We start from the raw sequence: 72089 nt of genomic DNA, 5'->3' as shown, positions 1-72089 counted from the left end.
GCTGAATAGATCAGTATAATATATAGATCTTATATAACAAAGTGAAAAACATTAAAAAAGGAAAAGAAAGAGAAAGTACAGAGATCAGTGATTGAAGTGAATATTTATACATATACATAGTAAAGCTTCAGAGTCAATGAATAGAAATTTCATAGGTTTTCAGCTGAGAATCAGCAACTGAGAATTGAAGCTTTGAGCAGAGAATCAGTGACTGAGAATCAGAGGCTCAGTAGAAATCTGTGAAGTGTAATAAAATAATCTATATAATTGATTGAGCACAGCCTGCTACATTAGCTCTCTTCTTCTCTGATTGTGTATAGTTTTCATCAGTCAAGAACTGCGGTCTCAGATAATACAGAACTCAGAGTTCAGATCAGATAATTATAGCTGACTCATTTTACAAGATATTATCAGCTGCAGCTGTGAAGTCTCTTATCAAGAATGTTCTCAATCTCTTACTCAAGTTCATTATCTTCTTCTATAATCTCTGACAGCTGTCAGTCAAAAGTCAGTTGAGAAGAAAATGAGTCAGTGACAGTATAGCAGAGTAAGCTTATATGAAATATATTATGAATTTCTGATGAAGTATCAAGACAGTAGTTATAACTGTCTAGAATCTCTATCACTTTGTACTTAATATAGTAATAATTCAGTGTATAAGATAAGTGTATGATTTATATATTCTTCAGATTTAATTATATCAGATCTTCTATCTTATATTACTAAGTAAGATCTCAGTGAATATTAATTCAATCTTCTTAATCTTATTTAGTGCTTGTTATGAAGATCTCTGATCAATTACAGGTATCTTGAAACTTTATTACTATATTATCAGTGATATGAATTAAACTGCAGAGATTCAGTGTGAACTGTATAATCTCTAGAAGATTCAACACTTTTATGTAATATTCATATATAAGAAAGAATGAGCTTATATCTGTTAAAATAGTATCTTGATTATTAATAGTGATCTCTGCATGTAGAAGAAAATCATATCAATCATTCTATAAATGATTACAGAACTTATAAAGATAGTTCTTTACAGTCTGAATTATTTATTCTGATATATCATTAGTCTCAGAGTGATAGATAGTTAATAAACAGTGTGTAATTTTAAGAACTTGACAGATTCTTGTTCAGAGAGTGCTTATGTAAGAAATCCCGCTCCTCGCGGATTCTTTACTCCTATTCCTATCTCTTGCATAATCAATAGGGCTAGCGGCTCTTGACTACACACAACTATATAGACTGAAGTTCGCGAATACTATTCATAACTCAGCTTGAATGTTATTATACATTTAATCTCTACATTTTATCTTTCTATCATGAATACTTCTAGTAGTTAATAGTACATATCACATCAAGCTGTAAACATCTGAATAATCATCTGTGAGTACTTATTCTTATATTTCAAGCTCAGTCAGTCAGCAATCATCTATTATAACTGAAAGAACTAGAAACTTACATACTCTCATCTCTGTAAACTCTACTGCAGACACTCAGAAGCAGTTATCTGAATCATGAATAATTCCTGTAAAAGAAGTCTCAGAGAACTCATCAATCACTCACAGAACATTATTCTCTATATCTCAGACAGAGAAACTCTCTGAACTCATAAATAAATCAATCTCAGTGAAGAACATTCTTGAGCATCTTCTACAAGATCAAGCTATTTTTCTATAAGAAATACTTACTGTCTGCAAACATTCTTGAACTGAGTCTCTAGACATAATCTTCAGAAACACCTGTGAATTGAAAAGAAACTTTCTTAAGCTGTGATCACTTAAGGTCATCTATTGAATCACAATCTATAAAAGCTTTTGCAAGTTTGTATTTGAAATTGACTTACAAGCTCAACTGTGTGACATGAAAGATGAAGAAGCTGTCACCTACATAATGACAGACCTCTATTACACTGAAGTCAAGAACTGACTGAATCATCTAGAGAATGATCATGAGAGATCTCACTGATCTGTTCTCAAGACCTATCTAGAGAATAAGTTAAGAGACTCTGTGAGCTGAACAGAGAATACCTGAACTGTGATTATCAATATTAGAAAAAGAGATGAGAAATCTGATAAAGACTACTTATAATACTTTATAGAATTGTAGCATGAATTAAGATCTGTGAAAACAGGGCTCTGAAACAAGACCTGAATAATAATATTTATAAAGAGACTGAATAAAGACATGTAGAACAAGCTCATTGAGTAAGACTCTAAGCTCTTAACTCTGAAGAAACTGATAACTCTCATTTATTACTTACAGATCACTGTGAGAGTCACAGATCTGTGAAGAGTGAATCATTGACTGACTCTATAAGAGTCAGAACAACAGAGAACAGATTTATCAGAAAAAGGTGATAAGACATAGAGAGATTTGTATCTGACTGCTGAGTAGAGAGAGAGAGCTTCATAAGCTTCTGTGAACAGAGTATATAATAGAAAGATTAAGAAAAAGAGACTCTGCTTCATCTATTTTAAATCAGAACATCTCTGTACAAACTGTCTGAACAAATTAAAATAGAAATTTGAAGAGTTGTGAACAGAGTCAGCAACAGCCTTCTTAAGAGTCTTGAAGCTGACATCTGAATCTGTTACTCTCTCAATGAAAATACTTACTTATAAGAAGAGACTGTGCTGTGATGCTGCTATTCTGCAAGTATGAGAAGTATTAATGAACTCAGAATCTCAGATCACTGTGATGTTTCTAAAGCTCATAGAGTGAATGAGTTGAAAGGTGAAAACTAAGAATCTGCTCTTATAACAAGCAGAATATAAGAACTCAGATCTGAGAGCTGAGAGACTTGTGAGAGTTATCTTTGAATTACAAGATCTCTCTGAAATCTGAAGAAGATTTGTAAAAACTGTGATTATCATAGATATCACAGATGACATGTACTTGAGACTTGTATAACTTTAAAGACATAATCTGCACATAGCTGTCTGTAAGTCAGGTTTATACTTCTGATCAGTGTTGATAGACTCACTTATAAAGATAGAAGCAGTTGATACTGTAGAGTTAATTAGAGAAGATAAGCTTATCTATATAATGACTTTGTAAGTGTCTGAGAATCTTGCAGTCATGAAAACTGAGCTTCAGATATCAGAGAAATACTAAGACCTTGCAGAGATATTCAGTTCAGTAAAGACAGCTGAGCTTTCTTCTCACTGTGAGAAGAATCTGATAATAGATTTAATAGAAGAGTAGAAACCCTTCTAAGAATTAATCTATAAGCTCTTTCATCATGAAACAGAGGTCTTGCAGACCTATATAAAGAAGAATCTGAAGAATGACTTTATCTGATCTTCACAGGCCTCTGTGAGAGCCTCTGTGATGTTTGTGAAGAAGAAGAATGAAGATCTCAGATTATATGTAAATTACTATGATCTGAACTTTAAGATAATAAAGAGCTGCTACTCTCTATCTCTGATTAAGAATGTGATCAACTGTCTTACAGAAGCTATCATATTCACACAACTGAATGTGATTAATGTATATACACAGCTGCAAATAGAGTCTGAGAATGAATGAAAGACTGTCTTTAGAACTGCACTGAAATTGTTTAAATATCTAGTGATGTCTTTTGATCTGATTAATATCTCTGTAGTATTCCAGTCTTTTATCAATAAAACACTTCATGTATATCTGAATGTCTTTATAATAATATATCTGAATGATGTGATAATGTACTTTATAAAGAAGAAAGAATACACTGAGCATGTGTGAAGTGTATTGAAGGTCTTAGATGAGACAGAACTGTATATTAAGCTTATAAAGTACAACTTTAGTGCTCACTGAATTAATTTCCTAGAATATGTAATCATCACAGATGATATTCAGATGAAATCTTTATAAATTAAGACTATTCTATCATGACTGAAGTTAACTAGTATTCATGAGATTCAGATCTTTCTGAGCTTTGTGAATTTCTATAGATAATTTATCTTTGCATTTATAAGAATCTTCTTAACTCTTACAGATATACTGAAGAATGAAAATAAGAAGAAGTCATTCTGTAAATAGAGAATGAAAAGATTGTTAAGAAGAAAGAACTGTAAGAACTTTCTTATCTCAGAAGCTTATGAGATCTTTGTAAGATTGAAACAGATATTCATAGACACAGTGATACTATTTCACTTTGATCTCTTGTTCTTAATCAGATTAAAGACAGATGTCTTCTTCTTTATGATTTCAGAAATAGTCTTATAACTACAGTCAAATGAGAACTGAGTTTCAGTGATCTTTTTCTCACAGAAGATGTAACTTACAGAGATCAACTATGACATTTATGATCAGAAGCTTCTTATAATAGTGAAATTCTTTCATCACTGATATCACTACTTTGAGAACCTTGTAACAGTGATTATTGTTAGAACTGATCATGACAGCTTATAATAGTTTACTTTAATCAAGAAACTCTCACAGTGATAGATTTACTGAGCTCAGAGACTGAGTGAGTTCTGATTCAAGATAGAACATATCAAGAGAACTAAGAACTCAGTGAATGAATTCTCTCACAGATCAGACTATGTTAAGAAGACCAGAGTAACAGACACAGAAAGACTAGAGAAGATAGAAAAGCTTCACAGAATGCTCAGACTGAGTATTGTAAAGAGATTAACTGAAGAGTCTCTCAATTTCTCATAAGAGAAGAGAAAAAAGAGAGAGAAGAAGCCTGTACAACTACTCTCTATAACACTGAGAGTCAACACTCTGAGAATCTCTGTAAGAATTCTTGAAGAGAGTATCTATAATCTGAAGAGTTTACAGACTTTGAGAAGCACTGTGAAAGACCTGATATAAGAGAAAACAGAGTATAAGTCTTTATAAGATCTTCTATTCAGATTGTCTGAACTGCAACTGAAGAATGAATATACTCAGTATATTCAGAAACTGCTTATAATAGAGATCAATCCTGCAGAAATAAAGAATTGAAGAGACTTAAATAATCTCTTATAAAGAGAGAGCTGGATTTATGTGCCTGTAAATGAGTTTCTATATATAGAACTTATTAAAAGGTATTATAACTCTTCTCTAGTGAGTTATTTTACAGACACTAGAACTCATAAGTTACTTATAAGAAAATACTTCTGACTGAAGATGTAAGAACTTATGAAGAAGATAGTGAATTCTTATACTATTTATCAGAATTCACAGATAGTGTGATTCAGATTATATAAAGAACTTACTTCTCTACTCATTCTATGAAAACCTTGGAAACAGCTAGAAATGAATGCTCTTGTGAGCCTCTCTGAAAGTAAGAACATATATGATGTCTGCTTTGACAGTGTACTAATGATAGTGAATTACTTTATTAAGATAACACACTTTATACTCATCTGTAAGAACTTGAAGTTAAAGAATTTAACTTATATCTTTGTCTATAATGTGATCTGATTGCATGAATTATCTGTGAATATTATCTCAGACAGAGAATCAATCTTTGCAGAAGAGTTCTGATCTGATCTGATAACTATACTGAAGATCTTATGAGATCTAAGCACAGCTTTTCATCAATAGATAGATGATTAGATAGAATATCTGATGAGTATATTAAAACAGTATCTGCAGTGCTTTATCAATTATAATCAGAATGACTGAATACATTGATTATTACTCACAGAGTTTATGTATAACAACTCAAAGCATGTCAGCATAGATAAAACCCTCTTTGAGATGCTCACTGAGACTCATTCATGAATGATCTTGATGAACCCGCGAGAGTACACTATAGAGTGTGATGATGTCTGTGAATGAGCTGAGAGAATTCAGAAGATTTGAGAGAAAGCTTATAAATTCTTGAGAAAGACTCAAGAGTATCAGAAGAGATACTATAACTTCAAGCATATTATAAAGAGTTTCAAAAAAGATAATAGAGTCTAACTGAGTCTAGAAAATATTATTATATAGAGATTTAATAAGAAGCTGAATCTCTTACAGACAGAGTCTTATAAGATTGTGAAGAAAGTTAGCTCACAGTTCTACAGATTGAAACTGTTATCTGAATTATAGATATATAACATTTTTCATGTCTCTTTACTCTGTAAATATAAGGAATTTTTAGAAGAGAATTCTGTGACTTATCACTCTATCTGTGAAGTACTAGAGAGTGAAAGAGAATATCAGATTAAAGAAATTATTAACTCAGAGAAGTGAGATTATGAGCTCTGATTCAAGGTTCAGTGATAAGAATATTCTGATAAGATAAATAAGTTCACTTGAAAATTATCTGAGTAGATAAGATATCTATAGAAGCTGAGATATGACTTTCATACTGTAAATTCTGATAAGTCAGAATGACATAATCTTCACTAAGAATCTGATTATAATAAAGATATTAACACTATCATTTATAAATTCTAGTCTATAAGATAATAAGTTTCTACTGAGATGAACAGTCTGCAGTGTATATAAGAGAAGAAGAAATTATATTCTTATTAAAGTTAAAAAACAGAAAACAAACAGAACTGCAAACATAATTTAGAGATTAATAAAGAAAAAACAAAGAAAACTCACACTCACATTCTCAATACTTATAACACTCAATCTTCTCACAACTATCAATTTCTCTCTTTAAAGAAGTAGAGAGTATTATATCTATGATATAAACAATTGTTGCATTTGATATGAAGACTGCTAGAAATGCATAGACTTCAGAGAAGCTGAACATCAGAGCATGCACAGTTGTGACAGAGTCTTAGAAACTGACTGTCTGTGTATGTGATCAGATATCTCTTATAAAGCTGTGTTCACTCTCTCAGTTATGCTGGAGTATTCAGCTCAGAAACAATTAAGATACAGAGAGAGAGCTCATCTGTTCAGATTAACTTCTGTTATGAATTCATGATATTCACATTGTCTTAATTATCTGAATTTTACAGGTATCTGAGAACTCATCTTTCATTGATAATGAGATTACAGAAATGCGCTGCGGTGTGAGAATCATTGATAGAAAACCTAGACATATTTGCATATGTCTGATCAGAGATTGTGTAAGCAGGGAGAGAATGATCATAGGCCTGCAGAGCTGTAGAAGACACTGACAACACTGAGAGCTTTGCAAGAACTGTCAGCTAGAATCTGTAAGAAATTACTTGTGAGAAGACTTACAGCAAAGAGAGAGACTGCACTGCTTAAAGCCAGAGACTGGTCTGGGAAAGGAATGGGATGAGCCGCTGGCTCAAAGATTGAGTGCAGTGATGAGGCTGAGAGAGATGAAGACATGATTGTAGATGACAGCATCTCTGCTTCATCAGCCAGTAAAAAGTGATCAGAGAAGTCATGAGAATGCTCATAAGAAGCTCAGCAGTGATCAGACATTGTTTATAAAGATATTAAAATTGAAAATTTTTATTCTTGAGAAGTTCTTGAATCAATATATAGATATTATTAGAAATACTCTCTCTCTGTTATCTGAATGAAAATACTTCACAGATGAATAAGAATACTCACAGTTTATGAGAATAAGAGCTGTTATGAAAAAAGAGAAAAGAAGATGAGATTCTGCAGACAGATCTGAGATATTTATACTACTTTAAAGAGATTTACTTACACTGTGAGTGATTCTGTGAAACAGTCAGATCACTCTAGTAAATAAGAGTGATTATGAATCACAGGTCTGAATTTTTCTATATGACTATAAAGAGTGATTACAGACTGCAGAAATCTTGATTCTACAATTCTACAGAGTTGATGAAAGAATGGAAAATTCCTCATAATTCTACAGTGTCAAAGAACAATGATTTGTGAGAATGAGTGAAAGATTAACTTATAAATACTTCTCTTTGATGAGAGTGATCTCACAGAGAGTGATTCATCTATGAGATGAATCTGTGTGATAATTATACAAGAATCTTGTGAAAATGATTGAGAGTCAACTGAAACTCTTCTGTATAAAAGATATGAGATAAATCTATATAATAGTCAGAGAAGAATCTGTAGATTATAAAGAATCTTATGAAATAAGAAACTGAGTGACAGACTCTTTTCTCTTTATGATAACAAGGGATTTTTTCTCACTGAGGTTTTTTATAGATATGAAGAATTTTTAGTGAGTATCACTGCAGTGCTGAGCTGATTCTATGAAGTCACTCAGTGAAAGGCTTCACAGATGAAGTCTTAGAGAGAGAAAAATATGTAAGAAATCTCACTTCTTACAGATTCTTTATCTCTATTTCTATCTCTTACATAATTAATAGAGCTAGCAGCTCTTGACTACACACAACTATATAGACTGAAGTTCATGAATACTATTCATAACTCAGCTTGAATGCTATTATACATTTGATCTCTATATTTTATCTTTCTATCATGAATACTTCTAGTAGTTAACAGTACATATCACGCCAAGCTGCAAACACTCAAATAATCGCCTGCGAGTACTTATTCTTACAGCTTATGAATTAACAGTCTTAATTAGATACTATAGATCTTGATAAGTTATACATCTGATAGAATGAACTCTGTAAAAAGCTTTCAGTGACTTATTCAGTATTTATCTTATTATGTCACGCCTCTGACCGTGTCAAGGTCCCGCTGCGGTTTCACACGACTCATTGCTTTCATGCGGATGATTTCATTCATCTCACAGGCTGTTCGAACCGGTTTCCAACCACTCTATGACATCATTCAGATATATTATAGAAAGATTCAATTGATAAATATAAGAACCTTACTTCTATACAAGGTCAGCAGATTACTCTTTCTTAACAGTGAGATGCTGCTGAGGTATCACTTCAGCTATTCTCACTTATGAAATAAGACAAGAGTATTCACTTATTATCTATATAGAATAGCTAGATGCTGACTTCTTATTAAAAAAGTCAGTGATTCATTTTTCTTCTACTGAAAGATATATAAGAGTTACTGTGTTTCTTATACAATCTTCTTAGTATACTAAGTATTATATCTGTGATATTCTTACAATAACTCTGTAGTCTACAAGCTCACTATTTAAGTAAGATAGTTAAGCTCACTTATATAACTTTTTAATAACTATCTCTGTATAATATCACTGACTAGTCACTGCTTCAGTTTTATTATATTATAATTTAAATCACTCAATCTGATTACAAGTTTGCATCAGTTAAGCTCTATTAATAAATTAATATAATCTTATATATCTGTGCTGAGATCAATCTGATCTCACTCTCTGAGAGAAACTCTATATTATTCTCTAGAGTGTGTACATCTCTACTCTGACAGAAATCTGAGATTTCTGAACTCACTGCATATTTTAGTATAAGCTCTTCAACTACTCTATCATTATTATAACCTCTACACATCTACATCTATTATGAAGATAGAGAGATTAAGGTCAGAGATTCTTCAAAATATAAGAGAAATATATTATCTAAATTTCACAGCTTTATCTATATTCTTGAACAGAAATTTCACCTTAATCTGAGCTAGTTTAATACTTATGAGATATAAGTAATATATACTGCTAATCTTCTTGAAGATATCTCTGTGATTACTTAGATTATTAAGAAGAGAGAGCTTGAGTGTACTAATACTATTATAACTTAGAAAGAATTCAAAGACTTTCTACTGAATTAAATTAAAGATCACTGTAATCACAGCTTCATAGCAGTACAGTAGTTTAACTCATTATATTAATAAGATAATGAGAATTCTTCTGATTTCAATACAAGATTTAAAGAATATTGAGAGAAATTAACTGATGATTTAAATTAATTAAAAATATAGCTTTATCTTATAAAGCTGGCTTATAAGATGTGAATAATAATATTATAATATCAGAGTTCATTAATTAATCATACTGAGCTTGTTAATCTGACTTCTCAGATTTATTTAAATAATCAATTCTCTGAGAAAAAGATTAATAAGATCTCTTCTAAGTAATTAATAACAGAATCTAAACAGCACTGTGACAGCTTCAGTGTGAAGAAAGTAAAGAAGAATTTCAAGTATTCTGATTCTTCACTCACTGTGAAGAAATGTTAAAAAAGATTTAATAAAAATCTCTATTTCAACTGCAGAGCTGACAGTTACTATACTAGTAATTATAAGAAATTAAAGAAGAGAAGAAACTGAGAAGATATCTTCTTAAAGTTAACTTCTCTTCTGACAAATATATTTGTAAAAGATAAAGAAGAGAAAGAAATAAAGAATTGATAATTCTTATATCTTTAAGTTTATATTACAATTATAATATATACTCTGAATAAGAAGATACTAGTAAGATGTCTACTTAACTCTGAAATGAATATCAACTTCATATTCTATTTCTTTTCTTTGATGAAGAGTTGAAAGAAGATAGACTTATCAGACTATATGAAATTTACTGATAAAATAAAATGCTACTATTTTAACATAATTCAAGTGAAGTGTGTGATCACAGACTCAGAAGAAATCTTCAAGAAGAGTAGTCTGCTTCTTCACATAGTTAATATTATAGATAAGAACATTATTCTAGATCTCTTATAATTGAGAGAAAACAATTCTCTTATTGACTGAGTCACTCAGATATAACAGTATTATCTCACTAATAAAGAGACAGTGATAGAGAAATCTAAAGAGTTTTATCAGAAGAATCTTGAGAAAAAGATAGAGTTAATATACTATGTAACAGATAACTGAGACTTGAAAATAGATGAAGAAGCTATCACTCTCACTATAAGAGTAGCAGCAGTATCTGTTATTGAAGACAGATGTACATGATGTCTCTTTACAGATTATAAGAATGTCTTTTCAGAAAGAGAAGTAGTGAAGTTTTCTAATATTAAGATATGATATAAGATTCATCTTGAAGAGAGTGTAATGATACTATACAAGTTGTTTTATAACTTATCTGTAAAGAAATTGAATGTTCTGTGCAAATATCTTGAGAAAGTGTAATCAAATAACTGAATACACTTATCAAAGAGTTTAGCAGAGACATCTATACTCTTTATATCTAAGAAGAATAATAGACTATATCTATATATAGACTACAGAGGTCTTAATAAGATGACAGTTAAGAATTACTATTCATTATTATTAATTGATGAGATGATCAATCAATTATCTGAAGCAAAGATGTTCTCAAAGATTAATATACAGAATATCTATTATAGAATCAGAGTTAACAAAGATAATATTTAAAAAACAGCTTTTCATACTAAGTATAACAATTTTGAATCTCTTGTTTTATCTTTTAATCTTTGTAATACTTTAGTCATCTTTCAGATCTATATAAATAAGACACTGCAGAGCCTTGTCAACATGTTCTGCATAGTATACTTGAACAACATTCTAATCTTCTCAAAAATAGAGAAAGAATATGATATTTATGTTCAAGAATTGTTAAGTTACTTGAGACAGTATTAACTCTATATAAACACTGAAAAATGCTTGTTCTATATATAGAAGATTGATTTCTTAGATTATATTATTAAGATGAACAGTATTTTAATAAACAGAAGTCAGGTCTCTGCTATTGAGAACTGACTGATACTGTGAATGTACTGTGAGATGCAGATGTTTCTAGAATTTGTAAATTTCTACAGATAATTCATCTATACATATTCACAGATTACTGCTCTTCTTACAGATCTGTTAAAGAGAAGTGTAAAAGATAGAAAAATGAGATTATTTATTCTTACTCAAGACACTGTGCAGATGTTTATAGAATTGAAACAAGCTTTTACAGATGTTATAATACTAAATCACTTTAATTCTGACTTAGTCAGTGTGAGACTGATGCATTCAGAAATGAGATCTATAAAATCTTTTCATAGTTGATACTGAAGACCTTTCAATATTGAAAGAATCAGAGAATAATCACTTCTGAGAATACAGATATTAAAATATCTGTGAGAGAAGACTTTTTTACAGAGTCTATAAGATACTGTGAATAAAGATCAGTGACCTTCTTCTTCAAGAAGTTATCACTTATACAGAGAAGATATGATACTCATAATCAAGTAATATTAGTAATTATCAAATTCTTTAAGATCTGATGATATTATCTTCAGAGTAGTAAGTACTCAGTGTAAGTTCTCACTGATTATATAAATCTATGTCACTTCTTGATAATAAAGAGCTTGACAGAATATCAAGCTAGATAGACAGAGCTGCTTTCAGAGTATGATTTCTATATCTGATACTATTCAGATCAGCTTAATCTTATCAATATACTGTCTAAACAGCTTAATTATAATATTATCAATATGAAGAAGAGTTCTATAAAAGAATCTCTGCTATTACTACAGAAGAAGCTGGCTGTAGAGAGTTAAGATTCTCTAAAGCTCAGAAACAGCATTAGTAAGACAGCTGTGTAACTCAGTATAGAAGATGAAAGAAAATTCAGATCTCTGTAGAGAACTGACACTGAAGATTATAAGCTTCTCATATTATATCTTACTATTATTGAATTGATAAAGAATGAAACAGTCTACAATCTTTCAACTTAACTATTTTTAAAATTCATTAATAAGTTACAGAAGAGAATATCTCTACTACAGCTTAAATTCAGAAGTTGAAGAAGAAAGAATCTGATTTGAACTTGAAAGAGACAGACTCTGAGTGAGATGATACTGCTAAGAAATCAAGTCACTGATAACTAGAAAAATGTGAACTTTTACTGCTGAATAATTCAGTCTTCATCTCTTATAGTAGAGCAGTGCATTAGAAGTTATTAAGAATTCATTATAATAATTCTCATACAGAGCACTTCAGATTAGAGAAGACTGAGAAGCTTCTAAAATATAAATATATTTAAAACAAGCTCTGAACAGATATTAAAGAGTATATTAAGACTTATAATATCTATTAAAGAATAAAGATTCTGCAGTATAAGTAATATAATAAGTTAATATCACTGTCTATTTCAAAGAACTTATAGCAGAATCTATTAATGAATTTCATAGTTAATCTACTGAAGTTAACAAGAGTTAAAGAATATGACTTAATTTTGATTATTATTGACTGCTTCATGAAGATGATTAAATATATTTCTACTTATAAAAAGATTAAAGCCTCTGAATTAACTTATTTATTTTTAGATATCATCATTTATGATCATGATGCTCTGAAATTATTGATAACAGATTGAGAATTTCTCTTCATCAGTAAGTACTGATCAGTCTTTTACTATTATCTTATAATAAGATATCTTCTCAGTACTGCATTTCATCTGCAGACAGATGATCAGACTGAATATTAGAATCAGATATTAGAACAGCATCTTCAAGTATTCTATTTATATTATCAGAATGATTGACTTAAACATTTTCTAACTGCTGAATTCATATATAATAATGTAATAAATGCAATCTTAAAAGTATCTTCTTTCTATACTTATTATGAATATAATTCTTCATTACTCAGTGATATTGCAGACAACATTTCAAAGAGAGAGATAGATAGTCAGAATATTGAATAGATACAGAGAACAGAGTACTTCTCAGTATTAGAAGTAAAAGTAAGATTAAAACTTTTGAATAAAATTTATAAGAAGACAGTGAAAAGCATTCACTACACTCAGAAGTAGTAGATAGAATACTATAATTAAAAACATCTTTCAATGAAGTTCTTGATAGAGAATTAAGTACTATTTTCAGCAAAGAATATTAAGACAATGAGACTATGTAAGAAGCTCATTGAGTGATGACTAGAATCTTTTCTAATAATAAGAGTAATGAATAAGCAGATATATGAGTTGAAATTACTCTCAGAATTAAAATCAATTCATTCTATTTTTCACATTTTCTATTTAAAGCTCTATAAGTCATATTCTGAGATGAAGCTATCTTGACTGAATAGTATTAAAATTAAGAGTGATACTGAATATCTTATGAAGAAAATATTGAATAAATGAATATATTATAGTAAGCTTCAATATCTTGTTAAATAAGAAGATTATTTATTATCAGAGAATTCATGAGAACTGCTTAAGTATTTGAAAAATGCTGAGAAAGAGATTGTAAGCTATGAGATAGCTAGTAGAGACTGTCTCATTATATATCAGAGATGTTATGCAAGAAATACTACTTAAGACTTCTTATTTTTCTTAAAGAATTTTTTAGAGATAATCTTGTAGTAATAAGTCAGTGTCTTATAAACTCTATAACACTCTTCTTTTATTTTCTCTCAAAGAATTTTTAGAAGTTTAATGAGACTATACAAGTATAAAATTTCTGAAGCAGTTAATAAGAAAAGAAAGAGATATTGAAAATTAATAAAGATTAATATTATCAATCTACAGACTGCTGCTATTCTAATAGAACTACAGCTCACTGAAAAAGTAAAAAGAGAGAATCTCAGAGTCTACTTACTAATAATCACATTCTTATTAAACTCATTCTTTATTATTAATGTCTCTGATATCAGCATCTTTATCTACTAAGAAGTTAGTACTGCAGTGCCCTGGTGGCTGAATGGTTAATGCGGCCACCCAGTAGCGCCTTGGCATGGGAAACCAAGGCGTGTGGTGTGGGTTCGAAACCCGCAGGGGATACATTAAATCCGGAACTCAAGCACCTCAGGTTTCTAATAAATACAGAGGTGTACAAATCACTCTAATAAAATCGCTCTATGTTCCTGGGCTGGGAAGTTATTATCGCATGTATCTAATTGTCACTTCTTTGTATTTCCTATGTTTTTGTTATCTTGGCGTGGTCTCAACACCTGTATTTCCTCCTGTATAATCAACACTTGGCCTGTATTTAACATCACGCAAGGACTCATCATAAGCTCTGCTTGCATATGAGTATAATGAAAGAATAATAATAATAATAATAATAATAAAGTTAGTACTGCAGTGCTGCAGAGAAGCATGCTGTAGAAGAGTATAAGAGATGCTTAAAGTATTAACTTATTAATTTACAAAGCATCTCAGTTATTTACTTTAATTGAAGTGAGATTCTCTTCAATCAGTGATTAATCTCTGTAATACTTTTAATAGCAGTATTAACTGATCTCTTCTTAAGATCAGTTATTCTGAGATGTTTTTTCATCTTAGAGATTCACAATTTCACCTTCTTTTACAGATAAGTAAGAGGAATCTTCTCAGTCTTGATAGAATTTATTAATACTTAAAGCTCTGAGATTCTTACTCTATACTGCTTAAATATCTGAGCTTCTTATCAGAGCTGATACAATGTCTTTCTGTGAAATAATACTTACAGAGAGATAGAAGTCATTGTTACAGATATAACAGAAATAACAAGAGTGAAAGAAGAGATAGATATATAAAATTCTCTCTTTCTTCAGCTGCTTAGTACAGTGCAGACAAGTGACAGTGCTGATCAGAGACTATATCAGAGCCTTTTTACAGAGAGAAGATAAAGAAACTGTGAAATTCTGCAGATTCAACTTAGCAGCATTCTGAGCAGAGCTTAGATATATCATAGAAGAGAATCTATAAATTAAGCTTCTCAAAGTCACTATTTCTGAAATCAAGCTCTTTTCAAGATTCTCTCTGAATGACTACACAGAGTCATATATCACTGTATTAACTGAGAGAGAAGACAGTGTTGTGACAGTGATGAGAGAGATAGAGAATGAACTGAACATAGATAAATTAGCTGATAGAAGAGATGACATCTCACTGCAAGACACAGCTACTATCATCATAACTGTAAGAGATGTAGAAGAAGAAGAAGATGTGATAATAAGAGTAGTACTTTCATAACTTATTGACACTATCATCTCTGTCTTCAATCTGACTTTCTTAACAGTCATAGAGGCTGCAGCTGCATCATGAAGATATTTATTATTTACTAGAAAATATTAGAATAAGTTCTTTATTATCTTTCAAGAATGATACTTTCATACACTTACTATTGTAATTAAAGAGAAGGGAAGAAAAATGTATTATAGAGAGAGAAGATCTTTTTAAAAAATTCTGTCACTACTATTAGCTTTATCTCTAAAATACATCACTTTTACAGAGAATTTCATATATAGCACAGAATATGATAAGAGATCTGTAAGTCACTTATTAACTATGTTTTTTCACATTTTAAATTGATATATAAGAAACTCACTTATCATGTATTTGATTTGAATAAAGATAAGAAATGAAAGATTTACACAGTCAGTAGAAAAACTCATCTATTTCTTTGTATCATGTGTAGTATATATACTGTTAAATCAGTTAATAATTATTACTATACAATAAAGATAATTTCTAATTCAGTAATCTTAAGAGTATCAGAACTATGCTTTTAAAGAGAAGAGTATTATTATATCTCTGACTATATTAAGACTCTGCTGTGATTTCACACAGCTTATCACTTTTATACAGATGATTTCATTCATTTCATAGACTATTTAAACTGATTTTTAATCACTTTATAACATTATTTGAATATATTATAGAAAGATCTGATTAATGAATATAAGAACTCTGCTTCTATATAAGATCAGCAGATTACTCTTTCTTAACAGTAAGACACTGCTAAGATATCACTTCAGCTATTCTCACTTATGAAATAAAAGAAGAGTATTTACTTATTATCTATATAGAATAACTAGATACTGACTTTTTATTAAAGAAGTCAGTGATTTGTTTTTCTTCTACTGAAAGATATATAAGAGTTACTGCATTTCTTATACAATCTTCTTAGTATACTAAGTATTATATCTGTGATATTCTTGCAATAACTCTGTAGTCTATGAGCTTACTATTTAAGCAAGATAGTCAAGCTCACTCATACAGCTTCTTAACAACTATCTCTGTATAATGCCGCTAACTAGTCACCGCTTCGGTTCCGCTACATTACATATTATAAGACTTCAATATTACACTCTTACTTAATTAATCAATAATAATCAGAATATTCTTACAACTCTTACTCTTAGAGAGATTAATAGCAAAGTGAATTACTATATCTTATCAGATTCTATTAGAGATATTAAGTGATTTCAGTAAATCTTTTCTATAATTCTTTCATAAGATAATAGAAGAATAACAGTTACAGTTTTAAATAAAATATCTGATACTATTTAATATCTCAGATCACTAGAACTCTTAAGAGATTATTTAATATAGTTATTTATAATCTGAATAATTGATTATATGAGAATCATGCATCTCTTGTATTATCTGAGTGTGTAAGAGTTCAGAGTGAGAGACTCAGCATTATTCTTAAAATTACAGAGTGTTATTATCATTAATTGAGCATTCTGAGATATCAGTTCTGTAAGAGGCCTACGCTGAATAGATCAGTATTATATTAATAGGTCTTATATAACAAAGAGAAAAATGTTAGAGAAGGAAAAGAAAGAGAAAGTGTGAGAATCAGTGATCAAAGTGAATATTTATACATGTATGTGATGGCGTATACAGTGGAGCTTCGGGGCGGAAGAATCTATACGCGTTCGTGGCGGCCGAGGGCCGAGAATCGGAGCGTAGCGTACGCGTTCGAGAATGAAGCGGTTGGAATCTGTGGAGTGTAACGGAATAGTCTATATGATTGATCGGGCGCAGCCCGCCACAAGTTCTTATATATAGTTCTGAGGAGAATTGTGATACTTCTTGACATACTGCTTGTATTAGCATTTGAAGAAGTTCATCAGTTTAAGCTGTTATATGTCACAATTTATTCAGTGTAGATTTGAGAGATGTTCTGATCAGCAAAGTATGTATAGTGTTATAAATAATCTCATTATAATCAACTAATATCTTCAGGTTCAAGAGTCAGTATTCTCAGTTTGTTCAGTGTGTGTCTGTTATATTAAATAGTATATTCTGTTCTTATTGTAAGAGAGCATCTGTTATTGAGTTCTAGCTGCTGAGATAGTAGTGTATAGTGAAGTGAAAACAGCTTAATAGCTCAGATCATTGCATCTGACATTTAATAAGCTTATAAGTGAATGTGAAATACTTGAGATTCTTATAATCTGTGATTATCTTAAATTTGAAGATACTTCAGAGTTCAGAGTCTTATTCTTCTTGATAGTATATAATTATAAAAAGTTTCTTATCATAGATCTCATAGTTGCATTTAGCAGAACTCAGTTTCTTAGATATGAAGACATATAATTGTAAGATATCTTTATTATTATATTGTAATATAGCTTCTTCTATAACATAGTCAGAAAAATCAGCTTTAATAACTGTCTTATAATCAGAATTAAATATTATTAATAGAGAGATATTAATAAACATCTTCTTCATCTATATAAATGCAGCTTCAGTGTTTGCTAATTATTGAAATACTGAGTTCTTCTTAGACTGACTGTGTGACCGTGTCTGAGACTAGAACCAGATTTTTTAATAGTTTCATTATCAATTCAACTGATCTCATTACACAGTTTTAATATTAGATAGTAGTCTTATACTGTCTCAGTAAGACTTACTGTCTACTCTTATCATATTTTTCAAATGAGATCATGATTTTTACTTCTCAATTTAAATTATTTTTATTGCTTTAAATGACTTTAAATCTCATTTAAGTGTTATCAAAAAGTGTTACTTTTTAAAAAATTAAAAATAGTCTAAAAAAAACCTTAAAATGTCTAAAAATAGTAACTTTATGCTAAGAATGAAACAAAATGAAATTAAATGAGATCACTTTCTTATTTTTTTCAAGTCATAATTTCATTTTAAGATCTGATATATAGTCACTTTACATATTTTTTTGATAACTAGTCTCAGCGGGATTCATGCCAAGAAATGTATGAGACCAGATCAAATGAGATTAAACATGAAATTCATAGTTCTGACAGTCAGTCTAGTTCTTCTTAGTGAGTTCTGTAAGTGATCTTATGATATCTGAGAAGTTGTATATAAATTACTGATAGAAGTTAGTGAATTTGATCAAGCTTTAGACTTCTTTCACAGTGTATGAGATCTCTTATTCAAGAATAGCAGAGATCTTCTTGAGATTCATTTAGATTCTCTTATCAGCTTCTATGATAAATCTAGATATTTTATACTTTTAATCTTAAAATCATACTTGTCTATGTCTATTAATAGTTCTGCTTCTTGTAGTTATTATAATATCTTTTATACATGTTCTTAATATTCTTTTCTGAACTCATTAGTGAAGATGAGAATGTCATTGATATATACAGATATGAATTTGTTAAGAAAATCTCAGAGTACTCAGTTAATATACTTCTGAAATATACTGAGAGTGTTAGTCAGTCTGAAAAGTGTGATTACTTATTTAAAGAGGCTATATTATGTTCAGAATACTGTAAGCTACTTATCTTCTTCAGTGATACAGATCTTATGAAATGCAGTGATAATATCTAACTTTGTAAATCATTGAGCTTGTCTGATATGAGCTAGAATGTCATTGATAAGAGATAAAGAATAACAGTCTTTCTTCATTAATCTATTCAGTTCTCAATAGTTCACACAGAATCAGAATTCTTCATCTGATTTCTTTGCAAAGAGAATAGAGGCTGTAGCAGAAGAGTTACTAATATGTATGAATTCTTTATTTAACAGATTATTAAGTGTCTTTTAAAGAAGAAGAAGTTCATCTTAAGATATATTATAAAGAGAGCCTCATACTAATTTAAAATCTTTATTATTATTCTTTTTTAACTTGATACTGTTATTTACTTCTGAGTCTTGTAAGAAGAGTATGTTTATAATATTATCTTGTTAAAAGACATCTAGATATTTGTAATATTATTGAGAGAGTTTAGTATGAGAATCTGTTATTGTAGTATGAGATAACTTTGCCAGCGTGGCTCAGTTGATAAGACTGGTAATCAAGGCTGCACACATTAGAGGTGCGTGAGTTAAAATCTCATCACTAGCACCTGTCACTTCTTACTTATGAAAGCTGTCGGAATGAGTGTCATGAATTAATATGTTGAAGACATATGAATCTTATGTGTATCAAGATCTGCTTATTATATTATTTATACACTATCTAATATATCTGTTTCATACAAAAGATAGAGCTATTTATAGTAAAATATATATGCGAGCTAAGAGAGCTAGTATAAGTGAGTATTAGACAAGCATTGTAGTAAGCTGATAATAATGAGAAATATTGTAATAATATAATGTTAATGACATTTAGTAGTGTATAATTTCTTTTTCCTGACACACTCTCTTCAGCAAATGTAACATGTAAAAGAAAGTGTAATTGAAGCTGTAATAAAAAGAGTGTAGATAAATCTGTAGTAAAAAGAATATAGATGAATCTGTAGAGATTATATCAAGATAGATTATTTATTCTGCTTATATCTCAATGATATCTGATATATTAACTAGATCTAGTATCTTGACAAATTCTGTATATTTCTGATGTGGCAGAGTCTTAGTGAGGCCATCCACTGGCATCTGAGTCGTAGACACTCAATCAACTGTAATATTGCTAAATTGAACAAATTCTCAGAGTCAGCTTTTATATATATCAATATGACAGAGCTTCATGATTATAGAGAGATCTTCTTTCATAAGAATGTTAATAGTTTGATGATTATCACATTGAATACAGATCTTGTGACCAGATTTAAATTGAATATGTTGAAAGAATCTATCTTATCAGATAGACTTCTTGCTAGCTTATAAGATAGCAACAAGCTCAGCTTCAGTGATAGAGATAGTTATAATTATCTATTTAAATTTCAATCAACAGTCTCACTGATAGACTGACCGTGTGACCGTGTCTGAGACCAGGACCAGATTTTTTGATAGTCTCATTACCAATTCGACTGATCCCATTACACGGTTTTAACATTAGATAGTAGTCTCATACTGTCTCAGTGAGACTTACTGTCTACTCTTATCACATTTTTCAAATGAGATCACGATTTCCACTTCTCAATTTAAATTATTTTTATTGCTTTAAATGACTTTAAATCTCATTTGAGTGTTATCAAAAAGCGTTACTTTTTAAAAAATTAAAAATAGTCTAAAAAAAACCTTAAAATGTCTAAAAACAGTAACTTTATGCCAAGAATGGGACTAAATGAGACCAAATGGGACCACTTTCTCATTTTTTTCAAGTCATGGTCTCATTTTAAAATCTGATATATAGTCACTTTGCATGTTTTTTTGATAGCCAGTCCCAGCGGGATTCACGCCAAGAAATGTATGGAATCAGATCAAATGAAACCAAATGTGAAATTCATGATCCCGGCGGCCAGTCTACTCACTGAATAGTTTGAAGATATATTCTTATATAGAGTAATAATCTGAATTATCTGTGAAAGAGACATCACTGATAACTTTAATAATATCACGTTTGAGATCAAGTTATAGAGATCTGTCAATGTTATTATTATATTGAATAGTAAGATTCTTTATATTATATAGATAAGATATCATTCTATTCATCTCTTATAAGTGATATTTCAATGAATTTGTTATGAATGTAGCTAGTTTATTCACTGTATATATAATATCGGAGTAAGTCATCATAACTGAGTAGATTTAATCAGATTATAATAAATCTTTCTATAATAAGATAAATGTATCTGAATGAGCTATCAGAGACACTCTTCTGCAGATGAGTAAGAATAACAAGCTGCACTCAGTGATGTATAATAGTAGAAAACTATTAGATACTGAACTCAATTACTCAGTGTATAAAAAGAAATTGCTGATAGTCAAGCACACACTGACATTGTAAGATAGATATATTAACAACAGATATATAACAACAGTGATTATGAATTATAAAAGTCTCATCTATCTATAATTGATAATGAAATCTTTCAAATATTTAGTATATTGAATCTTAGAGTTTCAAGTGTATAATCTTCATATTAAATACTGAAAGGAATTGAATGCTGTGATATCTGATACAATAAGTCACAGACTCAATTTCATGAGTGAGAATTCTGTGAATCAGATACAAGAAAAGTTTGTATTAAATATGCTATGAGAATGTAAGAAATCAGAATAAGTGAATACAATGATCTCTTACTTGAAGAACAGTAAGATATCAGATGATAAGTATCTTATAAAAGTAATAGAAGAAATACTTCTGAACTTCAAGCTAAGAAAATTGAAAAATTATGTTGTACTTTACTGTGATCTAAAATATGTAAAAGCTCTCTATCTGAAACATTTATTTAGATATAACTTAGTAACTCACATGCACAAGAAATTCAGTCACTTAGAAAGCTCTAAACTCATGAGTGTACTTGAATCAAGAGTGTACTGATTAAGCATAACTGAGAATATTCAAATATATACTCATGAGTGTCTGAATTACCAGGTTGTAAAAGAATCTAAGAAAGGATTAGAATGTGAGAAAGTATAATATCAAGTGAAATGTACAATACAACTGTTTAAATAATAGAGAATGAATCTCATAGATATATTACTGTGAATATCAAATGAAAATTGTTGAATAATCACTGCTATTGACTACATCACTGACTGATCAGTCATGAAAGCAGTTTCAGAGATAATAGAGAAGATAATAATGAAGTTTCTATATAAGAAGATCTATATTAACTATGAAATGCTGTGTGAGATTCTAACTAATAATAATGTGAATCTTATAGAAGAAGTAGTGAGGCATTTTATAAGCTAGTTACAGACAAGATATTGTAGAACAATATCATATCATCTGTGAACAAAGAGAAAGATGAAACACTTGAATGAAATCTTGAATAACATGCTGATGAAATATCTAGTGAGTAAGTCTATGAGACTATAAGATGAATATCTCAGACAGATACTATTAATCACACAGATTTGACAATATGCAGTCTCTAAGTATTTATCATTCTATCTGTTATATGAATTGCATCCGCGCATCTCAGAGAATGCTTTGAAAAAGATGAGAAAGAAAACAGCAGTCGCAGATGCAATAGTTGTGAATGCAACAGTTATAAACACAGCAGTTGTGAATGCAGAACTAAGATTGAAAGAGATCAGTTATACATGTACAAAAGCTAACAAGTTACTTCTGAACTGAGCAATTCAATTAAAAAGAATATGAGACTCACTACTTAAGAAATTGAGTCTCAAGATAAGAATATAAGTTCTCATACACAATGAGAGTTCTGAGAAGTTTCAATCTAGATGATTTGAGCTCTATAAAGTACTTAAATCACATTTTCTGAGAATATATACATTGAAAGAATCAGAGGGACAGATCTTACACAAGTTAATAAATAATTCATATCTTATAAAGATGAAGATATAAGATCTGAGTAAATTATAGTTATTCACAGTACTATTATCAGTATTGAAAAAGAAGAAGCTTATAATTGAAAAGTCTTATAAAGTAAGAGAAATCATAGATTCTTATAAATCAGATAATCTCACTTATTCTGATCTTTTCACAATTATAAGAAAAGAATGAGAAGTAATAAAGAAATCAGATAAACATTACACTTTAATAAGTGATAAGACTGTAGTTAGTTGTATGATAATATGTCACAGATAGTGAGTGTACTATAATAAAGAGTTATCTCAAAGCAGCAGACTTGTACATGAGTTAGATTATAGAAGAAAAAGAGATTCAGAGTTGAATTTAACTGTTTACATCAGTTCAATTACAGAGATAATAGAGGATAAAGTATCTGAAACATCTATAAACATATGAGATCAAGCTATTCTGATCTCTAGAGACACTCAGAGATCAGCTGAGATTAGTTTTAATAAGCTGTTCACTGTAGTAGTTTAAGTGAGTGAAGAGAGACAGTATAATGCATGAGACAGAATCATAAGAGATGAAAGCTACTGAACCTAGTCACTGAATACTGTATTATATAGAGATCATGCCCCGGTGACTGAATGGTTAATGCGGCCATCTGGTAGCGCCTTGGCGTGGGAAACCAAGGCATGTGGGTTCGAAACCCGCAGGGGATACATTAAATCCGGAACTTAAGCACCTCAGGTTTCTAATAAATACAGAGGTGTACAAATCGCTCCAACAAATCGCTCTATGTTCCTGGGATGAAAAGTTATTATTGCATGTATTTAATTGTCACTTCTTTGTATTTTCTATGTTCTTGTTATCTTGACATGGTCTCAACACCTGTATTTTCTCCTGTATAATCAACACTTGATCTGTATTTAACATCACGCAAGAACTCATCATAAGCTTCACTTGCATATAAGTATAATGAAAGAATAATAATAATAATAATAATAATATAGAGATCATATAAGAGTAGTTACTAGCAGACAAAGAAAAAGTGTAAGAAAAGAGAAGAAATAATGAATTAATTATTAATTATAAGAGTTAGCTGTAAAAGACAAATATTATTATATATATTTCATTAATTTTCATACATCACATATTTAAGATATTTTCAACATCACATCATCTGAAGAAAAACATCAAAAACAAAGAAAATCTCAAAACTTGAGATTTGTAAGAAATTTAAGAGTCATAAGCTACTCTTATAATAACACTGTATATATCTCTGATTTCTCTATCACTTTGTATATGATATTAATATCATTTATCACAAGATTGACTAAAATGCCAATATAGAAATGTGTATGTGTATGTGTAGAAAAATTGAAGAAGAGTGTGAGACCTGCAGAATCAGAAGTCAGAGCAGAGAAGATAGAAATAAAAGAAATAGAAGAAGAAGAGAGTGTAGAACTGAATAAATAACAGTAAAAGTTACTCAGAGCTGAATACTTATAATCTGAAGTACACATGATCTTATCTGCAGAGAAGATGTTGAAAGAGAAAATGATAAGAGAAGTTTGAAAGTGAAAGAAAGTAGTCTCAGTGACATTATTATCTTTGATTAAAATAATCTCTGATATCAGAGTAACTAAGAATTATTATTAGTATATAAAACTGCAGAATCAGAGATGAGAATAGTTACTGAATAAACATCTACTGATCTTAGAGTTGTACATGTAATTACAACATGCATGAGTCTTCTCAGAAAGAGAGAGAGAGACATGAGAGAATACAGAAAGCAGAATACAGTGTATAAACAGTTCATTCTCATAATAACATTTCAGATAAGATGTATAAGTCTCATATCTGCAGGTGTAAAAGAGTACAATATTCATGTTCTTATTTCTGAAAACACAGATATCTTTTACCTGTATCACAAAGTCATATAATAGATACTAGAGAGTAGACTAATATAGATCTATCATTTCAAAGAAATTCATCACAGTAGATATATCTGTAATATTAAATTTAACAGTTGTAAAAAGTTTCTTAATATTTATAAACACTATGACTTTGTGTATAATAAAACTCATAACAATTTTCTCTAAGAACAGGAAAATCAGTATTAGAAAGAAAAGATGAAAAAAGAAAAGACTTATAATCTTGATACTGTTGAGAAGAAAAGTGATTCTTTAGTATAAATAAACAATTGCTTTATTATAAATACTTAAAATAAATATAATAATGAGTATTTACAACTGAGCTTTAGATAGTCATGTTATATATCATCTTTATATAATAAATTATTCTAAAGATTGATAAAAAAGAGTGAAAGTATATATACTAAGAAATATGATTCATCAAGTCTATATAACATCTTCTTAAAATAGAGAGAGCTGATAATGAAAGCAGAAGTAGTAGAGACAGAGAGAGCAGAAGTAGCAGAAGCAGAAGTAGTAAGAGTGAGAATTACAGAAGCAGAAGTAGCAGAAATGAGAGAACTGAAAACAGAAATAAGTGTAGAAGATTAAAAGAAAGCAGCAGAGAAAGAAACAGTAGCAGAAGAGATAGAAAAGAACACAGAAGACTCAGTTATATATAGCACAGACAATTTCTTTATTATTATATTATTTAAGTTCTCAATCAATGATTCAATATTGAGATGTTTACTATTATTAGTGAATGTAAATCTGTCAATATGTGAAGACTCTATATAAATCAAAACAAATATATCAGTATCTGTATTCACATCAAACATAATCAGATACTTACTGAGAAAAGAAGGTTGAGAGTGTATAAGAAGATTAAGAAGATGTGTCATTTATAATAGTACATTCTGACAATTATTAAAAGATAAACAAGTTCTGATTATATTTCATAATATGTTATACTTACTGCTAATGAACTCTCTGATATGAGTACTATAATAACACTTATTATAAGAATGAGAGATCATCATCAGAAATGCATACAATGTAATAGATAAACAGATAGAAGGTGTTAAATAGAAGAAGAGACAGAGATCTTGAATGAGATAATAATGCTCAATAATAATGATAATGAGAAAGATGATTGAAGAATGAAAAAAGTTAGTGAATGAGTGATGTAATATAGTGAAATTTTCTTTATAAGAGTGTAAGAAGAATGCTAGTCAGATCAGAGATAGACTGTATAATTACAAATACTAGCAGCATACTAATCCGCATGAAGCTAGAGCTTATATTATAATTATATAGATATGACTGAATCTGATAAGAGAGAATGTAATTTAGAAAAATATATAACTATTGAATAATAACACAGCTGCTTCTGAACATGCTTATAAATGTAAAGAGATCATAGCAGTCACTAATTAATTTAGTATAATATATATAAGAAGCCGGCGTACGCCTGTAATTAGACTGACCGTGTGACCGTGTCTGAGACCAGAACCAGATTTTTTGATAGTCTTATTATCAATTCGACTGATCTCATTACACAGTTTTAATATTAGATAGTTGCAGCATACATCACCTGTAGTGTATGCCGATCACGTATCATACATGTAAAAAGGTAAATCTTGTCTTATTCTTCAAGATGGAGATGGGCGGACACCCCTATATATATATATATACATGCTTGTTTGTTTATTGTGATTGACTTTTACAGAAGAAAGGAGCGGAAGCCTCAGAAAGAAGAAGTGAAAGCCTCAGAAAGAAAGAGACAGAAGTCTCAGAAAGAAAGAGACAGAAGTCTCAGAAAGAAAGAGATGAAAGTCTCAGAAAGAGATGAAAGTCTCAGAAAGAAAGAGATGAAAACCTCAGAAAGAGATGAAAGCCTTAGAAAGAAAGAGATAAAAGCTTCAGAAAGTAGCAAGAATGAACATCACAGTCTCTCTGTCTGAAAAGAGATGAATGTCTGAAAATAAGATGATAGAAAAAAAAGCTAAATCTAATAAGAAATGAGTTAGGCATTTTTCAGATGCAGGTTAATATCCTTCTTGTGTGAGAGACAGATAAAGAAAGAGATTGAAACAATGAGATAATAATAACACAGTGATAAAGAATCTGAGACAACAAGGTGATAGATATTATAGAGAATCTTTGTCTGTTATGAATATTATACAGATACAATGAGGTGATAATGAAACAATGACTATGAATGAGATAAAGAATCTGAGACAACAAGATGATAGATGTCATAAGAATGAATAAATAGATGAAAGATGAAGAACTGTAAAATGCAGAGTAAATATGAGTGAAAGAGAACAAGAGAATTAAGAATGATAAAGAAACAGATCTTCTGTTGAAAGACTGAGAATGATATGAGTAAATAATCTGTAAGTATATAATGCAATCAGTCATCTTTCTCTTCTTATTTTTCTTTTCTCTTTCTTATTATCTTTTCATCATCATTTCTCTTATTATAAAAAATTTTCATTGAAATCTAGAGAACTTGCAGTAATGAGTTCAAGAAAGATATTCAGAACATCAGATATGAGAGAAGCAATTGATCAGATTAATTGCCTTGATAGAAGTGATACAAGAAGAGTGTTGAAAAGGTTATTTCAGTCATTGAGTCAGAAAGAGCATAATGCTCTTCTTGAGGCTGCAGAGAAGACAAATGAAATTGAAGAGTCAGAATCTTATTCTTCAATGTCTAAGATAGTTTCAAGAAGTGATGAGAAAAAGACAGTTGCATCTCATTATCAGTTGACTAGATTACATAGTCAGAAAGTCATGGATGAGTCAGTGAAGAAATCTGAGAGCAGAAGCTCAAAAGATTCAGATGTGACTGTAGAGAGGTTTAAATAGAAGTTTATTACACTATTCACTGAGCTGAAGAAGTCATGATCTTCAAATACATGTGAGTTCTCTGATGAAGATACAGATGTGAAGACAGTGACTGAAGACAAGATGAAGTCAGTAGCTCAGATAGAAGTGAAAGTGAAGTCAGCAGTGAAAGATATTCATGAGAAGAAAGATGAAGAGAAACTGAAGCTGACTGAAGCAGATAAACAGTGATGAAGAAATAGTCAGAAGCAATGTAGCACATTAGAGAATAATATGCTGAGAAGAACAGAATGAAAGAGAGTTATTGAAGATAATCAGATGCCTTGATCATAAGATGTGACTTGTATGCACTGTCTGCATCATGATGACAAAACCAATCTACACATTCAAAAGAATGAGAAGTCAGCTCAGTCAAGTGTATTGATAATATGAGATCTGACTGTAGAAGGACTTGCAGATGCCATGTAAATTATTGAAAGACTCACAGAATGCAGTGAGAAAATGCTGTTTATAGACTGTGAATTTTTTGTTCTGCTCAGTTAGTGATTGATCAAGCAGCTGAAATGAATGCTCACACAATGAAAGTTACAGTGATGAATGATAAATAATGACTTAATTACTCTGAGAATAGTTGATCTCAAAGATTCAGCTAATCAGAATGTCATCATTCTTCAAACTCATAGAGAAGTAGCTCTCACATCTTGTCAGTCTTGTACAGCAGATCACAGATGATTCAAAGAGTGTGTGATTACTTCTTCAGATAATAATCAGACTCAGCAGGGACATGATGCTTATATCAACTGTTAGTGAGATAACAAGAGTGTCTGCTGTTCTTTAAATTGTCATAGCTGATACAGATTTGAAAAAAACACTGACAATCTGCTGTTTGAGAGAAGTATGCTGAGATTTGAGAAGACTGTGAATACAGACAGAGATGATACTATCAAAGATAGTGATGCAGATGAAAATAATTTGATCTTTATCTCTGCTGAGAAGACACTCACTTTCTTGAAACAGAAGACCTTGAGTCTGATCACTCTGAAATCTACTAAGTATATTCTAATTAGTGAGAGAAATGCTAGTTTAACTCCTGTCAGAGTGGTCAAGAATATCAAGATAAGTGGCAGACAGTAGTCATCAATTTTATCTTCCAGGGATCAGACTATTAACTGTATGACACAGGATCTGAAGGTGTTGAGACAGCTGCTTAATCTTGATAAATATAATCTGAACACCATGCAGGCTGCTCAGAAGAAGTTAAACAAGATCAGAGAATTTGCTAATGTGATCTTAGCTGCAGATAACATTATCAATGATAATTATTTCTTCAAACTGCCTAGTGAGACACACTTCAGTGATCTCATGAATGACAGTCTGTCAGCAGATGTTGTATTCTGAGATGCATGTCTCACTAAACAGAAGATGAAGCTGCAACATGAGCTTGAGAATGATTAATAAGAGACTTGAAGTGAATGTAACAGATAGAAGATCTCTGATTTTACTTTTCTTTATTCTGTTTTCTTCCTTCTTTTTTTTTTTTTCTTCTGCAGTTAGTAGTTAAAAAATAGTGATAATGAATTTTCTTTTCTTTTCTTTTTTCCCTCTTTTTTCTTGTTACTTCTACTCATGATATCCTCTTTCTTATTCATTTCTCTTAGGCTTGACATGATCACCCGCGAGGTCTCTTAACTATGAAGACTTTGACAAGATCTGAAGTATTCTTCATAATCACATCAAGAGATTCTCAGGTCAGGTCTTCATATTCTCTTCACTTAATCTGAAGATATGTTTTTCCCCTCTTTGTGCATTTACTGATGATCTTTTCAATTTCAAATTGAGACTGATTAGTCATAATGACTGACTCTGAGGATGAATGTTCAAGATCTGCAGAATGTAGAAGTGTTTTTTCCAAATGAATAATAGAAATAATAGAATGCATACATCACTTAAGAGGAAGTAGTAGATGAAAGACAATATCAAAGACTTTTATAACAACCTCAAACAGATCAGTCTGCAGAAATGAGATCTTTGAAGATTCTTAAACAGTATATTCTTTCTCATTCTTGCAGACCAGATTAAGAAAGACAAAGTCACTCATCTTGATAACTGATTGAGTGTGAGAGCAGTCGAAGAATTCCATCATTTTAATCTTCATGAGAACATATAAATCTAGAGTATCTCACTATACAGTGTCACAGACTGTGATGAATTCAGCTGTATCTGTCAGAGCTTCTTTATTTCTCAGCAGCAGTCATCTCAGCTTGACTTCTGTGAGCAATTCAAATGAGAAGACTATCACTGAGCGAGTGACTACTGAGTTCAGAACTCTTTTCATCTGATTAAGTAGAATTCTTTAAGATGATTTGTACTTATCTATGAGAAGTGCTCACAAGGTGATTTCAATAGTGAGATTGATTCACTCACTCTAGTCATTTAAATGAGAATTGTAGACAGTTGTCATTCAGCTCTTGATTCTCATCTGTTGAAGAATGCTCTTTCAAAATTATAACATGAATTTGAAATCTCTATCTGAGATAATGATCAGTGAGAGCTGTCAGTAACAGACTACTTCTCTGTAGAACTCTTTCACTTATTACAGAGTATCTCATTTCTCTTACCTGATGATCAGAATGACAGCTTTCAAGAATTTATCTGTAACTGTCAGTATTGTGTCACAGCTGTCACTTATCAGTAATCTCATAATAAAATCAATTGACAGAACCTCAAATGATTCTTTCAGAGATAAGATGAGATGTGATTTTCCTCACTGAGAGTGATTTAATAACTTAGACAGTTGACAATTGAGACAACATGAGATGCAATTGAGAATTCATTTATAAGTGTGAGATAACAAGAAGAATCAGTGTACAATGTCTTCTGTTTGATAAAGACCCTGGTGTTCAGCAGCATCATAATACATGCAGATAAGGTCTTCTGCTAAGGTCTGTGTAATACAGAGACAGTCATTGACAAAGAACAGAAGATCATCTTGAAATGTGAATGAATGATATTTTCTCTCTCACATCCCTTTATGATAGATCTTTCTCAAGATTGAATCAGTCAGTAGATTCTTACACAATTGATCTTTGATATTATTTAAGAGAGCAATGTCTACATTGAATACAGTAGTGATGAACTCATTCTTGATTTCATCAGCTTACTGAGTGAGTGCTTGACATATCTTTTCTTGATTATCTTGAGAAATCTCTTCAGAATTGTCTGTGAGAGTGTATAATCAGAAGAGAGTATCAATATTATGATATGAAGTGTCTTTGCAATAGTGGATTTTCATGCATGGAATATACATGCTAAGGGTCAGAACTCAATTCATCAATTGATTACTCTGATGACCTGTGGCAGATGACTGAAGAGTGAATATAAGTGCAATATAATCAGTCACAATGATGAATTCACTGTCAAGGTATTGAGAAAGCTTTTTCAGAGCTCATATCAATTCTAAGCACTCTAATTCGGTCGCTCAATACTGTCTCTCTGCCAGGTTCAATCATCATGATAGAAATAGAATAGGCCTCTCAATCTCATCAGCATCCATCTGATGCAGCGCGATCTCTATTCCACACTGTTTGCTAGAATTCACATACATGATGAATGATCACTTGAAGTGAGAGTATGCTCTCATGAGAGCATTCATTAAGGCCTGTTTAACAGTATTGAAGAAAAGTTAAGTCTCTGTGAGTAGAACTTGAAATTGTGAAAATGCTTCAAACTCAATCAATTTGATTCTTGCTGCATACAATGCTCTTTTCTGACCTGTTCAGAGGCTGTTGCACAGCATTCTGATTTTAAGTGTTTTCAGTGCTTCTATCTTATCTGCATAGAAGTTTACAAAGTCATGATAGTAGTTGAAGAGGCTGACAACTCTCTTCAGCTCTCTGAGAATTATAGAGAAGACCAGATTTGTGATAGCAGCTATCTTCTTCTTCTGAGTGAATATTCTCAGTCAGCTAACATAGTGGCTCAGTAAACACACAGAGAGATAGATGAAATGACATTTGAATAAGAACATTATCATCTCAAACATCTTGAGAGCAGTGAATACTGCCTGTATGTGATGAAGATGATCATTTAGTGAATATGAGAAGATGATGATATCATCAACATAGATCAAGATGAATCATCACAAGAATTGTGCCAGTATCTCTTTCATACATTTAGACTGGCCGCCGGGACCATGAATTTCACGTTTGGTCTCATTTGATCTGGTCTCATACATTTCTTGGCGTGAATCCCGCTGGGACTAATCATTAAATAAACATGCAAAGTGACTATATATCAGATCTCAAAATGGAATCATGACTTGAAAAAAATGAGAAAGTGGTCTCATTTGATCTCATTTAGTCTCATTCTTAGCATAAAGTTACTATTTTTAGACATTTTAAGGTTTTTTTTAGACTATTTTTAATTTTTTAAAAAGTAACGCTTTTTGGTAACACTCAAATAAGATTTAAAGCTATTTAAAGCAATAAAAATAATTTAAATTGAGAAGTGGAAATCATGGTCTCATTTGGAAAATGTGACAAGAGTTGACAGTAAGTCCCACTGAGACAGTATGAGACTACTATCTAATGTTAGAACCGTGTAATGGGATCTGTCGAATTGACAATGAGACTATCAAAAATTCTGGTCCTGGTCTCAGACACGGTCACACGGTCAGTCTACATACATTACTGAAAGAATCTGAGTGAGATTGCTAATCTCATTGTAGCAACTGTGAAGCATTCAAGCTCTCAGTGCAGTGTGATGAAGATGGTTTTAAAGTAATCAGAATCTTCTATAAGCTGTTGAAAGAAGCCTTGACAGATATTCATTGATAAGAACACTATGAAACTGCTCAACAACTGCAGAACATTCTACTGTATCAGTAAAGAATACACATTTGAAAGTAATTGTAGTTTGATCTTTCACAAGTTCATAATCACACACAGTTTCTCTTTATGCCAGATCATGAATATAGAAGAAGTGATAGAGTTCTTGATCTCAAGAGAAACTCTCTCAATTCTTTCATTTCAAATAAGTAGGTTCAAGATTTGATCAGCTGCTTTCTAATCCCTCTGTGAGAGAGAGTATGATCACTGCTTCAGTCTGAAAAAATTATCTTTATTAATGAACTGTAGTGATATCTTCATATTGACTGAAAATAATCTCAGATTGAGATCAAAAAGTTTGTGATGTCAGTCAATAATCTTCTGAATTGTCTCATGATCATCTGCTGCTCAGTGATCTAATATCTGTGCTTTAACTCACTCAGCAAGAGTATTCACTGTGAGAATCTGAAGAGGATTGTCATGATCTTCTGTATCTGTCAATAGAAATAATTCTGTGTGTGAGATAGAAAACAGAGATGACTTCTCAATTGAATTATTATTGACAATATTAGCATCTGCAGAGCAGATGATGATTCTTTTTTACTTTTATAACAGAGAAGAGTTTCTACCTGCATGAATAATGTCTCTGATGATCTTGATATTTATAGCATATTTCTCATGAAATATAATACACTTATCATGAATATTGATGATGACTCTCACTGATGATAATATATTATTTACTATAATCATATTGCATCTGAGATATCACATCAGATGAAATTCACTCTTCAGATGAAAAAGAGCCTCATTATTCATCTTTAGAGTGAGAGCTGTTGATATGAATAGATTCAATTCATTTATATTCAAATCAACTTCTCAAATATGCATACATCAGTCATGTGACAGAGCAGTCAGCTGATATTGAGAAAAGAATAAGCTTGCTATCACTGCATTAATAAGCAATATATTCACACCTGTATCAATGCAAACTGAGAGATCATCTCAGAGAGTATCAATGAGAATGATAAGAAAGATGTAGAGTAAGTACTGCAGTTCACTAATATATTCTCAATCACTTGTGAGAACATCACACGCCATGATAGTGTATATATCAGTGTTAAACATACTCAGATAATTGTCTGAGAGAGTGTTCATGAATAAGACAGACCTCTCAGTATCTGACTCATTGTCTATTTTTTCAACTCATTATTGAAATCTAGACTGAGATCTAGTTATAATAGATTATCATTCTCTTCTCTGTCACTCTTTCATTCAACTTGATTCACTAGGTCTTCTTTTCTAAGGCAGTGATTGATATAATGAGAGCCTCTGCATATATAGCACCCTGCTGCAGATGCTGATGATTTACTCTCTGCATATCTAATCAGCAGTCTGCTCACTGCAGAGACACTCACAGAGAGAGTCACTGCAGAGTCTGCAGCAGACACAGATGACTTGATAGTTTTCATATATAACCTGATTAAGAGAGTCTGATAAGAGCAGCAGTCATTATTTTAATCAAATTATCTGAAGTCTTGTATATATTCAGTGAATTGAGTTCTTCAATCAGTTCAAGTATATCAGATAGCTGACTCATTATCTCTAATTCTTCTTCAGAAGTTATTCAGACACTCAGTGAAAACAAGAGATGTGATCAGAGATAGATTTGACTTCAATTCTTTCTATAGAAGTCTCTTCATTATCACAGAGTTGAAGATTGAGACAGCTCAGAGCAAGTTAATCTTTCATGAGATATACAGTATCAATGACAGCTTATTCAACTTCTCAAAGAAGAAACACAGTTCTTAAGCTTTTATTCAGACTTGTCTCTCAGATAGCTGAAATTCTCACCTCAGCTTGCTGATTGTGATGAGAAGAGAAGTACTTATATTCTTTCTCATTTTCATAGATAGATCATTGTGTCATTCTAATATCTGTTTCTTTAAGTATAATGAAAAGATCTGAAGTACTGCATCTTCTCTCTTCTGTATAATAATAAACTCTAGATGACTGATGAACATCATTACATCTACTTCTACTGAATTAAACAGCATAATATCACTTACTCTCAGTCATATCAGATATTCTCATTCATCATCTTCAGTGTAGTGAACTGCATCACTGATTCATTATAAGAATGAATGAGATCTATTATCTAGTAGAAAGTCATCATAATTACAGATGAGATAGATCTTCTTCTTCAAGAATACTGTGAGTACTTGCTCTCTGCAGACTTGATTCTCTTCTATGTCATAGATAAAGTATGGAATGTCTGTCTCTTATGTAAAATTGAATCTATTTCTTATCATATTTGAGTAATAGGTTCTGTCTTCAAACACATCTCACTCAGTATCACACAGCTCTCTTGAGATTGCAGATATTCACAGAACTCTAGAGAGTAGTTCAAAGCCTTCATTAAATAAGATATTCAGTCACTGAGAGAATTCAGTGAGAGAATCATTATCTTTAACTTAAGTCAGTTATTTCTGCTGCTGTTAATTTTTACACTACTACTCTTATCTCTGAGTAGTGAGTGCTGCTTTCTCTGTGCAGAAGTTGCTTCATATCTCTATCAGTCAGCTTCTTCTATCTGTTAAATGCTGAAGATTGTTCTGAAGCTTGTTGACACACTCATTAATAAGAGTGATACACTTATTCAGCTGATTCTGCTGCTGATTGAGCTGGTGCTCACACTTATCTAGCTCACTTTCTCACTGAGTCAGCTGAGACTTCAGTTGCTTCAACTCTTCAATTATATATAATACAGCAGCTTCATCAGAAGAGGCATGACTCTGATCATTAAACTCAACATAGCTTGAAGCTATTGATTCTCTTTCTTTCATATACTTTATAACCTCTGTACAGAAAGTCTGTAGTCAAGAATCAATAACATTCTTTCATTTCACAACAGAAACTGAGTCAAGAGTTATCTTAACATCATTGTAATATCTAACAGATACTCTCATAAGAATATTCTCTGCTTTAACATAATTGTATAATATAACTTAGTTCTTGATACTATTATATTATTCATTTATGTTCTGTCAGACCTTTATAATCATGACAGTGTGTTTCTTCACTGCTGTCTGCAAGTAGGCACACTCAGTGTCAGATCTCTGAGCAGGTTCATGAGAAGCTCACTTCTCAGTGAACTCATTCAACTCAGCAGAGTGAAGCAGCTGACAGAAGTCACTTCTAGTGAGACATTCATTCTGCTTCATTGCAGTGTGAAACAGATGTATATAGAGTGAGTCTATTATAATTGAATGAATTATCAGCTGCAGTGATGAAAAAGATAGAGTAGTCAATCAGATTAATTATCAGTTGACTGAACTTCATTATCTGTAACTCAGATTAATCATCAGTGTTATATCTTCTCAAAGATAAAAAGAATGTACAGAAATCAATCAGATTAATTATTAGTTAGCTGAACTTCATCATCTGTAATTCAGATTAATCATCAGTATTACATCTTTTAAAGATGAAGTGAAATCTAAGAGGACTGAGAATCTTATTCTTAATGAGATATACTATCAAATTGCAGCATACATTATCTGTAGTGTATACTGATCACATATTGTACATGTAAAAAGATAAATCTTGTCTTATTCTTCAAGATGAAGATGAGTGAACACCTCTATATATATATAAATACATGCTTGTTTGTTTATTGTGATTGACTTTTACAGAAGAAAGAAGTGAAAGTCTCAGAAAGAAGAAGCAGAAGCCTCAGAAAGAAAGAGACAGAAGTCTCAGAAAGAAAGAGATAAAAGTCTCAGAAAGAAAGAGATGAAAGTCTCAGAAAGAGATGAAAGTCTCAGAAAGAAAGAGACAGAAGCCTCAGAAAGAAAGAGATGAAAGCCTCAGAAAGTAGCAAGAGTGGACGCCACAATAGTAGTCTTATACTGTCTCAGTGAAACTTACTATCTTGTCACGCTCCCGGCCGCGCCAAGGCCCCGTTGCGGTTCCACACGGCTCATCACTTCCATGCGGATGATTTCATCTCATCTGAACCGGTTTCCAACCACTCTATGACATCATTCGGATATATCATAGAAAGATTCAATTGATGGATATGAGAACCTTACTTCTATACAAGATCAGCAGATTACTCTTCCTTGATAATAAGACGCCGCTGAGGTATCACTTCAGCTATTCTCACTTATGAAATGAGAGAAGAGTATCTGTTCATTGTCTATATAGAATAGCTAGGTGCTGGCTTCTTATCAAAGAAGTTAGTAATTTGTTTTTCTTCTACTGAAATATATATAAGAGTTACTGTGTGTCTCATACAATCTTCTTAGTATACTAAGTATTATATCTGTGATATTCTCACAATAACCCTGTAGTCTATGAGGTCACTATTCAAGCAAGATAGTCAAGTCTATTCATATAGCTTCTTAAATAACTATCTCTATATATCATCACTGACTAGTCATCACTTCAGTTCTGTCATATTACAATTTGAATTGCTTAATCTGATTACACATTTGAATCAGTTGAGCTCTAACAGATTGATATGACTTCACACATCTATACTGAGATCAACTCAATCCCACCCTCTGAGAGAAACACTACATCATTTTCTAGAGTGTATACATCTCTACCTCAGCAGAAATCTGAGATTTCTGAACCTGCTGCACATTTTGACATGAGTGCTTCAATCACCCTGTCACCGCCGCGGCCTCTACACACCTACATCTATCATGAAGATAGAGAGATTATGATCAGAGATTCACTGAGATATAAGTGAAACATCTTGTCTGAATTTCACAGCTTTATCTGTACTCTTGAATGGAAATTCCACCTTAATCTGAGCCAGTATAATACTTATAAGATATGAGTAATATATACTGCTAACCTTCTTGAAGGCATCTCTGCAACTACTTGAGTCATCAAGAAGAGAAAGCTTAAGCATACTAATACTATCATGACTTAAGAAGAATTCAAGAACTTTCTACTGAATCAAATCAAAGATTACTACAACTATGACTTCATGATAATACAGTGATTTAACTCATTATATTAATAAGATAATGAGAATTCTTTTAATTTCAATGCAAGATTTGAAGAATATTGAGAGAAATTGACTGATGATTTGAATCAATTAAAAACACAGCTTTATCTCACAAAGCTGACTCACAAGGTGCAGATAATAATATCATAATATCAGAGTTTATCAATCAATCACACTGAGCTTGTTAACCTGACTTCTCAGATCTATTTGAATAATCAATTCTCTGAGAAAAAGATCAATAAGATCTCTTCTAAGTAATTAATAATGAGATCTAAACAGTGCTGTGACAGCTTCAGTGTAGAGAAAGTAAAGAAGAATTCTAAGTATTCTGATTCTTCACTCACTGTGAAGAAATACTAAAAAAGATTTGATAAAGATCTCTGTTTCAACTGCAGAGCTGATAATTACTATATCAGTGATTGTAAGAAGCTGAAGAAGAGAAGAAACTGAGAAGATATCTTCTCAAAGTTAACTTCTCTTCTGACAAACATATCTGTGAAAGATAAAGAAGAGAAAGAAAAGAATTGACAATTCTCATATCTCTGAGTTCATGTTATAATTACAATGTATACTCTGAATAAGAAGATATCAGTGAGATGTCTACTCAACTCTGAAATAGATATTAACTTCATATTCTATTTCTTTTCTTTAATAAAGAGTTGAAAGAAGATAGATCTGTCAGATTATATGAAATTTACTGATGAAATGAAATATCACTGTTTTGACATAATTTAAGCAAAGTATGTGATCACAGACTCAGAAGAAATCTTTAAGAACAGCAGTCTGCTTCTTCATACAGTTAATATCATAGATGAGAATGTCATTCTAGATCTTCTGTGATTAAGAGAAAACAATTCTTTCATTGACTGAGTCACTCAGATGTGACAGTACTGTCTCACTAATAAAGAGACAGTGATAGAGAAATCTGAAGAGTTTCATCAAAAGAATCTTGAGAAAAAGATTAAGTCAATATACTGTGTAGCAGATGATTGTGACTTGAGAACAGATAAAGAAGTCATTACTCTCACTACAAGATTAGCAGCAGTATCTGTTATTGAAGATAGATATATACAATATCTCTTTACAGATTTTAAGAATATCTTTTTGAAAAGGGAAGTAGCAAAGTTTTCTGATATCAAGATATGATATAAGATTCATCTTGAAGACAGTGTAACAGTGTTGTACAGATCTCTTTATAACTTGTTTATAAAGAAATTGAATGTTCTGTGCAAATATCTTGAAAAAGCATAATCAAAGAACTGAATATATTCATCAAAGAGTTCAGCAGAAGTGTCTATACTCTTTATACTCAAGAAAAATGATAGACTACATCTATACATAGACTAGAGAGGTCTCAATAAAATGATGATTAAGAATTACTATTTATTACTATTGATTGATGAGATGATTGATTGATTATCTGAAGCAAAGATGTTCTCAAAGATTGATATATGAAATGTCTATCATAGAATTAGAGTTAACAAAGATGATGTTTGAAAAATGACTTTTTATATCAAGTATGATAATTTTGAATATCTTGTTTTATCTTTTAATCTTTGTAACACTTCAGTCATCTTTCAGACCTATATAAATGAGACACTGTGAGACCTTGTTAACATCTTCTGCATAGTATATCTGAATAACATTCTAATCTTCTCAAAATCAGAGAAAGAATATGATACTCATATTTAAGAAGTGTTGAGTTGCTTGAGATAGTATTAACTCTATATAAATACTGAAAAATGCTCATTCTACATGCAGAAGATTGATTTCTTAGATTATATTATTGAGATGAATGACATTTCAATGAACAAAAGTCAGGTCTTCATCATTGAGAACTGACTGATGCTGTGAATGTACTGTGAGATGCAGGTGTTTCTAGAATTTGCAAATTTCTACAGATGATTCATCTATGTATATTCATGAATTACTGTTCCTCTTACAGATCTGTTAAAGAGAAGTGTGAAAGACAGGAAAATAAGACTATTTACTCTCACTCAAGATACTATACAGATATTTGTAGAATTGAAACAAGCTTTTGCAGATGTCATGATACTGAATCACTTTAATTCTGACTTACTCAGTCAGTGTGAGACTGATGCATCTGAGAATGAGATCTATGAAATCTTTTCACAGTTGACATCAGAGATCTTTCAATATTGAAAGAATCAGAGAATAATCACTTCTGAAGAAACAGATAATAAATTGTCTATGAAAGAAGACTTTTTCACAGAGTCTATAAGACACTGTGAATAAAGTTCAGTGATCTTCTTCTTCAAGAAGTTATTACTTATGCAGAGAAGGTATAATATTTATAATTAGAAGATGTTAGTAATTATTGAATTCTTTAAGATCTGATAACATTATCTTCAGAGTAGTAAGTACTCAGTGTAAGTTCTCACTGATTATGTAAATCTGCATTATTTCTTGATAATAAAGAGCTTGACAGAATGTTAAGCCAGATGAGTGAAGCTGCTTTTGAAGTATGATTTCTATATCTGATACTGTTCAGATCAGCTTAATCTCACTGATACACTGTCTAGATGATCTGATTATAATATTGTTAATACAGAGAAGAATTCTATAAAAGAATCTCTGTCATCACTGCAGAAGAAGCTGACTGTAGAGAATTGAAGTTCTCTGAAGCTCAGAAACAGCACTGAAGAGGCAGCTGTGTAACTCAGTATAGAAGATGAAAGAAAACCTGAGTCTCTGTAGAGAACTGATACTGAAGATCATGAGCTTCTTATATTATATCTTATAATCATTGAATTGACAAAGAATGAAATAATCTATAATCTTTTAATCTGACTACTTTTGAAATTTATTGATAAGTTACAGAAGAGAAATATCTCTACTACAGCTTGAATTCAGAAGTTGAAGAAGAAAGAGTCTGATTTAAACTTGAAAGAGACAGACTCTGATTGAGATGATACTGCTAAGAAATCAAGTCACTGATAACTAGAAGAATATGAACTTCTACTGTTGAATAATTCAGTCTTCATCTCTTGTAGCAGAGTGATGTGTCAGAAGTTATTAAGAATTCATTATAATAATTCTCATATGAGACACTTTGAGTTAGAGAAGACTGAGAAGCTTCTAAAATGTAAATACACTTAAGATAAGCTCTGAACAGATATCAAAGAGTATATTAAGACTTACAATATCTGCTAAAGAATAAAGATCTCACAGTATAAGCAATATAATGAGTTAATATCACTGCCTGTTTCAAAGAGCTCATGATAGAATCTATCAATGAATTTCATAGTTGATCTGCTGAAGTTGATAAGAGTCAAAGAATATGACTTAATTTTGATCATTGTTAACTGCTTTATAAAGATAATCAGATATATTTCTATTTATAAAAAGATTAAAGTCTCTGAATTAACTGATCTGTTTTTAGATATCATTATTTATGATCATGATGCTCTGAAATTATTAATAACAGATCAAGAATTCCTCTTTATCAGTAAATACTGATTGACTTTTTACTATCATCTTATAATAAGATATCTTCTCAGTACTGTATTTCATCTGCAGACTGATAATCAGACTGAATATCAGAATCAGACACTAGAACAGCATCTTCAAGTGTTCTGTTTATATTATCAGAATAATTGACTTAAACATCTTCTAATCACTGAATTCATATATAACAATGTAAAGAATGTAATCTTAAAGATATCTTCTTTCTATACTTGTTATAAATATAATTCTTTGTTACTCAGTGATGTCACAGATAATGTTTTAAAGAAAGAAATAGACAGTCAGAATATTAGATAGATACAGAGAATAAAGTATCTCTCAGTGTTAGAAGTAAAAGTGAGATTGAAACTTTTGAATAAAATTCATGAGAAGACAGTGAAAAGCATTCATCATGTTCAGAAGTGATAGATAAAATACTATAATTAAAAACATCTTTCAATGAAGTTCTTAATAGAGAATCAAGTACTACTTTCAGCAAAGAATATCAAGATAATAAGACTGTGTAAGAAGCTCAGTGAGCAGTGACTAGAATCTTTTCTGATAATAAGAGTGATGAGTAAGCAGATATATAAGTTGAAATTACTTACAGAATTGAAATCAATTCATTCTGTTTTTCACATTTTCTATTTAAAGCTCTATAAGCAATGCTCTGAAACAGAGCTGTTTTAACTGAATGATATTGAGATTGAGAGTGATACTGAATATCTTATAAAGAAAATATTAAATAAGTGAATATATTACAGTAAGCTTTAATATCTCATTAAATGAGAAGATTATTCATTGTCAGAGAATTTGTGAAAACTGCTTAAGTATTTGAAAAATGCTGAGAAAGAGATTGTAAGCTATGAGATGACTAGTAGAGACTACTCTATTACACACTAGAGATATTGAATAAGAAATGCTACTTGAGACTTCTTATTTTTCTTAAAGAATTTTTTAGAGATAATCTTACAGTGATGAGCTGATGTCTTATAAGCTCTGTAGCACTCTTCTTCTATTTTCTCTCAAAGAGTTTTTAGAAGTTTAATGAGACTACACAAGTGTAAAATTTCTGAAGCAGTTAAAAGAAAAGAAATATTTGAAATCAATAAAAAGATTAATATTATTAACTTGTGAGCTGCTGTTATTCTAATAAGACTGCAGTCTGTTGAAAAAGTAAAAAGAGAGATCAGAGTCTACTTATTAATAATCACATTCTTATTAAACTTATTCTTCACTATTAAAGTCTCTGATATCAGTATCTTTATCTGCTGAGAAGTTAGCACTGCAGCATCATAGAGAAGTATACTGTAGAAGAGTATAAGAGATGCTTAAAGTATTAACTTATTAATTTATAAAGTATCTTGATTATCTACTTTAATTAAAGTGAGATTCTCTTCAATCAGTGATTAATCTTCATAGCACTTTCAACAGTAGTACTGACTGACTTCTTCTTAAGATCAGTTATTCTGAGATGTTTTTTCATCTCAGAGATTCACACTTTCATCTTCTTTTACAGATAAGTAAGAAGAATCTTCTCAGTCTTGATAAAATCTGTTAATACTTGAAGCTCTGAGACTCTCACTCTGTACTTTTTATCAGAGCTGACACAATGTCTTTCTGTGAAAAAATACTTACAGAGAGACAGGAGTTGTTGTTACAGATACAATGAAAATAATGAAAGTGAGAGAAGAGACAGATATATAAAATCTCTCTCTTCTTCAGCTGCTTAGTACAGTACAGACAGATGACAGTGCTGATCAGAAGCTGCATCAGAGCCTCTTCACAGAGAGAAGATAAAGAAACTGTGAGACTCTGCAGACTCAACTCAGCAGCATTCTGAGCAGAGCTCAGACATGCCATGAAAGAGAAACTATGAATTAAGCTTCTCAGAGTCACTGTTTCTGAAATCAAGCTCTTTCCAGAGTTCTCTCTGAATGATCACATGAGGTCATATGTCACTGTGTTGATTAAGGGGGGAGGCAGCGTCGCAATGACAGTGAGGGGAGCAGGGGAAGAACTGAACACAGATGAACTGACCGGCAGAAGGGACAACATCTCACTGCAAGACATGGCAACTGCTGCCACGGCTGCAAGAGAAGCAGGAGAAGGAGGAGAAGAAGATGTGACAATGAGAGTGATGCTTCTGCAGTCTGTTAACACTGTCATCTTTATCTTCAACTGAGCTTTCTTGATAGTCACAGAGACTGCAGTCACATCATGAAGATATTTACTCACTAGAAAATGTTAGAATAAGCTCCTTATTATTCTTCAAGAATAATACTCTCATACACTCACTGTTACAATTGAGAGAAGAGAAAGAAAAATATTTCATAAGAGAGAGAAATCTTTTCAAAAAAATCCTGTTACTACTGTTAGCTTTGTCTCTAAAATACATTACTTTTACAGAGAATTTCATATATAGAATAAAATATGATAAGAGATCTGTAAGTCACTTATTAACTATATTTTCTTCATCTTAAATTGATATATAAGAAACTCACTTATCATATGTTTGATTTGAATAAAGATGAGTAAAGAAAGATCTACACAGTTAGCAGAAAAACTCATCTATTTCTTTATATCACATACAGTATATACACTGTTAATCAGTTGATAACTGTTGCTATATAACAAAGATAATTTCTAATCTAATGATCTTGAGAGTATAGAGACTATGCTCTTAAAGAGAAGAGTATTATCACACTCTCAGCTGTGCTAAGACTCTGTTATAATTTCACATGACTTATTGCTTTCATGTGAATAATTTCATCTCATCTGAACTGATTTTCAATCACTCTATGACATTATTCAGATATATTATAGAAAGATTTAATTGATAAATATAAGAATCTCACTTCTATACAAGATCAGCAGATTACTCTTTCTTGATAATAAGACACTGCTGAGATATCACTTCAGCTATTCTTGCTTATGAAATGAGAGAAGAGTATTCACTCATTATCTATATAGAATAGCTAGGTGCTGACTTCTCATTAAAGAAGTCAGTGATTTGTTTTTCTTCTACTGAAATATATATAAGAGTTACTGTGTATCTTATATAATCTTCTTAATATACTAAGTATTATATCTGTGATATTCTCACAATAACTCTGTAGTCTACAAGCTTGCTATTCAAGCAAGATAGTCAAGCTCATTCATACAGCTTCTCAAACAACTACCTCTACGTGTTGCCGCTGACTAGCCACCGCTTCGGTTCCGCCACGTTACATATCTACTCTTATCACATTTTTCAAATAAGATCATGATTTTCACTTCTCAATTTAAATTATTTTTATTGCTTTAAATGACTTTAAATCTCATTTAAGCATTATCAAAAAGTGTTACTTTTTAAAAAATTAAAAATAGTCTAAAAAAAACCTTAAAATGTCTAAAAAAAACCTTAAAATGTCTAAAAATAGTAACTTTATACTAAGAATGAGACTAAATGAGATTAAATGAGATCACTTTCTTATTTTTTCAAGTCATGGTTTCATTTTAAGATCTGATATATAGTCACTTTGCATGTTTTTTTGATAGCTAGTCTCAGCAGAATTCACACCAAGAAATGTATGAGATCAGATCAAATGAAATTAAATGTGAAATTCATAATTCTGACAGTCAGTCTATCTGTAATCATACACTGACTCAAGCAACCTTTGAATCACAAGAAATTAAATACTTAATAGACTTTCTATCAGAAACTCAAGCAGTCATAAGAAAATGACTGAATTCAGAAATATCTGAATATGAAGAGATGGAAATTAATCAGATATAGTCTGTTGAAACAGCTATATAGTATCTTTTAATAACTTTGTTTTATTATTATCTCTCTTTACTTTACTTTTTTCTTTTCTGTTCTTTTCTATCTACTTATTTAATGTGTGTATCTTTAAGAGTGTTTTCTTGTTTCTTTTGTCATAATATTTTCAAATGATTTCAAAGTATCAGAAGGTGTTAAAATACTGTAATTTGTAAAGAGTTTTTATATTCTGAGCTAGAATTTTCTGATTTTGTATATCTGAAATTGGTAAATGTATAATAGTTAACTCTACAGATATTAGAACAACTCTGAGAACTAGAAATTCTCAGGTAGATGTCATAGTCTCTGACTGTATTATGTATACATCTATAATTGAAGAATAATAATAATAATAATAATAATAATAATAATAATCTAGATATTTACACAGAATATTCAATTTCTTTACTGATAAGTTGTAAAGAGGTCTGTACAGTGTCATTATATCATCTTTAAGACAGATCTTATATCATATCTTAGTGTTAGAAAACTTTGCTGCCTTCTTTTCTGAAAAGACATTCTTATAATCTGCAAAGAGACATCATATTTATTCATCTTTAATAACAGATACTGCTGCTAATCTTACAGTGAGAGTGATGATTTTTTCACCTGTTCTCAAGTTCTCTACTACACAGTATATTAACTTTATCTTTTTCTCAAGATTCTTCTAATGAAACTCTTCAGATTTCTCTATTACTATCTCTTTATCAGTGAGATAATATCATTACATCTAAGTAACTCAGTCAATGAGAGAATTGTTTTCTCTCAATTATAGAAGATCTAGAATAATATTCTTATCTATAATATTAACAGTGTGAAGAAGCAGACTGCTCTTCTTACAGATTTCTTCTAAGTCTGTGATTACACACTTCACTTGAATTATGTTAAAACAGTGATATTTTATTTTATCAGTAAATTTTATATAATCTGATAAGTCTATCTTCTTTCAACTCTTCATTAAAGAAAAGAAATAGAATATGAAGTTAATATCTACTCTAAAATTAAGTAGATATCTCACTGATATCTTCTTATTCAGAGTATTTATTATGATTATAATATAAACTCAGAGATATAAGAATTATTAATTTTTTTATTTCTCTTCTTTATCTTCTACAGATACATTTATCAGAAGAAAAGTTAACTTTAAAAAAATATCTTCTTAGTTTCTTCTCTTCTTCAGCTTCTTATAATTACTAGTATAGTGATTATTAGCTTCACAGTTAAAGCAGAGATCTTTATTAAATCTTTTTTAATATTTCTTCACAGTGAGTGAAGAATTGAAATACTTGAAATTCTTCTTTATATTATCTGTACTGAAGCTGTCACAGTACTGTTTAGATTTTATTATTAATTATTTAGAAGAGATCTTATTAGTCTTTTTTTCAGAGTATTGATTACTTAAATATATTCAGAAAGTTAAGTTAATAAGCTCAGTATAATTAATTAATAAAGTCTGATACTGTAATATTATTATTCATATCTTATAAGTCAGCTTTATAAAATAAAGCTATATCTTTAATTAATTCAAATTATCAGTTAATTTCTCTCAATATTCTTCAAATCTTATATTAAAATTAGAAGAATTCTTATTAACTTATTAATTTAATTAGTTGAACTACTGTATCACTGTAAAGCTGTAATTACAGTGATCTTCAATCTGATTCAGTAGAAAGTATTTGAATTCTTCTTAAATTATAACAGTATTAATATACTCAAGCTCTCTCTTCTTAGTAACTTAAGTAGTTATAGAGATGTCTTTAAGAAGATTGACAGTATATATTACTTATATCTTATAAGTATTAAACTGACTTAAATTAAGATAAAATTTTCATTCAAGAATACAGATAAAGTTATGAAATTCAGATAATATATTTTTCTTATAATTCAGAGAATTTTCAATCTTAATCTCTCTATCTTTATAATAGATATAGAAGTGTAGAGACTGCAGTAATAACAGAGTAATTAAAGATATTATATTAAAATATACAGTGAGTTCAGAAATCTCAAATTTCTATTAGAGTAAAGATGTATACACTCTAGAGAATAATATAAAGTTTCTCTTAGAGAGTGAGATTAGACCAGTCTCAGTATAAGTATATAAAATTATATTAGTCTGTTAATAGAGCTTAACTGATTCAAACTTATAATCAGATTAAGTGATTTGAATTATAATATAATAAAACTGAAGCAATGACTAGTTAGTAGTATTATATAGATAGTTATTTAAGAAGCTGTATAAGTGAGCTTAACTATCTTACTTAAATAGTGAGCTTATGAACTACAGAGTTATTATAAGAATATTATAGATATAGTACTTAATATACTAAGAAGATTATATAAAAAATACAGTAACTCTTATATATATTATCAGTCAGAAACAAATCACTGACTTCTTTAATAAGAAGTCAGTATCTAGCTATTCTATATAAATAATGAGTGAATACTTCTCTTCTATTCTATAAGTGAGAATAGCTGAAGTGATATCTTAGCAGCATTTCACTATTATAAAAGAGTAATCTGCTGATCTTATATAGAAGTGAGATTTATATATTCATTAATTAAATCTTTCTATATTACATCTGAATAATGTTATAGAGTGATTAAAAACTAGTTTAAATAGTCTGTGAGATAAATGAAATCATCTGCAGAGAAGTAATAAGCTGTGTGAAACCGCAATGAGATCTTGATACGGCTGAAGATATGATACAGATATTACGTTATTCTTTCTAAACAGTGAGTTAATTACTTCTACAGATATGAAAGAAGCTTGTATTTATATTAATGAAATAAAACTTAATCTTCTTAATATTTACTATATACTGAGAGTCTTCTGTAATCTCTTAAGCTTCAGCTAACTTATTAATAAAGAATTTGAATTTAAACTTCTTTGTAATAAAAACTACTAAATAATTAAATTTGAAATAATTAATAAGAATAATCAAAGATTCTACACAGTAATAATTAATTATCATATTTATTTTATTTATAACATCTGAGAGACTGCTCTTACTACAGTTGTAAAAACTATTTTAAATTACATATTTCTCTCTGTAATATATATTATATTAAATATTATCACATTTATAATACTGCTGCTGCAGATGTTATTAAAATCATATAAATAGATATTATTAGTATGAATATGAACATCTACAGCCAGAAAAACTGTGAAGATATCTTGATAAATACAGAGTCTTATCAGTCTGCTACTCTTACAGTAGTTCATTCATTTATTTTACTATTTCTTTATTTTTTTTTATTCTTCAATTCTTGTTAGTTCTCTGTAAAATCTTTGATGAAAGACACTACTATTTTTGTATATAATATTCTTTCTCTAGTTATAGAACCGCTCTGCTGGGTTGCAAATGTCTACTTAGCAGAGCAGCAGTTAAGAGAGGTGTCATATTTTCTCTCTACAGGCCGACCACTTCCGCCTATGCAAAGTGTTCGCCAAGGCGTCCCAGTTGACCAGTCTATGCGCGGAGAGAGCGGATATATACATCTTGAAGTTTTCCTTCCCCCCCCTCCCCCCTCTCCCCCCCCCCCTTTTTTTTTTTTTTTTTTTTTTTTTAGCGTGGTTTGTTCGTGATGTAGTTATAATGTACATACGTAGGCACGGTAGGCTCGTGATCATTATTTCTTCCAAAATTGGATTTTTTTTTTTTTTTTTTTTTTTTTTTTTTTTTTTTTTTTTTTTTTTTTTTGGCTTTTACCTGGTATTCCGTCTATATTTATGACGGTAGAATAACCATCGCACAATCAAGGCCATAGGGAGAGCAAGAACAAGAACAAAGGGGGAATGGGCCGCGAAAAGCTCTTGGGTCATCTATTTCCACGATTTCATTCTTCTTGTTGCATTTGTAGCTCCTCTCGGAGCAAATCAGCAACCAAAGGTGAATTAAGCTCAGTGGACGCATCCCGTATGATAGAATCCCAAACATCAGGGTCCAGTCGGCGTAGCGTCCGAACCCAGTCGGTCAATGGGCTTGGGTCGCTATCCATGTCCCAATTCCCGCGGTCCACCCCATTAACCAGCAAGAAGTCTTGCAGATCGCGTAATCCGTGGTTGAAAAGATACTCTTCAGGATATGACTGTGAGTCATCATCAGGTTGATCTTCACCCGGGCTATCACCACTCTGAGCTGGGTGATGATACGGTGGTTGTTCATTTTCAGAATCCGCCTGCCCGTTCTCAAAATCACGATCAACTGCTTGTCCATTGAGCCCAAATATCTCCCTTGCAACGTCAAATATCCTCGCAGGGTGGGTGTTGAAAGATGGATCAGTTATCGGCTCGCCCGGTGGTAAAGGGTCGGAAGCTGATATGCGCCCGGCAACAAAGTGACGGGGAAGATGAGTAGTGACTGAAGGGATATCTGACAACAGAACGTGGCGAGCGACGCCAAGTGTGACCTCAGGAGGCTTCACATCCAAACAATTTTTGGTAAGGGTGTCTCCTACCTCGACGAGGACGGAGATAGCCTCAGGGGTATTCCAGATATCCTTAGCTCGGGCAATGTAGAGTTCGCAAAACAATTCGTGAGCTTGATTTGGTGCCTGCACACCCCATATTTGTTCTGGTATTGGTTCTATGTTCAGTTCCTGTGCTAAGCGGCAAAAGATCCAGGGATATCGAGACATCGCTTTCCGGAGCTGTGACCGAAACTCTGCTGGTTTACCCTGGAGGAAATAGGCCAGGGCGAGCGAACATTGAATATTAGGGAATTCCTCCCACCGACTGTCAAAGAATGGGTGGGAACATAATCTTATAAAATGGTCGTGCTCTCTTCCTCTAATAGCTAAGGAATCAATTATCAAATTTATCGCGTATGGGTCGTCAGGATTCAGGCTTAGAAGTAGCTTTGCCCACTCGTAGGCAGTTTTCAGAGTCCCCTTCATCTCCAAATTCTTGATATATCTCCAGCCTGCAAGCCAGAACTCCCGATTTGCCGCGATGTCGAAGTTCAATCTGGCTTTTCCTTCTTTTAGGCGGTTGCCGAATGAGGAATGGACCGAACGACCTATATTGAACAAGGCTCTTTCAAGTAAATCCCCAGAGACGGCATGATCACCCTGATGCTTCGCAATCTCGGAGACTTGCAACAGACTCAAAATGTGATAAGCTGTGTAATTGTAAGTAAAGAACTGTACAGCACTACTATCATTGGTTGGACGCCACTCAACTTACGATTATATTGTAGGTGATGTATAATTCTCTCTGGTTCCATTGACTCGACACATATTTCAAATTGTCTTTGGGCATCCTCGTAGGCTGTATTATGAACGAGCTTATATTCTGTTTGGCCAGATGGCAATTTGTTCACAACCTCCATCCCCAGACCTCCACTTGTCGCCCGCGGCCATTCATCCTTTGCTTGCATCAAAATATTTTTACGCAACGCAGCGCCCGCAAGATCCTGCCCACGGCTTACGGGATTATAGCGTCCGGTGAGCGCCCGTCCAAGATCCATAGGCTGATTTCTGTTTCTTCGGCCTGTACCCGTACCTGTGGTTTCGGCTGTATTTTCAAACACCACGTTGCCGAACAACTTCTTCATCTCATTGATCGCATTGAGACGCCGTTGGTCAATAGCGAAAAGTTCGTCAAGCTCCTCCGCTAAGCGTTCATCCGCGGCATTCTGTCGTGCTTCCAGGTTCACGTCATCAGTCTGCTGCGAATTCTTAATAGACAAAGCTTTCAGTGCGCGGTCAATCTCATCCAGCTCCTCTTCATCTGTGCCCGGTACATCTGAGGCTTTGATCTCCGTAGCAGCCGTAGCTTTCTTGGTACGTTTCTTTTTCTTCTTCCTTCTCTTGGTATCTGTGGGTTTTGAAGGGGTGAAAGGCCTCGCTAGCGTTTGGACCGGCTCAGTGATTGAGGTTTCTGAGTCAGGTTCGTCTTCAGGATCCTGGCTTCCTAGCAAGTCAAAGGCGTTAAACTTCGTTTGGGACCTTTGAAAATCATGTACGTCGTCGTCCGATTCCTCATGCGAAGTATTCGCCGCCTCCTGTCCTTGCTGCTTTTGCAGCTTCCGTAGCGCTCTGGAAGACATGACCGTGGGATTGGTAGCGGAGTTGTTCACTCACGTTAAAGTTGGCAGTAGTGGGAGAAAGAAAGAGGGCGGTGGCAGAACATGGCCAGCGACATAAAGTCGGCTGTCTACGCAAGTGTACGAGACGCCTGAGATGGGGCAACCGATCCCGCCAGCCATGGCGGAGACCCAAGACCTAACGGGGACTACCCAATCGCAGCATTGCAGTAGTTGGAATGATGCCGAGTGCTATAGCTTAGTCATCCTCCGCCCATGCAGTAGTTAGATCCTGTTGGGGGTCCCGCGGTTGGTCGGCCCTTCTACCAGCAGGCGCTGGTGGTAATTGAGCTCTTTTGCCCCAGTAGCCTACAGATCCCTTATCTCAGCAAGCTCAGACGCTGTTGGACGTCTGAGTGGTTGTATTGATAGCTATCTAGTGGGCGATATATGCTTGGTGCGGGGCGCTAGTCCGTACTAGGAAGCCTAGGGCTCCCACACCCCCCCTCAGACTAGCTACTGTGCAGTTATCCTATCTATCCTTCTCAAATCATTCAAATCCGCAATAATAATTAATTACAAAAAGCAGCACCTAGTTTCCTCATTAGGACTAGGCCTGATACATGAAATTACCGCACAGTAGTGCTCAAATTCTTCAAATTCATCACATTCATTGTATTCATTTGTATTTGTCTGTATTTGTTGTATTCATCATATTCATTTATCTCTCCCCCTTTCGGTGGTTGTGAGGTCTCAGCTTGTAGTAGTAGTGTGGATGAGTGATTCTTGTGGTGACTCTTGTAGTGATTCTCATGATGGTTCTCGCGGTGATTCTCATGACAGTTCTTGCAGTTATTCTTGCAATGGTTCTCACAGTGGTTCTCACAGTGAATGGAGGGTGGCTAGGAGCAATGGCAGTGGTAGGTGTAGTAGTTGTAGGAGTGGCAGTGGCATGCATAGCCAGTTAATCCATCAAATCATCCCTCTGTTCAAAGATATTCATTTGATTTCATATTGACAAAGAATCAGAGTCTCCACCTAGTTTTTGTATGAGTATTTCCATCAATCTGTCCTGTTTCTCCATGTATGCCATCATTCTCATCATCAAGGTGTATTCATTCATTTGACCTGGTTCACCTCTAGGCCCAGGGTATTCATTGTTTTCATTCATATCCGCGTCGCTTATAGGTGTATCTTGCTCATATTCTTCATTCATATCCATGTTGCTTGCAGGTGTATTCAACAATCCTGCAGTAGCTCACATTCTTAGAGACATTTGTTTACTCTCTTGAATCAATCTTTTCCCGCGATCAAAGCTTTCAAAACAGTTGCTTTTCATCAGAATTCTTTTTTTTTTTTCATGATCAAAGCATTCTTGACCTCTCATCAGAATTCTGTTTTCCCCGCGATTGAAGCTTCCCTGGCTTCTTGTCAGAATTCAGCAGTTGATATAGAAGATGCCACTTCTTTTCCCTGTAATCAAAGCTTTCAAACAGTCACCTTATATCAGGATTCTTCTGCAGTTCAGCAATGCAGCTCATGAGACATTTTGTAAGAATAAGTGCTCGCAGGCGATTATTCGGGTGTTTGCAGCTTGGCGTGATATGTACTGTTAACTACTAAAAGTGTTCATAGTAAGAAGATAAATGTAGAGATCAAATGTATAATAGCATTCAAGCTGAGTTATGAATAGTATTCATGAACTCCAGTCTATATAGTTATGTGTAGCCAAGAGCCACTAGCTCTATTAATTATGTAAGAGATAGAAATAGAGATAAAGAATCTGTGAGAAGCAGAATTTCTTACATACTTCTCTCTCTCTAAGACTTTGTCTGTGAAGCCTTTCACTGAGTGACTTTATAGTCAGCTCAGCACTGCAGTGATACTCACTAAAAATCCTTTATATTTATAAAAAACCTCAGTGAGGAAAAATTCCTTGTTATTATAAAGAGAAAAGAGTCTGTTACTCAGTTTCTTATTCTGTAAGATTCTTTATAATTTACAGATTCTTCTCTGACTATCACACAGATTCATCTCATATCTTTCATACAGAAGAGTTTCAGTTAACTCTTAATTATTTTTATAAGATTCTTATGTGATTATTACACAGATTCATCTTACAGATGAATCACTCTCTATGAGATTACTCTTATTAAAAAGAAATATTTATAAGTTAATCTTTTATTCATTCTTACAAATCATTACTCTTTAACACTGTAGAATTGTGAGGAATTTTTTATTCTTTTATTAACTCTGTAGAATTATAGAATCAAGATATCTGCAGTCTACAATCACTCTTTATAGTTATATAGAAAGATTCAGATCTGCAATTTATAATCACTCTTATTTACTAGAGTAATCTGACTGTTCTATGAAATTATTCACAGTATAAGTAAGTCTCTCTAGAGTAGTATAAATATCTCAGATCTGTCTGTGAAATCTCATCTTCTTTTCTCTTTTTCTATAACAGCTTTCATTCTTATAAACTGTGAGTATTCTTATTCATTTACAAAGTATTTTCACTCAGATAATAGAGAGAGAGTGTTTCTGACAGTGTCTATATATTAATTCAAGAACTTTTCAAGAATAAAAATTTTTTTAATTTTAATCTCTTTATAAACAATGTCTGATTACTGCTGAGCTTCTTATAAGTGTCTCTGCAACTTCTCTGATTACTTTTTATCAGCTGATGAAGCAGGAATATCACTGCTTATAACTGTATCTTCATCTCTTTCAGCTCTGTCACTGCACTCAATCTTCAGATTAGCAGTTAATCCTCTGTCTTCTTCAGATCAGTTTCTGACTTTAAGCAGTGTAGTTCTCTTCTTTACTGTAAGTCTTCTTATAAGTAATTTCTTACAGACTCTAGCTAACAGTTCTTGTGAAGCTCTCAGTGTTATCAGTGTCTTCTACAGCTCTGTGAGTCTATGATCATCTTCTCTCTGTCTGTACAATCTCTGATCAGATATATATAAATATGTCTAGATTTTCTATCAATAGTTCTCATACTGTGATGCATTTCTGCAATCTCATTGCTAATGAGAGATGAGTCTCTGAGTACCTGTAAAATCCAGATAATCAAGATAATGTGAATACTATAAATTTATAATAAGAGTTAGTCTGAGTAGATGAGCTCTCTCTCTGCATTCTCATTGTTTTCAGACTGAATACTTCAGTATAACTGAGAGAGTGAATACAGCTTCATGAGAGATATCTGATCATATATATAGATAATCAGTCTTCAAGACTCTGCTGCAACTGTGTATACTCTGATATTCAGCTTCTCTGAAGTCTGTGTATTTCTGATAATCTTTATATCAAATACAACAATTATCTGTACTATGAGTATAATACTCTCTGCTTCTTTGAAGAGAGAAATTGATAGTTATGAGAAGATTAAGTGTTGTAGATATTAATAATGTGAATATGAGTTTTCTTTATTTTTTCTTTATTAATCTCTAAATTGTATTCATAGCTCTGTTTATTTTCTTATTTTTTAGCTTTAATAAGAACATGTTTTCTTCTTTTCTTATATACACTGCAGACTGTTCATCTCAGTAGAAACTCATTATCTTATAGACTAAAGTTTATAAATAACAGTGTTAATATCTTTATCATAATCAGATTCTTAGCAAAGATTATACTATTCTGACTTATCAGAATTTATAACATGAAAGTCATATCTCAGCTTCTGCAGATATTTTATCTATCTGAATAATTCTTAAGTGAACTTATTCATCTTATCAGAATACTCTTATCACTGAATCTTGAATCAGAGCTCATAATCTTACTTCTCTGAGTTAATAATCTCTTTAATCTGATATTCTCTTTCACTCTCTAGTGCTTCATAGATAGAGTGATAAGTCACAGAGTTTTCTTCTAAGAATTTCTTATATTTATAAAGCAAAGAGATATAAAAAATATTGTATATCTACAACTCAGATAACAGTTTCAATCTATAGAACTATGAGCTAACTTTCTTTATAATCTTACAAGACTCTGTCTATAAGAGATTCAGCTTCTTACTAGATCTCTATATAATGATATTTTCTAGACTCAGTCAGACTCTATTATCTTTCTTAAAACTCTTTATAATATACTTGAAGTCATAGTATCTCTTCTGATACTCTTGAGCCTTTCTCAAGAATTCACAGACTTTCTTCTGAATCTTCTGAATTCTCTCAGCTCATTCACAGACATCATCACACTCTATAGTGTACTCTTACAGATTTATCAAGATTATTCATGAATAAGTCTCAGTGAGTATCTTAAAGAAGGTTTTATCTGTACTGACATGCTTTGAGTTGTTATATATAAACTTTATAAGTAATAATCAATACACTCAGTTATTCTGATTGTAATTAACAAAGTATCACAGATACTGTTTCAATATACTCATCAGATATTCTATCTAATTATCTATCTGTTGATGAAAAGCTGTGCTTAAATCTTATGAGATCTTTAGTATAGTTATCAGATCAGATCAGAACTCTTCTGTGAAGATTAATTCTCTATCTGAGATAATATTCACAGATAATTCATGCAACTGAATCATATTATAAATGAAGATATAAGTCAAATTCTTTGACTTCAAGTTCTTATAAGTGAATATAAAGTGTGTTATCTTGATAAAGTAATTCACTATCATCAGTACACTGTCAAAGCAGATATTATATATGTCCTTACTTTCAGAGAGGCTTATAAGAACATTTATTTCTAGCTATTCTCAAGATTCCTGTAGAATGAGTAGAGAAGTAAGTTCTTCATATAACCTGAACTGCACTATCTGCAAATTCTGATAAATAATATAAGAATTCACTATCTTCTTCACAAGTTCTTACATCTTCAGTCAGAAGTATTTTCTTATAAGCAACTCATGAGTTCTAGTATCTGCAAAATGATCTGTTAGAGAAGAGTCATGATATCTTTTAATAAGTTCTATATATAGAAACTTATTCATAGACACATAAATCTAATTCTCTCTTTATAAGAGATTATTTAAGTCTCTTCAACTCTTTATTTCTGCAGAATTGATCTCTGCTGTGAGCAGTTTCTGAATATACTGAGTATATTTATTCTTCAGTTGCAGTTCAGATAATCTGAATAGAAGATCTTATGAAGACTTATACTCTGTTTTCTCTTGCACTAGGTCTTCTGTAGTGTTTCTCAAAGCCTGCAAACTCTTCAGATTATAGATACTCTCTTTAAGAATTCTTACAGAGATTCTCAGAGTATTGACTCTCAGTGTTGTAAAGAGTAGTTGCACAGGCTTCTCTTCTTTCTTTTTCCTCTTCTCTTATGAGGAATTGAGAGACTCTTCAGTTAATCTCTTTATAACACTCAGTTTAAGCATTCTATGAAGCTTTTCTATCTTCTCTAGTCTCTCTGTGTCTGTTGTTCTGATCTTCTTAACATAGTCTGATCTGTGAGAGAGTCTATCTGCTGAGTTCTTAGTTCTCTTGATATATTCTATCTTGAATCAGAACTTACTCAGTCTCTGAGCTCAGTGAACCTGCTGCTGTGAGAGTTTCTTAATTGAAATAAACTGTTACAAGCTATCATGATCAGTTTTAATAGTAATCACTGTTATAAGGCTCTTGAAGTAGTGATATCAGTGATGAAAGAATTTCACTATTATGAGAAGCTTCTGATTATAAATGTTATAGTTAATCTTCACAGGTTGCATCTTCTGTGAGAAAAAGGCCACTGAAACTCAGTTCTCATTTAACTGTAGTTATGAGACTATTTCTGAAATCATAAAGAAGAAGATATCTGTCTTCAATCTGATTAAGAGTAAGAAATTAAAGTGAAACAGCATCACTGTGTTTATAAATATCTGTTTCAATCTTACAAAGACTCTATAAGCTTCTGAGATAAGAAAGTTCTCACAGTTCTCTCTTCTTAACAATCTTTTTATTCTCTGTTTATGAGATGACTTCTTCTTATTTTCATTCTTCAGCATGTCTATAAGAATCAAGAAGATTCTTGTAAATGCAAAGATAAACTATCTATAGAAATTCACAAAGCTCAGAAAGATCTGAATCTCATGAATACTAGTTAACTCTGATCATGATAGAATAGTCTCAATCTGTGAAGATTTTATCTGAATATCATCTGTAGTGATTATATATTCTAGAAAATTAATCTAATGAGCACTGAAGTTGCACTTTATGAGCTTAATATACAGTTCTGCCTCATCTAAGACCTTCAACACACTTTGCACATGCTCAGTGTGTTCTTTCTTCTTTGCAGAGTACACTATCACATCATTCAGATATATTATCACAAAGACATTCAGATATGTATGAAGTGTTTTATTGATGAAAGACTGAAATACTGTGAGAATATTATTCAGATCAAAAGACATCACTAGATATTTAAACAGTCTCAGTGCAGTTCTAAAGACAGTCTTTCATTCATTTTCAGACTGTATTCATAGTTATGTATATGTATTGATTATATTCAGTTATATGAATATGACAGCTTCTGTGAGACAGTTGATCACATTCTCAATCAGAGACAGAGAATAGCAGCTCTTTATTATCTTGAAGTTCAGGTCACAGTAGTCTACACATAATCTGAGATTTTCATTCTTCTTCTTCATGAATATCACAGAGGCTTCTGTGAAGACCTGTGAAGATCAGATGAAGTTATTCTTCAGATTCTTCTTTACATAGATCTGCAAGATCTCTGTCTCATGATAAGAGAGCTTATAGATTGATTCTCAGAAGGGTTTCTGCTCTTCTATTAAATCTATTATCAGATTCTTCTTACAGTGAGAAGAAAGCTTAACTGTCTTAGCTGAGCTGAACATCTCTATGAGATCTTAATATTTCTCTAGTATCTGAAGCTCAGTTTTCATGACTGTGAGATTCTCAGACACTTGTAAAGTCATTATATAGATAGGCTTGTCTTCTCTAATTAACTCTGCAGTATTAACTGCTTCTATCTTTATAAGTGAGTCTGTCAACACTGATCAGAAATATAAACCTGACTCATGAACAGCTATGTGTGAATTGTGTCTTTGAAGTTATATAAGTCTTAAATACATGTCATCTGTGATGTTCATGATAATCACAGTTTTCACAAATCTTCTCCAGATTTCAGAGAGATCTTGTAATTCAAAGATGACTCTTATAAGTTTCTCAGCTCTCAGGTCTGAGTTCTCACACTCTGCTTGTTACAAGAGCAGGTTCTCAGTCTTCATCTTTCAGCTTATTCACTCTGTGAGCTTTAGAGACATTACAGTGATCTGAGATTCTGAGTTCATCAATGCTTCTCATGCTTGCAGAGCAGCAGTACTGCAGTGCAGTCTCTCTCTGTGAGTAAGTATTTTCATTGAAGAAGCAACAGATTCAGATGTCAGCTTCAAGACTCTTAAGAAGGCTGTTACTGACTCTGTCTGTGACTTCTCAAATTTCTATTTTAATTTGTTCAGATAGTTTGTGTGAAGATGTTCTGATTTAGAATAGATGAAGTAGAGTCTCTTTTTCTTAATCTCTCTATTATATACTCTGTTCATAAGAGCTTGTGAAGCTCTCTCTCTCTGCTCAGTAGTTAGATATGAATCTCTCTGTGTTTTGTCATCTTTTTCTGACAAATCTATTCTCTGTTATTCTGGCTCTCACAGAGCTGGTTGATGATTCACTCTCTGCAGATCTATGACTCTCACAGTGATCTGTAAGCAATGAATGAGAGTCATCAGTTTCTTCAGAATCAAGAGCTTAGAGTCTTGCTCAATGAGCTTGTTCTGCATGCTTTTATTCAGTCTCTTTATAAATATTATCATTCAGGTCTTGTTTCAGAGCTCTGTTTTCACAGATCTTAATTTATATTATAATTTTATAAAGCACTGTGAGTAGTTTTTATCAGATTTCTCATCTCTTTTTCTAATATTAATAATTGCAGCTCAGGTGTTCTCTGTTTAACTTGTGAAGTTTCTCAACTTATTCTCTAGATAGGTCTTGAGAACAGATTATCAGAATCTCTTATAATCATTTTCTAGATAATTTAACCAGTTCTTGACTTCAGTGTAATAGAGGTCTGTCATTATGTAGATGACAGCTTCTTCATCTTTCATATCACACAGCTGAGCTTGTGAGTTAATTTCAAATACAAACTTGTAAAAGCTTTTATAGATTGTGATTCAATAGATAATCTTAAGTGATTATAACTTGAGAAAGTTTCTTTTCAGTTTGTGAGTATCTCTGAAGATTATGTCTAGAGACTCAGTTTGAGAGTGTTTGCAGACAGTAAGTATTTCTTATAGAAAAATAGCTTGATCTTGTAAGAGATGCTTAAGAATGTTCTTTACTGAGATTGATTCATTTGTGAATTTGAAGAGTTTCTCTATCACAGATGCAGAGAATGATGTTCTGTGAGTAATTAGTAAGTTCTCTAAGACTTCTTTTATAAGAGTTATTCATAGTTCAGATGACTGCTTCTGAGTGCCTGCAGTAGAGTTCACAGGGATTGAAGTATATAAGTTTCTATTTCTTTCAGTTATAATGAGTGATTACTGACTGACTGAGCTTGAAATGTAAGAATAAGTGCTTATAGATGATTATTCAGATGTTTGCAGCTTGATGTGATATATACTGTTAACTACTAGAAGTGTTCATGATAGAAAGATAAATATAGAGATTAAATGTATAATAGCATTCAAGCTGAGTTATGAATAGTATTCATGAACTCCAGTCTATATAGTTGTGTGTAGCCAAGGGCCGCTAGCCCTATTGATTACGCGAGAGATAGGAATAGAGGTAAAGAATCCGCGAGGAGCGGGATTTCTTACACATTTTATACCTCAGATAAATGAAAAAGTAGTAGTAGTGAAAGGTTTAAAAAAAAAAAAAAACAAGCAATTCAGGTCATAACCTGTTGAACATCTGAGTGATTGTATTGATAGCTATCTAGTGAGTGATATATGCTTGATGCGGGGCGCTAGTCTGTACTAGAAAGCCTAGCCCCGGTGGCCGAATGGTTAATGCGGCCACCTGGTAGCGCCTTGGCTTGGGAAACCAAGGCGCGTGGGTTCGAAACCCGCAGGGGATACATTAAATCCGGAACTCAAGCACCTCAGGTTCCTAATAAATACAGAGGTGTACAAATCGCTCCAATGAATCGCTCTATGTTCCTGGGCTGGGAAGTTATTATCGCATGTATCTAATTGTCACTCCTTTGTATTTTCCTATGTTCTTGTTATCTTGGCGTGGTCTCAACACCTGTATTTCCTCCTGTATAACCAACACTTGACCTGTATTTAACATCACGCAAGGACTCATCATAAGCTCCGCTTGCATATGAGTATAATGAAAGAATAATAATAATAATAACTAGAAAGTCTAGGGCTCTCACAGACACTTCTTCAAATATTCATTGCTGTTTTAACACTGAATTGATGATTATGTCATGAGCTAATCTCAAATAAGCAATAAGCTAACTCAAATAGTAAAATCAGGTTATGTGAGTGATAATATCTTGCAAAGTGTCTGATGTCTGAGAAGAAAAAGTTTCTGATTGTTAGTAATACAGAAAGATTTACTCAGTATTCTGAGTATGAAAGAGAATTTCAACTCAACTTCATAGATTTATCATTTCTGTATTATCTTGAAACCTTAGAATAACAATGTTCTCATAATATATCTGATTTTTATATTCATATCTTAAGTTCTTAGAATAGAAGTATCATCTCAAAGTTAACTAGTATGTTTTTAAACACAGGAATTTTAATTCAATTTCTCATATAAAAAAAAGCTCTTAGAAATTCTGATATCAAAAATATGATCATTTTTAAGAGTATACATCTATCTTAAATATAGATTTTTTTAAAATATTAAAGAAATATTTCTATTCTTCTTCTCTTTAGCTATAAGCTAAGATGATTTTCAAATCTCAAAGATATGTGAATATATAGTAATAGAAAGTCAAAATTAAAGAATCTGAAAAATTCTTGTAAATCTCAGAAATCTTCATTGAAAATGAAATTATTTCTTCTCAGACTCTCTAGCAAGAATTGCTCTGAGTACATGACTTGTATTAAAAGTAGGTTAGTATTATGCTGAATTAGTCTACAATCTGTTCAAACTGAGTCAGAGGTCTGAGCCTGCTGAGATAACAGATCTCTCATTGAAAGTGTCACATCATGTGATCTGACTTACTAATTCTTTCACTATATAACTTTTCACAAGCTAGCAATCTTTCAATCACACAAGCTTTACACCTTTCACAGGTTATGAGATCTGTTTTGTATAAAATCACTGTTAATTCGGGATTTCTTGTCAATATAATTATTATTTTAACTACTGCTTCATTCAATACACTTATCAGAAGTTAAAATCATCTTATTCTATCAGTATTAAGATCTTATTAATCAATAATACTACTGCTCACTTAAAAAAAAAAAAAGAGACTTGCAGAAAACACATTACATTGTAAAAAAGTAAGAAAAAGAGAATAATATTGATAAGAATTCAATAAATAAATATTAAGATAACAGATTCAATACAATTCTGCTTATATATATGTTTATAATCTTATATTCTATTTACTAGTTCAGCTGATGATGATGATTCTTTATACTTATAATCTATCAGTGAATATTCTTCTGAAGCATTTAAAAGTTTTATTAATAAACACTCTGAAACACTCTCTTAATTTAAAGCTGATTTAAATACAGCTTCTGATATGATTAGATCAGCCTCTCAATCTACTTAACAGCTTAATACTAGTTCTTATAAAGTTAATCATTCAGATAAGATAATATCAGATTAACAGATAAAACATCTTAAGATAATATTTAAAATAAAGAAGAAGAGATATAGAGTTCTAAAACTCAAATTACAACTGAAAAAACTCTGTTAACAGAGATTCTCATTCTCTATAAATTAATTACAGAATGTTAACAATTATTATATTATTATCTTAACAGTCTGTACAGCTATATGAAATTTTAATCTTAGTGAAAGATTAAAATTCAATCTTTATAAACTGAATAGCTGTGTTGATAAGATAATCTCTTAATTTAAGAAAGATTTTAAGAATACTTTAAGATTAAACAGTTTAACTGATATATTTAATTACATTATATAAAGCATCTTCATGAAATCAAAACTAATTAATACATAGTATTAATATATAATAGAGAAATAACAGACTCAGAACTCTCTACAAAGAGATAATAAATAAGTATTATTCTAAGATATGAGAAATCAGTGACTTTACACATTTATCTTAAACTCTCTGAGTGTAGGTGTCAGTAGACTGGCCGCTGAGACTATGAATTTCACATTTGATCTCATTTAATCTAGTCTCATACATTTCTTAGCGTGAATCCCGCTGGGACTGACTATTAAAAAAACATGTAAAGTGACTATATGTCAGATCTTAAAATGAAACCATGACTTGAAAAAAATGAGAAAGTGATTTCATTTGGTTCTATTTAGTTCTATTCTTGACATAAAGTTACTATTTTTAGACATTTTAAGGTTTTTTTTAGACTATTTTTAATTTTTTAAAAAGTAATGCTTTTTGATAACACTCAAATGAGATTTAAAGTCATTTAAAGCAATAAAAATAATTTAAATTGAGAAGTGGAAATCATGATCTCATTTGGAAAATGTGACAAGAGTAGACAGTAAGTCTCACTGAGACAGTATGAGATCACTATCTAATGTTAAAACCATGTAATGAAATCAGTTGAATTGATAATGAGACTATCAAAAAATCTGGTTCTGATCTCAGACACGGTCACACGGTCAGTCTAGGTGTCAGATTATATTTCTTCAAATATAATAAAAATCAGATCACTTATACTTTATAAAATGCAATTGAATAGAAATACTCTATTTTAAAAACATAGTTATGTTATAAGACAGTTCTGAAATTTATATTACTTAATAATATACAGATTATTAATCTATATATATTCTTTAATAAGTTTCAGTTTATTATTATAAAATTAAAGATGATGAATACTTCTCTCTCAGATATATGAATATTGAATATCTTCTACTCAGTTCTACTCAACAATTGAAGAAATTATATTCAGAAGAAGATAGAGAAGATACAGAATTTCAAATTCACAGCTGTAATATTGAATATTGATCTTCTCATAAAGAAGATCTGTTCACAGCTTAATTCTTCAAAAGATAAAAAGAATCTACAGAATACAGATTCTATAGTCAACTCTGCTATAACAGCTATAATAGCTACAACAGTTACAATACTTATCAATTCTAACAATAATACATTGTATTCAGTCTGTGAAGACTGTACTGAATATGATTATAATAGTTCACAAGAGAGCTTCTGAAATTATCAGAGATTAGACAATTTATCTATATATTCTGAATATAAGAGATCTCACTTTAATATCTGTTAATTAATCAATTCAGACAGTGTGTGACAGGCTGTGTCTGATCAATCATATAGACTATTCTGTTACACTTCATAGACTCTTTCACTTCATTCTCAAACATGTACACTCCGATTCTCAGCTATTCTTGATCACTGATTCTCAGCTGTTATGAACATGTATAGATTCTTCTGCTCTGAAGCTTCACTGTGTATATTACTACATACATGTATAAATATTCACTCTGATCACTGATTTTCACACTTGCTCTTTCTTTTCTTCTCTAACATTTTTCTCTTTGTTATATAAGATCTATCAATATTATACTGATCTATTCAGTGTAGGTCTCTTACACTAGAAAAATATTCATAATCTTCAAATTAGAAACAATTATTTATCAAGAGATATCTGAACATGTAACAACATGTAAGAAAGAGAAACAATCAGTTAAAGTGAACACTGAGTTCTCAGATAGAAGCTTACTTATCAGTCACTCTGACTCTGCAATAAGATCTTACAAAGAGAATATCAGTGAATGACTTGAGAGTTCTGACACTCAGACACGCGATGCTACAATGACTCTGAGCAATGTTGAAATTACAATAACAATAAATAGCTGATATGCATGCAACTCAACAACTTTAATACAATGAGATTCAATGATTAACTCATGCAATTTCAACACCTACAGAATTAAATACAAAAGCACTGAAGAAACTCTTAGATACTTCTACATATTTCAATACTTTCAATCTCACTCTCTACTCATCATAAAGGATGGAAATGCTTGCAAAACTGAGTGTAGATGAAGATGTCATCAGTTTATTAACTAATCAAGATTGATATATCAATGATTCAATTGAAGAATTACATGAAACAGAAGTTTCATTCATGAATAAAAGTACATAAACCAGCATTGCAAATGCCTGATAATATTATCAGATATCTTGATGTTCTGTTCTGAGACACTGTCATGTAACAGAAAGTGTTAGATTGATTACAGAGTATCTGACAGAGAAACACTTCTCTTACAATATTTATTCCTGACTTTGACATCAAGATTCTAGAAGCAGGTAAACAATCTTGAGAGAATTGAATAAAGATTAGTATACTCAAGAAGATATTAACTTTCAAACTCTTACAAACTCTTGTAAGTATAGATGAAGATCAGACTTATGAAGATTTCTACACACAGCTTCAGATATTGAATAACTGTCTTATCAAGCTCAAGAGTATACAGAACAGTGATAGAAGATATTACATATCTACACTAAGAAATAACTCAGTCACTTACATATCTACACTGAGAAATAATAACAATGATGCAGATACTATGAACTGAGTAGACTTAAATATCTATGTATAAGTAAGAGTCTTTATTATATGAACAGGCTTTTAAGTTTCTGAGATCACTCTTAAAGAGGTCATGAATTAATGTTAATGAGAAGTATATATTAACTATAACTGATCAGAGCACATTACTTTCAACTGTCAATCAGTCTATGTGCCTTCTTATTCAAAGAATGAATCAGTGTCTGTTCATGTCAATCACATTACATTAGAGAAGAATTCAGAAGATAACTATGAGAATACTCTGATGAAACAGGGAAAAGATTAACTTCTGTTCAAATTCACAAGCAGAAGCTTGAAGAGATCAGATAACAACAATTTAAAGAGAAAATAATAATGAATGTGATTCTTGTATCTACTGTGATAGATAATATGTATAATATAAAAGCTATGATAGACAGCAGTCTATGTTATTATATAATGATTAAATCTTTAATTGTAAGATGTTATAATCTTCAGTGTATTCTCTTATCAAGACTCTGACTTCTTGCAGAATTTAATGATTTAAAAGACATTCACACTTGTTACATAGTGAAACTAAATATAGATGTTGAAGAACATCAATATAAAGATGTATATGTATACAAAGTTAAGAATCTTGACTATAATCTCATACTAGAACTTGTCTGACTATCTGAACAAGACATCTTATTGAATGCTTAAAACAGAAGCTTAATATTCTCTAATAATAATAGAATTCATGAAGATGATATTCACAAGACTATGAATCTTACACAGATCTCTGTTAACACTTATGAAATGCTCTGAAAAAAAAGTTATGAAAATCACTGACAAAGTTGCTGATAAAGTCACTGATAGCAGAATTATATATCAATCTATTTCATCAGTCTGACTGATATCAAGAAAGTTCTAGAAAAGTTATTCTGTACTATAATAACAGATTCTCACATAAAACTCTCTCAATAATATTATGAATACTTAGATATCTTCTGATAAGATAATCTTATGAATATATCTTCTTTATAAGACTCAGAAGTGAATTACAGTATCAAGTTAGAAAAGAAGAATAATAAGAACTCTGAGTCATCATGAGACTCTCTTTATAATATGTCTCAAGATGAACTTCTTCTTCTTCATAAGACACTCAATGATCTGTTGAATAAGAAATTCATACATATTAGCAACTCTTCTGCTGCAGCTTCTATTCTCTTTGTAAAGAAGTCAGATGAAAAACTCTGATTCTGTGTGAATTACTGAGGTCTGAATAGATTGATAAAGAAAGATCATTATCTCTTATCTCTTATCAATGGAACCTTAGTATATATCAGACAAGCTTAATAATTTACAAAACTAGATGTTATCACTGTGTTTCATAAGATCTATATCACTGAAGAAGATGAATGACTTACAGTATTCTGAACACATTATAATCTCTTTGAATGAATAGTCACACTCTTTGAACTGACTAATACTCTTAGTATATTTCAGAAGTATATTAACTGAGCACTCTGAAATTTTCTTAATGAGTTTGTATCTGCTTATTTAGATGATATTCTCATCTTCACTGATGAATTCAGAAAAGAGTATCAAGAGTATGTATGAAGAGCATTATAATAACTATAAGAAGCAGAACTATTAATTGATATTAATAAGTATGATTTCAAAGTTAAGAATACTAAATACTTAGGTTTCATCATAGAAGCTGATAAGAGAATTTGAATAAATTCTGAGAAGATCTCTGTCATTCTTGAATAAAAAGCTTCACATACTGTGAAAGATGTATGAAGCTTCATTGAATTCACTAACTTCTATCAGCAATTTATATGAAACTTCTCAGATATTATGAGATCACTTACAGAACTCACTAAGAAAGACTCAGTATTTCAATGATCATCAGACACAGAAGCTGTATTTATACAGATAAAGAAGATATTCATTAATATCTCTCTACTGATAATATTCAATTCTGATTATAAGATAGTTGTTGAAGCTGATTTCTCTGACTATATAATAGAAGAAGTGATATTGCAATATAATGATAAAGATGTTCTATAATCATATATCTTCATGTTTAAGAAACTGAATCTCACTGAATGCAATTATGAGATCTAAGATAAGAAACTTCTTATAATTATATACTATTTAGAAGAATGAGACTCTGAACTCTGAAGTGTCTCTAAATTTGAGATAATCACAGATTATAAGAATCTCAAATACTTCATAACTATCTGTAAACTCATTAAATGACAGATACAATGATCTGAGTTCTTAAGCTGCTTTCATTTTATAATATACTATTATTCTGACAGTTAGAACTCAATGGCAGATGCTCTCTCATGACAAGAGTAAGATATGTCATTCAATGTAACAGATACTCACTGAATAAATTGAGAGTATTGACTCTTGAATCTGAAGATACTAGTTGATTAAGATAAAACAGCTCATGACACTATACATACTTCTCTGATTAGAACTGTCACTGATATCTCAACTTCTCTTGAACCTACATTAGATGAGCTATAGTATATAGCAGCTCAAATTAATGAACTTCTTCAAGCACTCACTGAAGCAGTATGACAAGAAGCACTCTGATTTCTTTCAGAACTGTGTGTAAGAACTGATATCTCAGAATATTCAATTAATAATAATAATACTCTACAATTTCATAAACAACACTGAGTCTCTCACTCTGAATTCTTACACACTGAGATAATACAAGAGATGCATGATTTATATATAACTAATTATTCAGACTGTGAACAACTGTATAGAATGATCTTCTAAGAGTTCTATTAATCTGAGATATTAAATAGTATCAGATGCTTCATCTGAAACTGCAACTACTGTTCTTTCATTATCTTATAAAAGAACTGTAGAAAAGATCTACTGAAATCACTTGATATCTCTGATAGAATCTAGTGAGATATAGCAATTGACTTTGCTATTGATCTATCTGAGAGTAAGAATTATAGAAACATTCTGATTATTATTAACTGACTAAGTAAAGATATAATATTGAAATCTTGTAATAAGATGAATACTGAACAAGTCACTGAAGTCTTCTTATAAAGTTTGTTCTATCAGATGCATGAGTTATCAAGATCTATAGTCTCAGATCAGAGTTATTAATTTATGAGTACTCTCTGAACAAGAATCTGTTAAGTTTTCAAGATTATATATTATCTGTTAACTACTTATCACTCTGAGACTGATGATGTATTAGAACAGATAATTCAGACTGTAAAGAATTATCTCTGTAAGTTCTACAATCACTTATAAGATGATTGACATGACCTGCTTCTACATGCAGAGATCATTATCAATGAATGAGATGTCATTTTAATAGATATAAGTCTGTTCTTTCTTACACACAGTTATCACATGAAGGTGTTGAATCTTCTAGAGATTACACAGTTCATATCAGACTTCTGTAGTTCAATTCAGATCACTGATAATATAGTAATAAAGCTTCAAGATATCTGTGACTGAGTAGAGACCTTCATGACAACTGTGAAATAAGATTAAGAGAACTAAATCAATATTCACTGAGATCTCACTGAATAATATAAGATAGAAGACTTGAGATGATTGAATCTTAAGAATATACAGATTATATATTCATCTCATACACTGAATTATCATTATATCAAGTATAAAGTGATAGAAGTTCTAGATAGTTATAACTACTATCTTAACACATTATCAGAAATTTATGATGTCTTTCATACAAGCTTGCTTCACTGTGCTGTCACTGACCTGTTCTCTTCTCAACTGACTTCTGACTGACAGCTGCCAGGCATTATAGAAGAAGATAATAAGCTTGAGTAAGAGATTGAGAATATTCTCAATGAGAGATCTCACAGTCACAGTCAGTAATATCTTGTGAAATGAGTCAGCTATAATCAATTAATCTGAACTCTGAGTTTCATGTTATCTGAAACAGCAGCTCTTGATCAATGAGAACAGCTTCTGAAAGAAGAGAGCTAATGTGACAGGCTGCGCCTGATCAATTATATAGACTATTTCATTACACTTCATAGATTCTTTCACTTCATTCTTAAATGTGTACACTCTGATTCTCAGCCATTCTTAATCATCAATTCTTAGCTGTTACAAACATGTATAGATTCTTCCGCTCTGAAGCTTCACTGCATACATTATCACATACATGTATAAATATTCATCTCAATCACTGATTTTCACACTTTCTCTTTCTTTTCTTCTCTAACGTTTTTCTCTTTGTTATATAAGATCTATTAATATTATACTGATCTATTCGGCGTAGACCTCTTACACAGTGCTTCAGATAATTGAAGAATATATAATACTGTAAGAATAAAAAACTTCAAAGAAAAGAAGAATAATAATGAGAGTAGAACTTAACTATTTATTACGGATAAATCAGAGATCTTTCAGATGACAAATCTCACAGAGGTTATTAATGTATCAGTCTGTTTCATGAAATCTCACAAGAATCCTCTCACTATATGAAATAGTGATACCGGATGCCACATAGTGAGTGATAGATCATGATTTTCAGAGCTTATAGCAATCAACAGTTCAACAGTTTAAGTGATTAACAAGGTCATTTTGAAGGTTCAGAGAGTCAGCACTGCATTCATCTAAGTGAGAGAAAGATTAATAGAATTCAATTATATATACTACATGTCAGAACTATTCATAAATCTGATCTCTGATGAGCTTATAAAACATCACAGCTATATTCATCATAATATATAAGCTGATACTGAAAACTACTTTGAGTTTCTATCATCTATTAACAGTGATATCTTCTATATCAATCTGTCTTATAATAATATTTACATTCTATTTAACAGCTTATCAATATTTCATGAGATAATGAACAATCTGATATATAAAGCAGTGATATATATAACAGTTCTGAAATCAAAAGCAATCTCAACTAGACTGACCGTGTGACTGTGTCTGAGACCAGGATCAGATTTTTTAATAGTCTCATTATCAATTCAACTGATCCCATTACACGGTTTTAACATTAGATAGTAGTCTTATACTGTTTCAGTGAGACTTACTGTCTACTCTTGTCATATTTTTCAAATGAGATCATGATTTCCACTTCTCAATTTAAATTATTTTTATTGCTTTAAATGACTTTAAATCTCATTTGAGCATTATCAAAAAGCATTACTTTTTAAAAAATTAAAAATAGTCTAAAAAAAACCTTAAAATGTCTAAAAATAGTCACTTTATGCTAAGAATAAGACTAAATGGGATTAAATGAGACTACTTTCTCATTTTTTTCAAGTCATGATTTCATTTTAAGATCTGATATATAGTCACTTTGCATGTTTTTTTAATGACTAGTCTCAGCAGAATTCACGCCAAGAAATGTATGAGATCAGATCAAATGAGATCAAATGTGAAATTCATGATTTCGGCGGCTAGTCTAATCTCAACAGATTATAATTCAAATATAGAATCTTTGAGACCTTTCAGCTGTAAGAAGGTTGAATAGTTAATCAACTCTAAGAATTCAGATACTGATTTCTTTATTATCTCATCTTTATCTTGAATATCTGCAGTTCTTTCAAAGTAGCTTTTCATAGATGAGTGACATTATTGACTTAGTAATATCAGTGAAAATAGTATATTAAAAATGATCAGAGACCTGTGATTTGATATTATCATTATCAGTCTGAAGAAACTATCATTCTGTATTACATATGTCAAGACTAAATGAAAATACACTTTCTATAAGAATTTCAAACAACATTATGTTATCTGCAAGACCTTGAAGATTTGAGTGAATATATTTGATAATGATAAGACTCTTGAAACTGAGAATAATATATTATCTTATACTGATAAGAAGCTTGTAATGATGATTACAGATAATGCTACTTATATAAGATGAATATTTCTATTGAAATGCAAGAATGAGATATTGAGATATCTACAGATCTTTAATCAATTTATCAAGAATCTGCTGAGACATGACATTGCAATCATTCACTCAGATTATGAAGAATTGAATTCAAATGCAGTCACAGTATATATACTCAGTGAAGAAATAAAATGAGAGCTGAGTCTCTTTTATACTTCACAGTAAGATAAAGTATCTGAATAATTAATCAGTTTAATTATTGAGAAGTCTCAATCACTATTAATAGACACTTCAGCTCTGAAAAAGATGTGAGATGAGACAGTTATTACAGGCACAGAGCTGCTTAATCTTATGTCAATCTCAAATTCTCAATAATATTGTATGAAAGCTCTAATAACACAAAGTTAATTACACTGTATAAGATCTGACTTGAAGCTCTATCTTCTGCATGCAGCATTTGCTGATGAGGTTGTAAAGCATTCTTGAAGATAGTCTTCAAGCTCATCAATAAGATGGCTTTCTGTTTCAAAGAGTTGATTTTTATAAGATATGATGATTTTATCAATTATAGATTGATAAACTCCTTCAACAGATGTTTATATATATTAAAAGATATCATGTTTCAGAAGAACCTTCATTTTACTGATTTATCAATACTGATAACACACAATCTGAAGATTCTACTCAATGCAGTCTGTAAAGCAGCTGCAGTGATTTCTTCAGTGATATCAGATCTATCTGCTATAATAATTTCTGCAATTATTTCTGTAATGATTTCTTCAGTGATTTCTCATTCATCAATTAATGATCTGTTCATTGATAAGAAAATTCAATCTGAGTATTCATTCTTTCTTATACTCACTAATAATTGATGAATTGACTATGAAATCTCTGTGAGAATATCAACATTTTTAGTCCAGAATACACTGAGTTTCTCAGAACTCACAGTTGAATCTGATAATTCTCTGACATCTACAAGAAATATTACTATAGTGAGAAAATCTACAGTGAGAGACAGTCTTGAAAATCTACTCACTGATTCTGAGATTGCTGCACTTTCAATTCTGAAAAACCTCACATGTGTTAAAGCTTTTATAAAATGAAAATATTATTATAAGATCTGTGTTAAAGAGATCAATTATTTAAAACAGATTGAGATCTGATAACTGATAGAGAGAATATTACAAATGAGTGTTCTTCACAGTTAATAAGTATTTGACAGAAAGTTCAATAATATGAGTGAGATTATTCACTATAAGACTCACTGAATTGTCTGTGAAAATCATTAATAGAAGAGAGTTAATTACTTAAGAATCTTTATATCTATTATCTCTGCATTCATCTCTTTAGCTCTCATAATAATCTCAGCATATCAGAGATGATATATTCTGCAGATTGATATAATAACTGCTTTTTTAAATACTTAACTATCTGCTAATGAACAGATATATATGAATTAACTCACAGAATTCTGTGAAGACTATGAAGATCTTATATATAAGTTAATACAGAGACTGAACAGTCTTAAGCAAGCAGCACTTTTATAATATAAGAAGCTGTAAAAAATACTATTATACTCAGACTTTTGTGTCAGTCTCTATGATACTGAACTTGTA

The 72089-nt window shown here is 31.4% G+C and overlaps 4 protein-coding genes and 1 pseudogene across 5 annotated transcripts; 3 read left to right on the top strand and 2 right to left on the bottom strand.

Moving 5' to 3' along the window:
- Window positions 1-28696: 28696 nt before the first annotated feature.
- On the top strand, window positions 28697-29197 carry BDCG_16652 (uncharacterized protein; the record flags this gene model as incomplete). Its single annotated transcript, XM_045425855.1, has 2 exons — window positions 28697-28851; window positions 28954-29197. 2 exons carry the CDS (start codon window positions 28697-28699, stop codon window positions 29195-29197), a joined length of 399 nt encoding a protein of 132 aa, XP_045280254.1.
- A 13906-nt stretch (window positions 29198-43103) lies between these two features.
- BDCG_16651 (uncharacterized protein) lies at window positions 43104-43295 on the top strand (the record flags this gene model as incomplete). The annotated part of the gene is made up of 1 exon (XM_045425854.1): window positions 43104-43295. The coding sequence occupies one exon, from the start codon at window positions 43104-43106 to the stop codon at window positions 43293-43295; it is 192 nt and encodes a 63-aa protein (XP_045280253.1).
- Window positions 43296-48459: 5164 nt separating this feature from the next.
- Window positions 48460-51210, bottom strand: BDCG_02983 (Nulp1-pending protein). Its single transcript, XM_045418572.1, has 2 exons — window positions 50101-51210; window positions 48460-50035 (listed from the first exon to the last, which is right to left on the bottom strand). Exons 1-2 carry the CDS (start codon window positions 50963-50965, stop codon window positions 48753-48755), a joined length of 2148 nt encoding a protein of 715 aa, XP_045275108.1. The 5' UTR covers window positions 50966-51210; the 3' UTR covers window positions 48460-48752.
- A 740-nt stretch (window positions 51211-51950) lies between these two features.
- On the bottom strand, window positions 51951-52200 carry BDCG_16650 (uncharacterized protein; the record flags this gene model as incomplete). Its single annotated transcript, XM_045425853.1, has 1 exon — window positions 51951-52200. Exon 1 carries the CDS (start codon window positions 52161-52163, stop codon window positions 51951-51953), a length of 213 nt encoding a protein of 70 aa, XP_045280252.1. The 5' UTR covers window positions 52164-52200.
- Window positions 52201-59906: 7706 nt separating this feature from the next.
- On the top strand, window positions 59907-59995 carry BDCG_16649 (annotated as a pseudogene). The gene has a single exon. The product of its transcript is annotated as a tRNA-OTHER (tRNA).
- The last annotated feature ends 12094 nt before the right edge of the window (window positions 59996-72089 follow it).

This window comes from Blastomyces dermatitidis (genome assembly GCF_000003525.1).
Source record: "Blastomyces dermatitidis ER-3 genomic scaffold supercont1.3, whole genome shotgun sequence".
In the NCBI taxonomy this organism is placed as follows: Eukaryota; Fungi; Ascomycota; class Eurotiomycetes; order Onygenales; family Ajellomycetaceae; genus Blastomyces; species Blastomyces dermatitidis.
The sequence above is the reverse complement of the archived record's forward strand: the minus strand, read 5'-3'. Positions and strand labels throughout refer to the sequence as shown.

Excerpts from the sequence above, each read along its gene's own strand:
- BDCG_02983 (XM_045418572.1), bottom strand. The coding sequence starts at position 50,965 with ATGTCTTCCAGAGCGCTACGGAAGCTGCAAAAGCAGCAAGGACAGGAG. Across the intron at positions 50,036-50,100 it reads ACATCACCTACAATATAATC|CTTATCACATTTTGAGTCTG; the intron begins GTAAGTTGAGTG and ends ACAATTACACAG.